The 72,089-nt window shown below is 35.1% G+C and overlaps 1 protein-coding gene and 1 pseudogene across 2 annotated transcripts in view; both read right to left on the bottom strand.

Annotated features, from left to right (window-relative positions):
* Positions 1 to 60,080: 60,080 nt before the first annotated feature.
* LOC115958456 lies at positions 60,081 to 64,467 on the bottom strand (annotated as a pseudogene). The gene is made up of 7 exons (XR_004084537.1): positions 64,261 to 64,467; positions 63,823 to 64,048; positions 63,284 to 63,532; positions 62,787 to 63,098; positions 61,888 to 62,055; positions 61,538 to 61,792; positions 60,081 to 60,973 (listed from the first exon to the last, which is right to left on the bottom strand). The product of XR_004084537.1 is annotated as a potassium transporter 5-like (transcript).
* A 7,149-nt stretch (positions 64,468 to 71,616) lies between these two features.
* Positions 71,617 to 72,089, bottom strand: part of LOC115958147 (putative nuclear RNA export factor SDE5) — a 14,651-nt gene continuing 14,178 nt past the window's right edge. Inside the window, exon 14 of the mRNA XM_031076512.1 lies at positions 71,617 to 72,035. The gene's annotated coding sequence lies outside the window, so the exon portion shown is untranslated. The remainder of the gene's footprint in view (positions 72,036 to 72,089) is intronic.

Raw genomic sequence — 72,089 nt, 5'->3', positions numbered from 1 at the left:
ATTCACAATAGGATGGCTATATAACGTAGAACAATAGAAGGAAAAGCTCTGCCTCTGCTGCTCCAGATGTCTCACTTTATTAGTACCCCACCTGTGAATTAGAAGCCATCCATCGGAACTATACTCTGGTTGCATTGGTAACCCATTTTACTAAACCCCACTACAACCATAGATATTGATATTGGTCGGATTAGATACTGCATCGAGACTCGATCAATGTCTATGTCAGAACTCAAAAAAGACACTGACAGGATAAGCAATCTACCGGACTATATTCTCTGCCACAATACATCCTTTCCTTCCTTCCAACCCAAGATGTCGTGGTCACGAGCAGGTGAAAGCATCGTCCCCAAGATCGACCTCCAACGTGGCAAGTGTTGGATATATTTCAACAATTTACTTTTGTGATTAACAAAAAAGAACAACATACACATCTAAATATAAGTAATAACACAAATAGATGTGATAGGCAACATGATGGCTATGTAACGTAGAACAGTAGAAGGATAAGCTCTGCCTCTGCTGCTTGAGATATCTCACTTTATTAGTACCCACCCGTGAATTAGAAGCCATCCATTGGAATTGTACTCTAATTACATTGGTAACCCATTTTATCAAGCCCCACTATAGCTATAGATATTGATATTGATTGGATCAGACACTGTATCGAGACTTAATCATGTCTATGTCAGAACTCGAAAAGGACATCGACAGGATCAGTAATTTGCCGGATTGTATTCTCTGCCACAATACATCCTTTCCTTCCTTCCAACCCAAGATGCCGTGGTCACGAGCAGGTGGAAGCACCTTTGGATTCTCGTTCCCAAAATCAACCTCCAAAGTAGCAAGTGTTGGATATATTTCAACAATTTACTTTTGTGATTAACTAAAAAGAACAATATACAAATCTAAATATAAGCAATAATATAAATAGATATGATAGGCAAAAGTAATAAATAAATACTGTATTATATATAAGAAGAAATCTGCAAATAATTAACAACTCATAGACCAAATACGTGAAGGATCTATGATTCAGATCAAGTCTTGTATTTGACACAATCTCCTTAAAGCAGATTTCGCTCTTTACACAATCTATAGTGTTTTGAGACTCACAGACGTCTGCCTCCCAGGATAAAATGATCTACAGCACGGAGAAGAAGCACACAAGGTCCGTGCTCTACAAACTACTCTATATCTCTTTCTCTCTCTTTGACTCAAAATAAATGCACAAAATATTTTCTTTCTAGGAGAGTTTTTTCAGAAGATTGTTTTCATGAATGAGAGACTATGAATTTATATACGTTAGTGAACAGATACATTGTTCAAATAAAAACTGCTGTGCACAGATTGACTGGCTCAAAAATAAAATAATGAAAAATTATTATTTGGACAAGAAGGCCTAGTCCACATATGCCAAAACCCAACCCAATGTCCAGCCTATGAGTATATAAACTCGTATGCTATCTCTTTCATTTCTTATGTAGGAGTCAAAATTTTCACCACTTATAATAACATCTTTTGGTGAACATTTAAACGTCAATTTCTTATTCACCACATATCATTTTTCCAACTGCAAGTTGAGACTCTTCTCTTCTTCATGTTGTTCAAGTGATAATGATGAGAACAACATATGCAACCAACTTCTCAGCTTTGCACACACTGTCCACAGTTTTGACCCAACACAAAGCACCATACCTCCGAGCTTTTTGCCTCATATATTGCTATAGTAGCGGCGGTTACAGTGAACAGTTCAACAAATCCATTGACGACCTCACTGTGCGCAAAGTCGAAGAACTCGACATCGAAGTTCTCCTTTCTTATTGGGACGAGCCTGAATCTTTCAAGTTGCCCAATAGCGTTTTCTAGATATTGTTGCAAGTCATTAGTGGTTCTGAATTTATGTGGGGACATTGTAATTGGTCCTCTTTATTCCTCCTTTCAATTCCCAAGCCTGAAGGTATTGTACCTGTTAGAAATTACTCTTTATTCATCCGACTCTTTTATGAGGCTTCTTTCTGGCTGCCCGATCCTGTCTAGACGAGTTATGCTGCTGTCTAGACAAGTTATGCTGGAAGGATTCACCGAGTGATCCTAATTATCTGTTATCACACCTTACGAGTTTTTATTATAGTGGATTTCTAGGATCAAAAGGTTTGGAACAAGAAGTAGAATTTGTAAAAGGGCATGCTAACGGGTGCTCTTAGGGAAATTGTTAACAATCCATTTTAGAAAAATTTTGACATCACTTTTATAGAAAATGGAAAAAGCTGTTAAAACATTAATTGTTTTTTTTTTTTTTCTCATAAAAACTTTCTTTAAATGGATTATAAACCATTACCCTAAGGGCATCAGTTAACATTTTCCTTTGTAAAATATATTCTAAAGGAGGTAAGAGTCTGAAAATAGCAACAATTAGTGTCAATGACAGAGAATTAAAGGGAAGTGTTCTCGAGAAAATATCTATGTTCCCAAGGTGCTCAATGACATGTCTTCTTATAGTTAAATGAGGTGATGAATCATAAAATTACCATAGTCCAAAGAGGCCGTTGGATGACTAAACCACCATAAAGGAACATTTAATGCGTGAATTGTTACACATAGATGGACATAAAGACACGACCGTTGGTAGGATCTTCGCCCAATTAAATGGTCCAAAGCGTTATGATAAGACATTAAAGCCACCATTGAAAGCCTCCAACGGCTAGAAAGGCTAAATCCTATATAAACTACATTAGACCTTAAGAAAAGGTACAGACACATCTTTCATAATCCCATTAGTTCATTGTCATTCTCTTCCCTAGTGCTTGACTTTATCATCGGAGGCTCATTGACTGGCATCACACTGGTGACCCTTTCAAGAGAAACACAACTCTTTGGTTTTGTGCAGGATTCTAGGTTCTTTTGGTCATATTCCATCTGGAAAAACCTATCAACTGATGAATTTAGCTTCATCATGAGGTATATTTGTTCAACTAGTACTTATATTTGAACACAGGTTACAAATATTTTCAGTTTGTAATAGGCACTCTTCTGATGGTAAGGTTACATTACTACTTTCTCAATATTAATAATTTTTTCATGATTTTCCCCTTTCTAAAATTATTTGAGAGAGAGAGAGAGAATCTATTATCCAAAGTACTCCAACCTTATCTTATATAAATTGTTTCTTAGCTTTGTGAAATCGATGAGTGAAACGTCCATTTGACCTTCATAAGATAAGTATAGTTGATTTTGAATCAAGCTAAAACTTTAATAAAGAAATGTTTATGAAAGAACTTTTGATACCTCTTGATATGCCTGAAATTTTAGAATTTGGTTCACTCAATTTGTTGTCAGACTAACAATTCAAATGGTAAAATCATTAAATGTTTCTGCCAAATGTGTGACCTCATAAATTATATGTTGGAAGAAAGGCGTTGAACCTTTGGACTTTTTTTTTCTTTTCTTTTTCTTTTTTTTAAGTTTATTTATTAGTCAATCTTCACAAATGTATGTTCTTTCATAAATAACTCTTTTAACTCTTTGGTGCAACAGGTGGGATCTTCCTTCTATCGACATGGCAGCTCCGTTACTTGACATGATAGTGCCAACCTCGGCCACTTCTCCCATTTTGCCTCCTTTTTTCCCCCTCCCTCTCTCTTTCTTGTAATGTATATAAGTTAGATATGCAAAGATAGGGGTTAGATGTAGTAAGATGCACTTCTTGATGTAGATGAAATGACAAAGTAAGATCTCCAAGGTAAATCTTCTTGGGAGGTTTTGCCTTACAACTGGTTGTATTTATTCAGGAATTGCCTATGTTTATTATTGAACTTCTAGAATCTTGGAGGAAAAAGCTCTTGGTAATACATTCTCAGTTCATAAATTCATGTTATTGATGGTTTATAGTAGTCATGAATCATGATGACCCATTTTAGGGCTATTTAAACAGCTGTATCTTAAATGATTTTGGATTTTGATAAGGAAGCTTCTAGACCCAAAAATTTGATGTGGTTCTAATGTGAAATGTGTCGTGATATGGTTACAAGGTTGATGCAGAACCTGTTAGGTCATCCACTGCAATTGAAACGGGAATTTCAAATCATTTCAACATGTTCCTACATGGAACCATAATGGACAGGTTTCCCATTCATCTAAGATTCTAACTGTTATACTTAACATATTTTTATAACTTTGATAAATGCTTTCGCTATTCTTCCCTTCATCTTTTGTCCTTTTGCACTGCAGACTCAGTTTTCAAAGTACTACTCACTTCCCTACGATTTTAAACTAAAGGGCAACTTATAAATTTTTTTAAAAAACTACAGGAGAAATAAAAATTAATGATTTCTTTAAATCATCAACCACCATGACCTTGGGTGTCATTTGATAGCCAATGGAAATCACATATATGCTCTACCAGGCATTAGCAATATTGCTAAGGTTTTATCAAGAGCATGTTTGATAGACTGTAATAAGTACTATAAGGTAATAATTATTTATATTGTTTAGTTATTCTTTAGTTTGGTTATGTTTTTATTATATGGAATATTCATTTCTTATGAATAGTTATTCTTTAAAATAATGAATAACTATTCATCTCTAAATGAGTTGTAATAATTATTCCTTAGTAAGTGTAATAAAGTAAACAAACTTTCCATATACATATAACAATTATAAAAATAAAAAATCATAAAAAATAACCCATCTCTCTCTCCAATTCAAAAATATATTATTTTTAAGGAAATATAATTGTATAAATAAGATATTTTCTAAAATAAATCTTAAATTTTATTCTAACTAGTTGCATACTCACGCGTTACGCATGATAATTTTTTTAGGATGATCTCATTAAATATTTTATTAATACTATTGTGGGGCCCGAAATCTGAGGCCCCAGCCCACTTTGTATTTAAAGTCCAAAGCCCAGGCCGAGGAGCCCTACTGCTAAGAACGCACAATGAAAGCTCCTTGAAGGTCCAAGGATGCGGCCGAGGACGACTTTACGCCCAACATCTCACAAAAAAGCCTGAAGAAAAGGACAAACTCAGTACAAGAGCAACACAAGGGAGAAGGTTGCCAACGCCTTAATGTGGAGCCCATCGCCTGACAAACCCATACTCATACCATGCTGTCCAGCTTTTCCCAACCACTCTGATGTGAGGATTGACAAGACGAGTAACCACCCCAAACAAGGAGAAACGGACACGTAGGTGGAGAATGGGAAGGAAATATTAGTATAAAAGGGAAGCTCATGGCATGAAAAAAGGGGGGTCTTCCCAGGAACCAAAGAAGAGGGGGAGGATGAACTCATAAAAAAGGAGGACGGCAAGGGCGAGACACTCCTCGGACTAATTCCGAGGAGATAGATCTTCACACCACATCCGTGTAAGACTTAAACATACGGGCCAAATCCACCTTCGAATGGGCTTCCATGTAAATCCTGACTAAACCGTTACCCAACGACCAAGGTCTAGCCTTTCCAAACCCACTCTCTACAAATCATATTGTTCGGGCCCTTTACACACGAGCCCAACGCCATCCTTGGGTCGTAAAAATCGTGTCCCTACAACTATAATTTTAGTTATTAACCATTGGTTTTTCATTAGTTTTTAAGCTAATAAAAACATTAAATATACCTTTTTTACCTTTATACACACACACACACACATGTATATATAGTGAATCTTTACACATACTTTTAAGAAAACTCTATATAATCCACTTTTTTGGATGCATAAAATTATAGACTACTACTCCATAATGATAGTGGCTAATTAATTAATTATATATATTTTAGTGATCTCATTTGTAATGCTTCTTACCATTATCATATATTTACTAACTAATAATTTGTATAACAAGGACGATAAATGAGAGGTAGCATTGTTCATTAGATTTTCGAAAGTAATAGTATATGAAAATTATATATATATATATATATATATATATATATTAATTATAAATAAGGTTAAATGAAATGTTAAAAAATAAATTTTTAAATTTTCAAACTTTATTTCTTATGTAATTTCTACTTCTATCAAAGAACATCTCTTTTTTAGTTATGATTAATATGGTTTCTATAGTTAGAGTTTGATTAGTTTTGAATTTAAATTTAGTACTATGATTGTATTTAATTGTTGATTGTTGATTTAATTTTTTAAGTGAATTTAACGGTTTATGTTACTGCACTGTAAAGTTTTTAATGTTCTCCACACGATAATCTCTATTTTATTTTTTACTTCTCTTTACAACCTCTTTGTTTTCTAATCAACGATTACTAATTGATGTTTGGTTTTTTTTTTTCCTTTATCTATTCTTTATTACTTTGTATTGGATTTTTTTAATACCATCTCTCTCTCTCTCTCTCTCTCTCCCCATTGGCAACCTATCGTTTTCCAAAATTTGATGATGATTCTATGACATTAAATATGCATTATTATTATTATTATCATTTAATTTAGTGTTTCTAACTTGATTTGTTTTGTATTTCATTCTTCCTTTGATGCATTGGGTGTGAGAATGAGTGTTTCCCTAGCATTACTCCACTTAATGTAGACAATTTTATTTATTTAATTTAAGCAAAATATTATATTTTAATTTTTTTTAAATAAAAAAGGAGTGGAAATATAAATAATTTAATGATATATATGGGGGATGTGGCTAAATTTAAATGTTAAATAAAATGATATGAGAAAAAAAATACATAATAATAAAAACTAACTTATCCAAATAATTCTATGTAATATAATAATAGTACATTCTTATATACCATTTTTAATTATTTATAATGCAATATGATAATATTTAACAATCAAAGTCATAATAATAATAAAAAATAAAAAATCTTAAAACATAAAACTAAATCCCATCAACCAAAATAAAGTTCTAAAGAATACAAAACTTTATGAAGCTAAAATAGAGATGCAAGGAAAAAAAAATCCACCAAAAACTTGAGGGAGAAAGAGTGGGAAATAATCATTTTTTTATGAGAGAAAATTATGTAAAGAATGGAAGAGTGAATGACAAATTTATACTAAGAGGATGATAATAAAGAGAAACAAAATAAAGGAAGATAAAAGGAAAGAGGAAGAGTGATATTAAGGTAGAATATTTGGATAAATGAAAAGGTAAAGAGAAGGAGAAAGGTTGCAGAAAGTGTAAATGTTAAAAAAAAAAATGAGTACAATTTGATAAGCACAATTTTCTTTTATTTGAATTTAAGTAAAATATTACATTTTTTATTTTTTAAAACAAAAAGAGAGAGAAAATATAAATAATTTAATGATAAGGAAGATGTGGTTGAATTTCAATATTAAGTAAAATAGAAGAGAAGAAAAAAAAAATAAGAAAAATTAAAAGATATAACAACAAACACTAAATTATCCAAATTATGCTATGTAATGGAATATTATTTTATTTTTATCTACTATCTTTAATTTTTTATAATGTATTCGGATAAAATTTAACAATCAAAGAGTAAAATAATAATAATAATAACTTAAAACATAAAACTAAATTGTATCAACCTAAATTAGAGTTCTTAAAAACACAAAAATTTATCAACCTAAAGTGGAGATGCAATAAAAAACAAAAATCTACCAAAACATTGAGAGAGAGAGACAGAGAGATAGAGAGAGAGAGTGAACCTTTTTGTGAGAGAAAACTATGCAAAGAATAGAAAAGAGTGACAAATTTATAGTAAGAAGGAAGAGATAAAAAGAGACAAATAAAGGAAGATGAAGGGAAAGATGAATAGCAATATTAAAGTAGAGAGTAGTGAGGAGATGAAAAGGTAAGGGAAAAAGAAAGGTTGAAGAAAGTGTAAACATTTAAAAAATAAGTGAATGTAAAAAATTATAAGAAAATTGAAAATAAAAAAGAAATATATATAGATGGTAAAACCGACAAATATGAATATGTAAAATCAACAATTTATTTATATATATATATATTTTTTTTTTGTAAAAAAAAAGAATAAATAATAAATAATAATTATGTGATGAATGACGTGGTGATGAGGTGGCACAACAGGAGCACAGTAGCAATAAATGTCAAGTTTCAGCTTTTAGTAATATACAGATAGATGTTACAACTTACAACCAAATTTATAAATAAGTTTAATTATTTTATTACAACACATTTTATCCCCAGTAATAAAAATTACAATTCCTATTATAATTCTCATTCAGTGTACCAAACGTATCCCAAATCACATTTGGCTATTTTATGTGTCTCCTCAACACTACGATCAGCGCTCAATAAATTTAAAATGGGAATGTGATACACATGGATTCAATCAGATTGGCATTAGAATTGAAACCAAATGTTCAGGGTTGAGAGTGAAAAAATGTGGTCTTCAATTGGTATGCAAGAAAGATATTGAAGATCTCCACTGAACTATAGGTTAAAGTAGTAACAACTCAAAAGGTACCAAGGTTAAAGTTCCGTTTGCTGCACATGATGGGGCTGGACAGGCAAAAATATTATTTAATTTCTACTAGCAAAGCTTAGAATTCTAAGTTAGAATAATCTAAGTGCATGTGTGTAAAACTCCATCTTGAAAACTTGAATTCCAACTCTTATCCCTTACAACCCACAAGCACTCATATTAGTAGAGTGACTATATACCAAGGGTGCGCAATGGTGACTCTTTTTAACACTTAAGGTAACGCTCTTGTATTTCTATCCAATAACATTGGGTGCAAACACTTCATTATTAGTTAGTTATAGATTTAGGTTCCGTTTGGATAAGCTGTTTGTAAAAGTGCATTTTTGAAAAAGTAACGGTTTTAAAATGTGCACTTTGAAAATGCAGGAGTGTTTGGCAAATTTGTAAATAGTGTGATTTTCAACCATTGTTTCAGCAGCAAATTACCAAAAAGACCTATATACACCTACATTTTTCAATTCAATCTTATATATAAAATTAAAGTATTCCATTTATTAAATATAAAAACAGATAAATAAATACACATGGAGGGTGAAGACACCGCTCCACGTGAACTACTTCACCTAACAAAGGACTTCCCTAGCTCCTGCACACCTTTCACTTTACCAATTTCATTTTACTCCTACTTCTGCACTTATCCTCCAGTAACAATTATCCTCACCGATCAAATACTCATCCTTTTGTTGTCCATGATACTTTCCATTTGAGGCTTGAAGAAAAGAAAGAAAATGAATATGAGTGCTCCAACTTATTGAGGATTTAGCAAGCTACGGTGGGAGTAAGAGAAGGGCGGAAACGGAATGGAAGGTGAAGCAAAGGTGAAGATACGATGGAGGAAAAAATGAGAAATATTTATCTGGGTTCTTTGTTCAAGTTCGATGGGGTGTCTGCGGTAAATCGTACTTTAAAAAATGCGTTTTGCAACACTTCAAAATGGTGTTTTCAAATTCACTGGAAATACTTTCTTTTTGAAATCGCATGTTTTTAAAACGTAAACGTTAGAACACGCATAGACAAACGGGCAAAAACTGGCATTTTGAGTTCAAAATGCGTGCTTTTATTCTAATTGGTCCTTCTAGTTTGAAGCAAGTACAATTGATTTAAAGTTTTAAAACTGAGTTGTATTAATCTTTTTACTAACTGCCGTTACTCCTTTCAACACACACTCAAGGTAACACTCTTGCATTGCTGTCACACTTAACATTGGGTGCAAACGCTTCATTATTAGCTAGTTAGAGATTATCTTCTCTCCGTATTGTATCTCAGAAGCTATCTAATTTACTTCCCTTACTTGTCTACCAAGCAAGCAGAGACAAATTAGCTTGAGATTTTTGAAGCCCTAATCAAAATACTGTACCGACTCACATAAAACCTAACCCTCTCGCTTAAAAATAAACCGAGACTCGTTTTATGGCCGAATCAGCCACTCATCAATCAATGTCAAAACTTGAAAAAGAAACTGATAGGATCAGTAGTTTGACGGGCTGTATTCTCTATCACATCCTTTGGTTCCTTCCAACCCAAGATGCCGTCGCCACAAGCACTTTGTCGAGCAGTTGGAAGCACCTTTGGACTCTCATCCTCAAAATTGAATTCCAGTCCAGAAGCGACCTCCCAGATTATGAAATCGGCCCACGTAACAACTTTGAACATGTTATGTCCAAAGTTTTGGCTCAACACAAAGTGCCATCCCTCCAAACTTTTCGCCTTGTGTATAACAGTTGTAGTAATTGTCAGCAGCGGCTTTAGGAGTTTTTTTTAGGGTGGTCACTAAGAAATTTAAATTACACAAATTTAATAAAGAGACAACTTAAATATATCAACATCACAAAAAAATCACACAAATACATGAAATGTTACAATTTTTTGTAGTAACAAAATGAAAGAAAAAAAAAAGATTAATAAGAAATAAAGTGGAAATTGAAAATGCTGAAATGAGAATAATAAAGTGACCATATTATTTTCATAACAAATCTTATGCAACAAATTGTTATTGGTAGGTAAAACCTGTTAATGTTGAGCCCAAATTAAAATTAGTAATAGCTTACCACATAATATTTATTGCGAAAATATTATGAACGTAGCATTACTCTTATTTTCGTTAAACTCAAATTCTTGTGATTCTCAGGTCAGAGTGTTTAACATTTTTATTAGGGTAGTCAAAATAGATTAATTTAATGTATAATATTTTTTTTTGTAAGTATACATATACATTTTTTTTTTCAAGTCAGGATAGTCACAAAATAGATTAATTTAAACTAATAATTTATATAATATTTTTTGCTAAGTATAAAAAAAAGAATTTGGTAAGTGACAACGTCATTCGTTGTAAAGTCGAGGAACTTGATATCCATGTTTTCTATAGTTGGGATTATCATCCCATAACTATTGCGTTGGTCAGTAGCATTTTCTATTGCAAGACATTAGTGGTTCTGAAGTTAGATGGCAGTATGCTAAGTGATCATCCTTCATCCTTTCAATTCCCAAGCCTAAAGCAACTGTATCTGTCAGATATCTATTACACATCCGACTCTTTTTTGAGGCTTCTCTCTGCCTGCCCGGTCCTTGAAGATTTGTCTTCGAAAGCAGATTATAAGCACAGTTGTACGGATACAAAAATGTGTATCTACGCTCAAACGCTTAACTATAGAGTTTACAGATGATGAGTTTGCTCAGTTTATAAATTACAAAATTGAGATAAACACCCCAGTTCTGGAGTACTTTAAGTTTAATGGTCACCCGCGCAGCGTTGTTTTTCTTCAAAAACTAGAGAACTTACTTCAGGCAGATGTTAGTATTTGTACACTTGAAAATTTGGAAGACCATGGATGTGATAGGGTATTCAAGCTTCTAGAAGCACTATAATGTCAAATTCTTGTGGTTCTCTTGTTACTCAAAGGTGAGTTCTTTCTTTTCATTTCTGTTTTGGATAAATTTACGTTTCATTCTTGTTCAAATTGCAATTCTTCCTCCAACAATAATGTGATGGAAAAAAATGAGGTCGTAAATTAAAGACCGAACAGCCACACTTGAAAACTGGAAAAAAAAATTTTGTTAGGAGTTGTAATTATAATCTTGTCATGCAGTGCCTCTGTAACGGTTCTACTTATCTTTCTCAGTTCCGAAATTTGGTACAACTGAACTACAAAGTTAATGCGGGGAATTGGCATGTGCTACAAGCCTTGCTCCTAAGTGCTCCGAAGCTTGAAGTTCTTTTTGTTTCTAATGAGGTTAGTTTAATTAATTTTATGTATATTTAGGTGATCTTCCCTAAACTTACACTAATGATTAGCTGTGTCTATTGTCATCAGAGTTCTGGTTCCCCTATAAACAAGACAAGCTGGAAGGAACCACCATCTGTCACTATCATCACACCTTACTACTAGGGGTGTCAATGTTCGATCCAACCTACAAACCCGACACGAACCCGATATGGGTTTTTGTGAGTTAGTGTTGGGCCTTAATGGGTTTGGGTCATAAACGGATCGACCTGAAAGCGACACGATAAGAAACGTGTCATAAGCGGGTCAACCCGCGTAACTCGCAATAGACACATTTGACACGCCAATTTATTTGTGTCAACTTGATTTGTCAAATACCTTTTATATCCAACATATATTTTTTAAAAAGAAAAGTAAGTAATTACAAAAACTTATAAGTGATATAATTGGAAATTGAAACTTTACAAATACTAGATCTCTAAACCCTAAATCTCTAAACCTTCTTATAAATATCTTTTTTATTTTATTTATTTTAGCTGTACTACTCACTCTACTATCTTATAAACTCACGCCTAATTCTCAAACTCAAAGTCTCAAACTAGTTATTGCTCTCTCTCTCTCTCTCTCTAAAGTGTTTAGTGAGTTTTAGAATTAAAGAAAATCGTTTTCTTGGTGTTTCAAAATTCTGTAGTAATTTTTTCTGCATAATGTTTTTGTTCTATAAACTTTGAACCCATGTGCAATTATTAATATATGAGATATATTAATTGTTGATTAAGGCCACGGTTGTAGCTTTTGTCTTGTGCCGCGTTTTGTGTGTGTGTGTGTGTGTGTTGGACACCGTCTGCATATCTTGCAAGTGGGTTTATTAAAATAGTTTATAAACTAAATCTGATGGGTATTGCTTTTAAAATTGTTGAGGCATGATCATATTTTGTAACTACTAATACTTTTATATATATATATATATATATATATATTTGGCATAGAACTTGCACAAATGAAATTGGATGAGCTTGTGGAAGATGTTATGAATTTGGACATCAACGAAGAATCTATGGATGATAATCATAGTCATAGTCAGGATTAGTCTATTGTTTACTCCAATTCTTTCAATATTAATGATACTTAGCATTTGGCGAGTTTCAAGGATATTATATTTATGTTGAACTATGTTATTTCATTTTTGTTAAATTATGTTATTTTGAATTTGAGTTGAAGTATATGCATTTCTTTTAGAGTGTAAAGAACTAATTTCTAGATGAGTGTTATATTTTTGTTGAACTATATTATTTTGAATGTGGGTTGAAGATTTGAAGTGTATGCAATGCTTTTGGGATGTAAATAAAATTATTTCTAGATGAATATTATATTTAATGTTATGTAGATTGAAATGAGTTGTTATATTCGTGTCAACCCAACACGACTCGTTTATTAAGTGTGTCAAATGGGTTGGGTCAGGTCAACCCGCCTTATTAACAGGTTAGGTTAGGGTTAAAGGATCATGACACGATTATTAAATGGATTAGGTTAGGGTTGAGCCATTTAGTCGAATACTCCTACCTTGACACAACACGAACCCGACATGCTAACCCGAATTGACACCCCTACTTACTACTTTCTATTTTAGAAAATTTCAAGGATTGGACCATGAAATGGAATTTGTAAAATATGTTCTAAGGGAGGCAAAAGTCTTGAAGACAGCAACAATTAGTGTTTATGATAGAAAGATAAAGCGAAGTGTTATCAAGAAACTATTAGTGTTCTCAATGTGCTCAATGACATGTTTTATTACAGTTGAATGAGGTATACTTCTTTTAATAGTACTTTGCAACTTTTGAACACTAGTTGCAAATATTTGCTATTTATAATAGACATTCTTCAGGTTGTAAAGTTACATTATTCTTTTCTGGTTACTGACGAGTTTTTTCATGCTTTGCCCCTTTGTAATTAGTTTGACAGAGAGAGAAACAATTAATCAAAGTACTCTAATCTTCTAGTGGGAAAATTTGTTTCTTGGCTTTTTGGTAATCAATTAGCGAAACATCCATTTGACCTTCAAGTGTATTTCATATTTTAATCAGAATAAAACTTTGTTAAAGAAATTTTCATGAATAAACTTTTGATACTAATTGATATATATGCGTGAAATTTTAGAGTTTGGTTCACTCAATTTGTTGTCTGTCTATGACAATTGAACTGGTAAAATAATTGAATGTTTCTACCAAATGTGTGACCTTAGAAATTATATGTTGGAAGAAAGGCGTAGAACGTTTGAAATACTTTTTTTTCTTTCTAATTTTTTTTTATTAGTCAATCTTCACAAATATGCGTTCTCTCACAAATAACTCTTTAGTTCAACTAGTGGGAACTTCATTACTTGACCTGACTATGTGCCCAACCTCGTCTCTCCTCCTATATGCTTTTCTTTTTCCTCTCTTTCTCATGATGAATTCAAGCTAGATATGCAGAGACAATAAGAAACCCTATGTACCCCAAAAGGGTAAGATATAGTAAGATGCACTTCTTGATTAGATGAAATGACAAAGTAAGATCTTCAAGGCAAAACCTCTTGGGAGGTTCTTCCTTATTTCTGGTTGTATTTTTTGAGGAGTTGCAAGTCCTTTGTTTATTATTGAACTTCTTGAATCTTGGATGAAATAGGTCTTGGTGATCCATGTTCAAGTTATGATTCATGTTATAGATGATTTATATAGTCTTGATGATTCAATTTTGGGCTATTTAAACAGCTGTATCTTAAGTGGTTCTTATGTCAGATGTGTCTGCTACTGTAATATGGTTAGATGTTTGATGCAAAACCTGTTAGGTTATCCATCACAATTGACACAGGGAATTCAAATCATGTCAACATGTATGTTTCTACATGGAAACATAATGGCCAGCTTTCCCATTCATCTATCTCTTGTACTTCTTCACATTTTTCATAACTACGATCAATGCTTTCACTACTGATCTTTTCATATTTTGTCCTCCTTTTGCACTGCAGACTCAGTTTTGAAAATGCTACTCACTTCCTATGACTTTAAACTAGGACAAATTAAAATTAGTTATTTATTTGGATCAGGATGTATGCATATTTAACTGAAAGCGCTCATGAGTTGTCACATTTAAAGATCTTGTTGTTTGATGAGTATTATATAGAGAAAAAAAAAAAATTATAAACAGTTTCTTGTTCTAACAGATTTGGGCAAAAGTAACAGATTGACTCATTTTGACAAAAAGACGGAGTAATTTTACGAAATTGACACCTTAAAGACTAGTTTGAAAAATAAGTAAAAGTCAATTAGAGGATTAAATTGAAATGTGGCCTATATATTAAGTGTAACAGGTGGCCACTTCTGTCAGCATGGTACCTCCATTACTTGTCTCTCCTATATATATGTTTTTTGTTCCTTTCTGTGATGTATTTAAGGTACACAAGCAATAATTATCCAAAAGACAAGAGATACATTTTCAGTGACTGAAGTATTTTATATGCTGCCGTAGGGCTTATATGGTTAGATGCGCTTCTTGGTTTAGATGAAATGATGAAAGAAGAATATCAAAGGTTTATGTTCTTCAGTGCTTCCGCCTTATTATTAATTGTACTAGTCGTGAACCCGCGTGTTGCGTGTGATAATTATTTTTATGGTGGTTTTATTAATTTTTTTTTTTTACAATTTAAACTAATCTAATAATGAGTAATGTATTTCGTAATTATATTTTTATTTATTATGGGAACAATCATTAGGATAAAACATAAACTAAAAAAAATTAATAAAACTTAACAATGATTAATTGAACCAATATTAGGATAAAATTTTGTTTTTGATAATCTATTAAGGTTATTTTCTTTGTAGAAATTATAATTTTGGCCACTCAAAACATATTATCAAATAAACAATTATTAGCAAAATCTAAGAATTAAATTTTTATACATGCATTGTTATAAAATAATAATAATTAAAATAAAATTGCAAAAGTTAAAATTTGTCACCTATCTGATTATTTTCGTTTGGCTAACCTTTGCTTTTCTTTAAATGAATGGCATTATAGAGTACTTCTAATACAACTATTAAGAGTACTTTGTCTGCCATAAAGGATTAAAAAATAAACAAAAATTAGTAAAGTCTCATAGTTTAACATCTAAATTGAGTACTATAAAAAATCATGCTATGTAACAGAATAAATACCAAATTATCCAAATCATGCTATGTAATAGAATAATATTATATTTTTATATGCTATATTTAATTCTTTAGAACGCAATAGGATAACATTTAACAATCAAAGAGAATAAAAAATAAATAAAAAACTATAACAACAATTTAAAAAAACAAAACTAAATTGCATTAACCCAAAATAGAGTTTCAAAGAATATAAAAAATTAACAACCTAAAGTAGAGATGCAAGAAAAAAAAAAATCCACCAAAAAATTTAAAGAGAGAGAGAGAGGGAGAGGGAGAGAGAACCATTTTTTTGTGAGGGAAAACTATGCATATAATAGAAGAGATAGTAACAAATTTATAGTAAGAGGGTGTGAATAGGAAGAGATAAAAATAAAGGAAGATGAAGGGAAAGAGGAAGAATGATATTAATGTAGAGGGTAGTGGGGAGATGAAAAGGTAAGGGAGGGAGAAAAATTGAAGAAGTAGTGGGGAGATGAAATGGTAAGGGAGAGAGAAAGGTTGGAGAAGTGTAAATATTAAAAAAATAAATGTTAAAAACAATTATAGGAAAATTGAAAAAAAAAAAAAAAAACTAAAGTTGAAAAGTTTCATTGTTTTTTTTTTTTTCCTCCTTTAAGATGAAAAGGCTCACATAAAACCCTAAATCTAAACTGAAAAGATTTTGGGTTGGACTTGATAGTAGAACTAAATAAATAAGAGGTGTGCTGGATTAATTATATAGATTTATTATAGGGTGATAGTGGAAGTAAATAAATAAATAGTGGGCTAGATTTATTATAGGGTGATAGTGGAAGTTAATAAATAAGTAGTGGGGTGCATTTATAGGGCTGAAAATTGTAAAAACCATTTTAAAATTGTAGGACAAATTATATTAAAAGAAAATGACATGACAGCTGATGTGGCGCAACGTGAAAGCAACAGCATTAAATACTACACTTCAGCTTTTTAAGGGGAGATGAAAAGGTAAGGGGGGGAGATGAAAAGGTAAGGGAGGGAGAAAAATTGAAGAAGTAGTGGGGAGATGAAATGGTAAGGGAGAGAGAAAGGTTAGAGAAGTGTAAATATTAAAAAAATAAATGTTAAAAAAAATTATAGGAAAATTGAAAAAAAAAAAAAAAAAAAACCTAAAACTTGAAAGGTTTCAACGATTTTGTTTTGTTTTGTTTTGTTTTGTTTTTTCCTCCTTTAAACTGAAAAGGCTCACACAAAACTTTAAAACTGAACTGAAAAGACTTTGAGTTGGACTTGATAATGGAACTAAATAAATAAGAGGTGGGCTGGATTAATTATATAGATTTATTATAGGGTGATCGTGAAAATAAATAAATAAGTAGTGGGTTAGATTTATTATAGGGTGATAGTGGAAGTAAATAAATAAGTAGTGGTGTGCATTTATAGGACTGAAAATTGTAAAAACCATTTTAAAATTATAGGACAAATTATATATATTTTTTAAAAATGACGTGGTAGCTGATGTGGCGTAACGTGAGAGCAGCAGCAACATTAAACGCTACGCTACAGCTTTTAGTAATATATAGATTTTTTAATATAGATTTTTTTAGTATCACAGCTCATGGCTATGATACTAAAAGGCATCCCTATTCATAGAGGAGTAGACCAGCCAATCCTTGTTATTAAGGATTTCTGAAAAGACTTTTTTCCAGAGGCTGAGCAGCTAATGCTGGGTACTCCTATCGATAGTTGGTTGTTTGACAAAGAGCTCTTCAAAATAGCCTCTTCCTTCTCAATCTGAACTTAATTTATGCTGAACATAATGTTCTCATAATTTCTTGCTATCTAATGTGTATCTACTGCCTTACCACTAAACACATGCTTTGTACATTGTAGAATTAAAAAAATATCAATTATATATATGTCTTTTTTGCAAAGATTCCTGGCTGCTATTGGAATGGCACGGCCAGTATTGATTGTTTGTGGAGGAATCTTGCCATTTTTCTTAGTGAGATAGCTGATGATGTTTCAGCATTTTGTTGCTGCATTGCCTTGGATAACACTCATAACAGTCGCACTCTTTAATGTTCTCACTGTTATGACTGTGGCTTGATTAGTCAAGCTTTTTGGCCAAGTCCCATTAATATGGACTCTAATTTGCTGACATGAACATATGTGCGGCAAATATATCCTAGCCCACTTAATATATCTCACATATGTACATGTTTTCACAATTTAATAGTGTGCTGCAACATTGTGAGAAATAGAGTTCAAGTCGTGGCATTGTTTTAGAGAAAGGGAGAATTCTCTTGTGGCGTACTTTTGGTAAGAGTGCTCTTTGGATGTAGTTGGGGTTTGGGTTTTGGGTTTTGTGAGAGTGCTTTGCTATCACCTTTATAATCTCCCTGTTTTTCTTAGTGAAACTTTCTCCTTTGTAATCTTCCTGTTTTTCTTAGTGAGACTTTCTCATCAACACTGCTTATAGGTGTATGCCTAAGGCCGAACCTAGTAATCCTTGTGTTACCTGGGTGATTGTCCTTTCAATTTTTCTATTTCTATTTTTCATACAACAAATAGTTATCAAAGTTTCTGCGATATCTCAACACGCAAAGTATCTGTGATAATGTTTTACAGCTTCAAAGGTAAAGAGATTGTCTTTTACCTTTCTTTCCTAGCCAGTTTGGGTGGAGGGGGAAAACTGTTTATGCTTCATTTGGAAGGAAGCATTGGCATTTGGACTTTGCTTTTAGTTCAAACAGCTTGAATGAAGTATGACATGTAGAAGTGTGTTCGTTGATGAAATTTCTTTGATGGATTTATGCCTTATAGCGTGTCAATTTAAAATTTCTAACTGTGAGATTTTATTTCAATTTCATAAGATAAGTGATGTGTTAAAGCAAACCCCTCTGTTTTTTCCTTTAAGAACTCAACTTTATCATGCCATTATTGAAATTTATATCAAGCAATTTAAACTATAAATTACTATGTAAATCCCTTGATTTAAATCCTCACAATAAAATAAGTGATTTGTTAAAGAAATGCATCTTTTTTCTTTAATAACTCAACACTGTCATGAATTGTTATAATTTATATCAACCAGTTTGTACTATAAATTACAATGTTTGATTTAAATCCTCACAACCAAATGCAAACTGGGGTGACTGTACCTCAATAACTTAAAAGTTGGAATATTCTTGAGACTTCTTTACTGCTAAAGATAAACTTCAGATCTTTGTTGCTTCTACAAAAAGACGTGTTATTATTATTCAAAAAAAAATGAAAAGAAAAAGCATGTCAGCTTTTCAGGAGCCTATATTTAGCAGATCGAGCAAGGCCATCTGCATCAGTGTATTGATGACTCCAGAAATTTTGTCCAGGGTGTTCCTATTTCACTTTGAAAAAATTTCAAGTCATTTCGGTCTATTTCGGGACGTTTCAGTAAATACTAGCTAAAATTCAAGATTTGACCAGCATGAAATTTGTGCTTAAAAAAAAAAAAATGTTCTTAAAACCAAAACAAATTTACATTCTGTACACCAAAAAAATCTCAAAAGGCAAAAAAAAAAGAAAAAAAGAAAAAAAAGAAATGAACAATGTGGTTTATATTCCATTAATTGGGTGTCTTTTTTAACAATGTGTTTTTTTTATTTTTTTTAAACAAGTGGTACTCCTATTTTTAACTAAGCTGATGTTAGATTTTTGCCTAAAGGATACTATTTGCCAGAAAAGAAAAAACGTGTCAATATTTGCTTGGATGCCCATTTAATATTTCACCTACCCCCACCTAATCCCACCATTTTTACCCAAATAGAGCTCCTAGTTTCCAAATTCTCTATCTCTGTGTTTTATACTTCTATCTTACAAGACACCACACTCTCTCTGCCACCCATTCTCTTTGTACTGCAAATATGTGAACATTGTGAAGGTCGAAGTTTCATAAGTAATCCACCTTAAGTTCAAAGAATTATCAAAGGTCACCTTCAGTTTTTTACACGTCTCACTCTTTCACTCTCTCTCTCTTACATTTTTTTTTTTTTTTTTTTAGATTTTAGTTGAAAATTTGTTTGGCATAAAAATTTTGAGGGTGTTCCTATTTTTTTTTAAAGGTAAACAAATAAAAAAATTTAAACTATTATATATAAATTTTTTTTTCTAGGGCAGGGTGTTCCTGGCCACTGCATCAGTGGTTTCCATAAATCATGCTTCCTCCACTGTCCACAGATGGAATGGATGCACTTCTACGCCACTGGTCAAATGTTGCTAAGGTATGGCACAAAAGTGTAGTGCATTCCTTTCTAATCTCTTCTAGATGACTAGCATGCAAGGAGGGATTGGTTCTCATAGTACCACTTGCAAGATATATTCCTAAAAATGATACGCTCTAAAAGAGAAAATAATGTTCGCCTACACCAAAAACGATTCGTGTTTTAGTCTGACGATAATGAATACAATTATCAAAAGTAAACATCATAAGTTGAAATTCTATATTAAAAAAATAGAGAAAATAATGCATATTTAAATTTATTCTCATTAATCACGATGTTATGATATATTGTTGAGCATGCAAGTGCTGGATGGTAAATGCAATATCGTTTCCTCTTTTTTGAAAGACTTCCACCATCTCATGTGGGCAATTGAATATGACACAATGGACCTACATTCCCTTTGCCAAGTGCTTTTAGCGAAAAGGCAGAAAATAGAAGTTAAATAATAAAAAGTAAAAATGGAATAGAAAAGGAAAAGCAAGAGCTAGTATTTCATAAAACTTTTTACATTTTACTTTTACTTTTGACACCTAATTCTGTAGACTTTTATTTTCTCTCCACTTGCGGATGTATCAGGAACACATTGCAAGTCTCTTTAGTTTAGAACATTTCACAGTTCCTATGTTGAAGCCATAAATTCATTTGGTTCTCTAATGATGCTACATGGATAAGTTTCCCACTCATCTAACTCTTCACAGTTCTTTACTCTTTTTTTTTCTCTTGTGTGTAATAACTTTGATTAACGCTTTCGCTATTGTGCTCGTCATCTTTTGTCGTCCTTTTCCATTGCCCAGTATTGAAAATATTACTCACTTTCCTACGACATTAAACTACAAGACAAATAAAAATATATGATTTCTTTGGATCTGGATGTACCCATATGCACCTGCACCAGTGCTTCTAATCTATTTCAATTTCTTCTTTCTTAGTTTCTTCTGGTAATTCTTTCCTGTTTACACATCGTGTACTTGACTTTCTTCTCATTTCAAAAGATTTTATTACTTAAAAAAAAAAAACTATTCCTGTTTTGTTCTGCCTCAAACTCATACCAATACCATATAGAAAACTGATTGCATATTGCGTTGATTGCTTTGACTTTTTGTTGTTGTGCAACTGATTGCTTTGGATCAAGATCTACTTCTGTTCATTAATTTTTCTTCTCTAGCACATTGTATGAATAAATGTTTCTTCTACAAAAATACTATTGAGTTTTTTTTCTCATCCACCAAGAGTGATTTGGGTCAAAATTTTTTATTTTAGTTTCAAATTTATAAAAACATAAATAAAAACAACAACAACGGCCTTTAAACATTTTGTAAAAACAACATATATAGAGCTTAAAATTGCATCTTCAGATAATGATTTTAGGTTGAAATCATGAGTTGAAGATGTAAATTTAATTGAAAACATTCATGAGTTGTACCACTTAATAGATCTTGTTCTTTGATGAGTATTATTTGCAAGGAAAAAAAAAAGTTAAAAAACTAAACACCTTCATTTACCTAATTTTTGCCTATATCTTAAATGTTACAGGTGGTAACTTTTGTCAAAATGGTACCTCCATTACTAGTCTTGAATATGTGCTTCGTTTTTTTGTTCATTTTGTAATGTATATAAGGCAGATATGCAACAATCATCAAAACAAAATGGTTACATATGCAACAATAGCGCTTACTGCTTAGATATAGTAAGATGCACTTCTTAGTGTAGATGAAATGATAAAAATAGAATCTCAAAGGTATATCCTCTCGAATGCTGCAGCATTATTATTACCTATATTTTTTAAGAAAGATCACATACACAAACGTGCACATTCATTGATGGTCACAGCTCATGGCTATGGTACTAAAAGGCGCCCTTATTCATATATAGAGGAGTAGACCAGCCAATCCTTGTCATTGAGGATTTCTAAAACAAATTCTTTTCCAGAGAGTCCTGAGCAGTGAATGTTGGGTAGTCCTATGGATTGGTTGATTATTTCTATTGTAGTTTAAACCTTTTTTCATCCATTTGATGAAGGTTAGTATAAATAGTTTATATTTTAGGGGAGGCGAATGTTTAATTCAAAGCAGAGAGAAAGTGGGTGTAATAATAGGAAACTTGGTCAATGCAATTTTTCCTTAAAACTGTATATTCTATTCAGTATTTAAATAGAACAAGAGAATGTTTTTATAAAGGCACATCATATGTGTACTATAAAGTAATATAAGTTTTAGGGCAAATACAATAGTATAATGGGCCAAACCTATGGGGTTAATATCCTAATATACTAACATCCCCTCAAACTCAATTTCTTAGTAATCATGCATTATTCACAAGGCTACTAGTCAGCACTCATGTGAAAACCAACTATTTAAATTATATCAAAGGCATTGTCAATATGTGCTTTGATCACATTATAATTTTAGAGATTACAAAATGGAAGGAAATGGGATAATTTCATGATGCTGGTAGAGTAGAAGCTCATTTTGATTAGAAGATAAAAACTAATTTGTAAGCCATTATGATTTGCCAGCCAAAAAAGTTACATCCTTAATCACCATGATAATTGTTTATAGACGTCTTTTCTTTTTTCTTTTTCTTTTTATTTTTTTCTTTAAATACATTTTTTATTTCTAAAGTTTAGCACATTAATCTTAAATTCTTGAAATTTAAAGTAATCATTTTTAGTTTTTGAAATTTAAAGTGATTTCATTTAGTCTTTTTGTAAAGTTATGATTTTTCATAAAATATTTATATTGGCTTTATTCCATGACAAAAAATACTGTAATTTCATTAATTTATTTTCTTGTATTTTGTGGAATTTATTTGTAATGAGTTTAGTATTAAGTTGGTAAAGATTGTTAAAGACAGTTGATCTCGCGAATTGGCTCGCGACTCAACACCCGCAAAAGGCCATGTGAGGAGCACATGTGGAAGTTGAAGAGTCAGTGTGTTTCGTGACTCATCTCGCGACTTGGCCAACTCACGAGATGACCCACAAAATGCACTGATAGTTGGGATTTTAAGTGTGACTCTTATACTTTTCACCCATACTATATATAGCCTCATTACCCACAAAAGTGTAAGGAGGCTAATCATATAGAAAACCCTAGAGAGGTTTTTACAACACCCACCTTGTTAGAGAAAGCTACACATCCTCAAGAGAGAAATCCTTGTAGTTTCTTCTCCTCCCCTTTCCCATTGTTATACTTTGAGAGAAAATTTGTACCCAAACACAACTCATATCTATTCAGAGTGTAGAAAGTGTTTTGGAACTCGGGAAGCATTGGGTATTTGCCAAATAAGCTGATGAGGCTTGGCGGTGCAATCACGTGGTATTGCAAGATACAGAAATTAAAGCTAGTGAAAACAAGACTTCGAGAAGTCTGTTGGTAGTTGAATCTTGGAGGGCTCAAGTACTTTGGGTAGATTAGGCTTAGAGGGTCTTTTTGGTATCCTTGTACTCCAACTTATTCACTAATGAATCATTTCAACTTGGAGGGTCGCGGAAAGGTTTTTCGCCGAATTCTTCAATTTCTTCTTTGATAACACATCATCTTGTTATCATGGGTTTGCTATTTTTTTACCCACTACCCTTTCCATTTTAGCATTGCATCCTTGTGCCCATCCATGCAATTGTTGAATGCTTTGATTAATTAATTTGCTAATCACATATATTCCGCACCAAGTATGTTAAGCTTAATATTAATCAAGTTGCAATTAAGAATTGGGGGTCTAAACAAGCAATAAAAGTTTTACTATTGAGCTTACACTTTTAGATAAAATAACCAAACTAAAAATTGACACATCATCATTTCAAAGGGACCAAAATCAATCACTATAAATTTGTTATGGACTAAAACTGATCACTTTAAATTTGTTAGTAACTAAAAATTGTTACTTTAAAATTTAAGGACTAAAATCGCTTATGAGCTAAAGTTTAAGAACCAATAGTGTATAAGACTAAAATCATAACCATTTAATAGTTGCATTGAATTTAATTGCCCTTAGAAAAGATTACATTATTATCTAAGTTCTATCTATTACCAAATAAGATATTTGGATTTGAATCTCACCTACACCAAATATGAATTAGTATCTTGATTTTAATCATTATGAAACAAACACTATTAAAAATAATTTATTTATAGAAGAACACGATAAGTATCTTGAATCCCATCATTTTTAAAATTAAGCACATAAATAAATTACACTTGTGACAAAAGGTTGTCACAAAAATAAAGTCTTTAAGTAAAAAATTTCCTCTCAATTTATAAAGGCGACAATTGCGTTTGAGGGGAGGAGGGAGCCCAATATATATACTTCTCAAAGTTGACTAGATTCCTTTGCTACAGTCCCATGGAGACCACCTAAACGGAACCAATAAGGAAACAAGAGCTAAGACAGAATATACAATGGCAAGCAACTAAGAAACAAAGAAAATAAAACAACATGACAAAATTTAGGTACAATATCTTAGGTTCTATATCTTAAGTTCTCCTCTTAAAATTCAGTCATGTGGTTACTCAACTAAAAAATATACTTCTATCTCATGAAAAAAAGTCACATAGCAGAATCTTAAAATGTGAACCTAAAAAATAGCACCTAAGTATTGCCCAAAAAATTATACACATGCGCGTGTGCCAACAAAGTGGACAAAGTTTAAGTCAGTCTTCCGTTTGTTTAGATGAAAAACATTAATTACATAAAAATAATTTTTTATATTTTCCTGTATTTGGTAATATAAAAAAAAAAATATATATATATATATATATATATATAAATCAAAGGAAAACTATCTTTTGACTTCTATTATGTAGCTTAGAATGAGATAAAGTTATTTTCAGAAAACAACTCTATCTCACGCCAAGAATAGAAAACAATTTTATGTAACACTAAGCTAAATTTAAAAATTAAAAAAAAAAAATGAATCAAAAGAAAACAATTTCTTGACCTTCCTTATTTAACTTGGCATGTATGAGATAAAATTGTTTTCTGTGAGATAGGCATGAGATAGAGTTGTTTTATAAGGAAAGTCAAAATATAGTTTTCCAACTCATTTTAAGGTTCCTACCAAATATTGAAAAATAAAATAGTTTTTCAAAAAAAAAAATTTTTTTTGGAAAATGATTCATTTTCTATAAAATGTTAATGTCCAAACAAAATGAGATTATCTATACTATAATGTGGGTGTGTGAAAGGCACTTTATGCACAGCCAATTAATTCAAGCCATATCACAACAACTTCGTCGTAAATATAGATACTGATAATATACCAAAGTTAAATCTTGTAGTATAAATATGTGCCAATTGTATATAAAACTTCATAACTTCAAGGAATTAGCTCTAGATAGACTTTTCAGATATTCATTCATGTTTTATAAATACTTGGCAACCATGAATACTCTTAGATCATTTCATCTGCTCATTCTAGTTTTCACATTTTCTGCTTCTGCTTTTGCTTTTAACATGCCAAGGCTTGGAACCCTACCGATAACAATGCAGCATGAACCCCAAACAATATCTTCAATATCCCACCCTGAAGATTTCAAAACATACTATTACAACCAAAAACTGGACCACTTCAACTATAGGCTTGATAGCTACACCACTTTCAAACAAAGATATGTGATCAACTATAGGTATTGGGGTGGAGCAAATGCGAGTGCACCAATATTTGCGTATCTTGGCGCAGAATTTCCCTTGGATGAGGAATTTCCAAATATTGGATTTCTCAGTGGTAATGCCCCCAGGTTTAAGGCTCTCCAAGTATACATAGAGGTAAAACCGTAAAAGTGATTACATATATAATTTATTTCACCATAACACATGAACTTATAATCAATTTTTTTTTTCATATTGATTTGGGATGTGTAATTAATATTTATTTCTTGAATCTAATCACATACAAAGTATTACGTCATTTAAAATTTGGAATAAAGTAGCACTAGATATCCCTTTAAATTTGTAGTATTTAAACCAAACCATGAATTGAATGTCTGTTAAATGGATAAAATCATTTTTTGTTTTGATACGTTACATATTGGAATATTACACTACTGAAAACAGTTGATTCATGAATGCATGTATTGTAAATAGCATCGGTACTATGGAGAATCAGTACGATTTGGATCAATGAAAGCGGCTTTGAAAAATGAAAGCATTCGGGGTTATTTCAACTCAGCTCAGGCTATAGCCGATTATGCTGCTGTGCTCTTACACATAAAGAAAAACTTATCTGCAGAAAATTCTCCGATAATTGTTATTGGAGGTTCCTATGGTGGAAGTAAGTCACTGTAAATCCATTTCTTAGACAATAGTCAATCAAAAACGTTTTCATGCTTTGTCGTTAATTTTTGTTCTTCTTCTTTCTTTTTCCTTTTTTAACGTAATTTTGCAGTGCTTGCTGCATGGTTTCGGCTAAAGTATCCTCACATTGCCCTTGGAGCTAGCTTCTTCAGCTCCAATCCTGTACTTTGACACCATTGCTCCACAAGCTGGATACTTCTCTTTAGTAACCAAGGATTTTGAAGTAACACCTTAACTTATTTTATATTTATGGATATATTCAATGTTAAATTAAATTTAAAACAATAAATTTAGAGAAAACATTAAATTTGTGCATAATAAAACTAGTGTTAGCGGTCGACCCACTTAAAAGTCATATTAGTTCAATCACAATAAGTCACATCAAGCAGATTTGAAAAATATTGTATAATTAGCCTTACTCAATTTAAAAACCTTCAGAAAAACTTATAACTGTGATGGTTGCCGCTGCAGGAAACTAGTGAAAGTTGCTACAAAACCATACAGAAATCATGGGCTGAAATTGACATAGTCGCTTCAGAGCCTCATGGTCTTTCAACCCTTAGCAAGCGATTTAATACTTGCAAGTAATTAACTAACACAGATTTTACTTATTTTAATACACAACTCTAGGAAAGGAATTCTCTCCATTCAAGATTGATAAATTTCATGGTTGTGATCCGTATAGAGTACCACATCATTAAAATTTTTAAATAACGTTGTGCACTGTTAAATTTAGAAAATAAAATCTTAACCAGGAAATTGAAAGGATTCTATTTCTAGACTTCAAATCTAATCAATCTAAAACTTCTGTCTTCACAGTGAATTAAATGCATCTTCTAATCTCGAGGAATATCTAGTTACAATATATTCTGATGCAGCTCAATACAATCACCCCCCAAGCTACCCGCTTAGCATTCTATGCAATGCCATTGATGGAGCTTCTGTAGGAACAGATACTGTTGGCCGGATCTATGCGGGTGTTGTTGCTTATATGGGAAACCATTCATGCTATGACGTGAATGTATTCAAACGTCCAACTGAAACCTCTGAGGGGTGGAATTGGCAGGTAGCTTTCAATATAATTCTACATTACATTTAATATCAAACATATCACTGTCATATTCTCATTGGTCTTACAAAAAGAGCATAATAATAAAATAAATTAATGATAATAACATCCTTATAAAATTTCTAGAAAATTAAAGATCGTCATTAATAAATTGTTTAAATTACAAATTTTTGTAATTTAAAATTATACATAAAATATAAACATATAGATCAAATAGTAAATAATATTCGATTGATACAAAATTTGACATGTGTATTAAGAGTGTAAAGAACATACAATTCAACGGTTAGATTTTCAAAATATGTAACAATGCTTATTTTATTTACTAAAGTTGTAGTTTTAGGTTACAACCAATTTTGTAGCTAAATTTTGTCTTAATAATATTAACTATTGTAAAATTTAGTTCTTCCAAAAAGTAAAAAACCATAGTGGTAACATGTTTTAAATGCTATATATTATAAGATTAAGCTAACTATTTAAAATTTATATAGAGGAATAGCAGAAAATATTAATCAAGAATTATGAGAAGATTACCTCTAGATGACCTTCAATATGGCTCTATTGGTGATTAGTTTTGGGATCTTTAAGCTGTTTACTAAGCAGATCCCACCTAAAAGTATCCGACTGTGCAAGAAAATGTTAAATATAATTTGTGCACAATATTATTTGCTGCCTAGATATCCCTTCTCTTTATTTATTTATTTGTTTTTCTTAAGGAATGAGAATTTTATCCAACTACAAAACATGAGTGGGTAGAATGTCTTTGAATTGTTATAATATATGTCTAGCCTATATGCTCAGACAATGTTCCCACCACAAACTTTCAATCTAAACGAATTCATCAATGAATGCAAGAGCTTCTACGGTGTCCTGCCTCAGCCTCACTGGGTGACAAGTTATTACGGTGGTCAAGTATGTTCTTAATTAACCTTATCAAACATTTCAAAATGATTTTTTTTTTTTTCCTGTATTTGGTGATATTACTTGATGATGCCGTAAATATCACCAGTGAGCTACACAATTCTCGCATACTCGTAACGATATCTGCACAGAAAAGAGAGAAGACCTAACAGAGAGCACCGATGTGGTGCCGGCCGAATACCCTCCGAAGGTTAAGTTAGAACTATTCTCACAACTCTAGAGTGCTAGAGAAGGGTAAATTATGCGCACCTTGGTTTATGAGAGTATTGGGGCTTTTATAGTAGTAGAATGTTGACCTCTCTTCCTTGGTGTAGAAGTCTTTTCCTTATAAGAATCCTCTTGAATAATCCCTAGTGTGATGGACAAGACTTCTTCTTTGTAGAGAAGATCTTTATGAATGTGCGTATCCTCTGGAATCCTCTTTGTGCTAGGATTCTATTTACCTTCGGATTCTAGGGTGCTTTAGCGTGTGTCGCAAGTATTTCCCATCTAGGGTTTCTGGTTGCCATGTAGGCGCATGGCCCATTCTTGTTGTATTTGTTTATGCGAGATCTATTCATAACGGACCTTTGCATAAGTTGGGCTTGCCCTCTACCAGCCCATGGACTTGGGTCCGTCAAGCCCTTTTCATGAAGATCCGTCATCTTAGATTTTTACCCTCTTCAATTGCCCCCTCACCCCATGGGCCCGTCATCTTTGAGTGGAAGGACCCGTGGGGTGACGGTTTCAAGGTTCCAAGGACGAGGGTTCAAAGGCTTATGGGTTGACGGTTTCAATATAGACGCCATGACCCGTGCACACCCTTGACAGGTTGTCCAGAAGCCATTTATGACGCATGACACGCGTCGCTCTTTCATTGGATTTTATCTTAGATCGAAGCGTCGCTTCGTCTTCCATGCACTTCCTCTATAAATATCACACCCTTCCTTTCTCACTTCTCCATTTTCTGTTGAAACACCTTGTCAGAGACCACTCCATTCAGTGGCTATATCTGTCATCAACACACTTCCTCCATTCACTTATTAAATTGGTAAGCACTCTCTCTTTTTTTTTTCTTTTTTTTTTTTTTTTACAATTCTCTTTATTTTCCTAGACTTTATACACCCGTCATCCCTTCTAGACCCGTCAGAGTCTTAGGTTTTGTCGTCACGTGTAGGTAATGTCTAGTGCATCAAGTAACCAGTCAATTGTCCATGATTGGGTGGATTACAAGGAAGTATTCCCGTCCAATCACAAAGAACAAGAGAGTCCAAGTGAAGAGAGGAGTCCGTCCGCCTCTTCCTCGTCCTCAACAAATAAGGATATGGAGATGGCCGTCCCAAAGGAAGTTTCTGATGACGGCGAGGAACAACCAGTAAAGTCCGTCATAGGTGCTGATGGACTTAGGGAGTTCATCATGCTGCCAGAGTGGACAATACATAATTTTAGGTCCATCATCAAGGAAAAACACTTCAAAACTCTTAAGGCCAATTTTCAAATTCCAAATAACATTCCCATCCGTCTACCCTATATGTCAGAGAAATGCTATTATGAAGGGATAGAAGGTGTCGGGGTGTATGAACAGATGCTGAAGGTAGGACTTAGGTTTCCACTAAGTTCCCTTCATCGTGAGCTTCTCAAGCATCTGGGTCTGTCCGTCAACCAAATATCCCTAAACGCCTAGAGGGTTTTCATTGCCATGGAGGTCCTGTATGGTGCTAGGACAGACGGTGCTAGGAGGCTGATGGTGTTGGAATTCCTCCACCTAGGAGTCCGTTGTTGAAGGTTATATTTGAAACACCTGACTCCAATAGGGACTGGAAGAGCCGTTATTTCTTCCTAGAGGGCAACGAGTGGATGTGTCGTCTAGGGGACATGGAATACATGCCTGTCGACACTACTTAGGGCATATTGAATCCGTCCAGTATGCACCCGTCCTAATTTGTGCTTTACATTTGTTCAGTTTATTATAGTTTCTTCAACACTTTTAATCTGTCCTCTTCTTTTGCAATTAGACGGCGTCCACAAATTAATTTTGAGGAGTTCAACTTTCTCGAGAGAATTTTTACCAAGACCAAGCCGGAGGAAAGGACTTGGGCAAAATTAGTGACACTTGATACCATCCATTGGTATTGTGACGGACCTGAGCCAACACTAGCAACCGTCAAATACAACGCCAAAATTCGCAAACGTAAGTTCGTTGTCCTTATTCTATTTAAACGGCCTTTATTTTTATTAGTAAATAACTTCATCGTCCATCTTTACAGAAATGGACGATGCTAAAAGGAAGGCATTGATTAAATCCCAGGCTACTAAGAAAAAGGAGACCAGCGATGTGGCTCCTAAGGGGACGGGCTCAAGCAACCCGTCCATAAAAAGGAAGCAGCCGTCCAAAGGGGATCGTCCACCTAAGAAACCTAAGGTCCCTTTGGAGCCCGTCGTAGGCTTAATGGCTGAGGGTGCAAAGACGGTCACCCTAGTAAAGCATGGGGCTGGTAAAGGCATGATGAAGGCCCCGTCCACTAGCCAGGAGAAACCTCCTGTTCTCCTCCGCGAAGACTCCAAATATGCCTTGGAGCAGCTTTCGTCCATCATAACGTCGGAGGACTGTAAGGACTTAGGCAATCACTCTACAGAGGTAATGGGGGAGAGGGGGCTCTTTGCAATTGCTCAGGTAATCCGGTCCATCGGCTTTCAGTCTGTCTTTTCTGCTTATCTTTGCATCTAACCCTCTCTTCTTTCTTTTTTGTTTCAATCCATGATCATGATGAAAGGGCTAATGGAACGGTGTCTTAACCGTGAGACGGCCCTGGAACGTGTGCGGGCAAAGGCAGAGTAAACGGAGGATGAATTAGATCAACTCAACAAATGGAAATCCACAATGGAGAAAAAGTTTGACCTTTCAGAGCAAGTGAGGAAAGAGCTTGAGCAAAGGACGAAGGAGGCGAGGAAGGCCATGGAGAAAAAAGACAAGGAGATTCAAGACCTGAAGGATAACCTCCATCAGGCTAAGGAGGCGGCGATACGTGAGTACTGTGACTCCGACGCCTTGCTGTCCGAGCTGGGAGATTCTTATCTGCAGGGTTTTAATGACGCTCTCCGTCAGGTTAAGAAGGCCTACCTAGACCTGGATGTGTCAAATATTAAAGTTGAGGACCAAGCTCAAACCTCCGTCATGCCCGTTGCCTCAGAGGACACTGAGGATCATTTTGTTGAGGATGGAACTCAAGGCGACAGAGAGTCAGCCCAGGCACAGAATGCTCAAGGCCAAGTCTAACTTGCAACTGATGACACCCATCAAGCGAAGGATGCCGACCCTTAGGAGTAGTGGTGTTGCATTTTTTTTTTTTTTTTTTGAGTTGGGAAAAAAATCCCACAATTTTATCCATCATTATTTTCATGTTAAACAATTTTCCCCTTCAAGGGTTTTATATTTCTATTTGCCCTTTTTGGTTTAATTGCTTGTTTCATGGTTGCTATGAATGTAGCGGTCCGTTTTTTATTTGATCCGTCCACTATGCGAGGCCTTTAATATTTCCATCTTCCTAACTGCGTCCGTCCACATTGTGTTATGGAATTTAAGTTGCATCCGTATTAATGTCTAGAGGAAACGTCCACGAAATGGACTACAGTTTTGATCTTTCTAGGCGGTCCGTCCACCTTATGAATTTGAATAAAATTTATATCCTTTATGCACCATCCTCTATATGGATTAGGTAGTATTTTCATCCTTCATGGATGAACCTTCCACTTTGTGGATTTTAGTGTATACCCGTCCACATTTTGGGACTTAGAATTTTCATCCATTTTGGGATGATCCATCCAGTTTGTGGACATTATATCCGTCCACTTTTTGGACTTTAGTTTATAACCGTCCACTTTTTGGATTTAGAATTTTCATCCTTCTTGGGAGGATCCGTCCAACTTGTGGACTTTGGTTTATATTCGTCCACTTTTTGCACTATAGAATTCTAATCCTTCTTGGGAAGATCCGTCCAGTTTGTGGACTTTAGTTTATATCCGTCCACTTTTTGGACTTCAGAATTCTCATCCTTCTTGGGATGATCCGTCCAGTTTGTGGACTTTAGTTTATACTCGTCCACTTTTTGGACTTCAGAATTTTCATCATTCTTGGGATAATCCGTCTAGTTTGTGGACTTTAGTTTATACCCGTCCACTTTTTGGACTTCAGAATTTTCATCCTTCTTTGGATGATCCGTTCATTTTGTAGACTTTAATTTATATCCGTCCACTTTTTGGACTTTAGAATTTTTATCCTTCTTGGGATGCTCCGTCCAGTTTGTGGACTTTAAGGTAGAAAAACATAGTTGTGTCTGAATATTCTTCTTAAAAAAAATGCGTTCGTAGAAAAAGTACCTGCCCCCTTGGGCTAAAAAAAGGTACATAAAGTATTGTAGCAAAAACTGTCTAAGTAAAACTAGTAATTGTAGTAAAACTAAATAAACTGGGAAATTAGAAAAATTGTTTAAGCAAAACTAGTATGAAGACTAAATGAATTGTGAAGTTGGGGAGCGTTGTTGCTCTTCAAATCATCTCTACTGGTAGTATTTCCATAGGTGCTCCGTGTTCCATGGATGCTGTAGCTTCTGCCCGTCTAGCGTCTCGAGGTGGTAGGTGCCCTTCCTTTGCCATGATGCTATCATGTAGGGTCCTTCCCATTTGGGGCCGAGCTTTCCTTGCGAAAGATTTCTAGTAGCACCCATCAACTTGCATAGTACAAGATCTCCCACCTGAAAATCTCTATGCCTGACATTGGAATTGTAGTGTTTTGCCATGAGATTCTGATACCGCGCCAACCTTTGTTCTGCTGTTGCCTGGATTTCGTCCACCAAGTCGAGCTAAAGACGCATGGCCTCTTCGTTCTGACCCTCATCGTAGTTCTCCACTCGATAGCTTGTAAGCCCTACTTCTGCTGGGATGACAGCTTCACTATCGTATGCTAGTCTAAACAGCATTTCTCCAGTGGGTGTTCTTGCTGTAGTTCGATATGCCCACAGAACGCTAGGTAGCTCATCCGGCCAAATATCCTTCGCCCCCTCAAGTCGAGTCTTGATGATCTTAAGCGAGGATCGGTTCGTGACTTCAACTTGCCCATTCGCCTGTGGATGTGCGGGTGATGAGTAGTGATTCTTGATGCCTAACTCCGAACAGAAGTCCCTAAATGCGCTATTGTCGAATTGCTTTCCATTGTCGGAGACAAGAACTCAGGGTATCCCGTACCTGTAGATGATATTCCTTCAAACAAAACTTCAAATGTTTTTCTCCGTAATAGTGGCCAGGGCTTCTGCTTCCCTCCACTTTGTGAAGTAGTCAATACCAACTATTAGAAACTTTAGTTGCCTAACTGCTGTTGGGAAGGGTCCCATGATATCTAGTCCCCATTGAGCGAAGGGCCAAGCGACCGTCATGGGGGTCAGTTCTTCAGATAGTTGCCTGATGAGATTACTGAACCTTTGACACTTGTCGCAAGCCTTGACATAAGCCTGTGCGTCCTTCAACATTGTAGGCCAATAGTATCCTGCTCGGATCAACTTGTGCACTAATGATCATACCCCCAAGTGGTTTCTGTAGATACCCTCGTGGACTTCTCTCAGTACATAATTTGCTTCCTCGTAGCATGGACACCTCAGGTACGGTCGGGAGAACCCTCTTTTATATAAAACATCTTTTATCAGCACAAATCGTGATGCTTGGACCTTTAACTTTCTAGCGGCGTCATTCCCATCTGGTAAAACGCCAGTCTTCAGGCATTATATCAATGGCGTAGTCCAATTGCTTTCAGAATTTACTTCCTGCACATTTGTTCCGTCATCAATAAGCGAGGAGACTTGGACAAATGACAATACCTATTCGGGGACAAGCATAAATTATGCCGAGGCTGCTTTTGCTAGTCGGTCGGCGCATTCATTTTCCCCCCTCGGGATTTGAATGAATCTGACTTTGAGGCGGCCAATTCGATTCTTCACTTCTTCTAGATACCTCTTCATCCTTTCATTTTTACATTCGTAGCCGCCATTAATCTGACTTGTTACTACTTGTGAGTCGCAATGCACAACCACGTTTTCCATAACTACAGCCTTTACAAGGTCTAGTCATGCCACCAAGGCTTCATATTCTGCCTCGTTGTTGGTTGTGAGGAAATCCAGTCGAATCATGCACTCGATCTTATCCCCCTCCGGGGTTTGGATCACCACACCGACCCCTCCTGCTCGTCTATTTAAAGATACATCCGTATAAATATTCCACTTTCGTGTCTCCTCTACCCCCTGGCCGTCTCCGAGGGTGAATTTGGTGATGAAGTCAGCCACTACTTGCCCTTTTACAGCCGTTTGCAGATGGTACTATATGTCAAACTCGCTAAGCTCCACTACCCACAAAGCCATTCTTCCTGCAGCCTCGAGGCTACTCATAGCTCTCTTCAAGGGCTTGTCTGTCAAGACAACGATGGTATGTGCTTGGAAGTACGGTTTGAGTTTTCGTACTTCCTCAAGCAACTTTCGTACTTCCTCAACAATGGCTTTGTCCCGCTCTTGAGCAAATACTCATTTCTTCTGCCGAATTGGGGAAAATGAGGGTGATACATTCAGCTTGTGAACCATGATCCAGGGTCGATTCTTGGCATGTCCTCGTGACTCCAGGCGAACACGTCTTGATTGTCTCTTAGGAATGCCGTGAGCTCTTGGCGTACCGGCCAGCTTGCCAGCGTACCCACTCTAGTCGTCCGTTCTGACCTTGAGACATCAAGGATCACTTTTTCTAATTCTTCAACTGGCTCCGCTACTGTCCGTTGTTCTCCTATGCACATTGTTTGCTGATGATCATCCATCTCTAGCATAGTAATATAGCATTCTTGCGCTGCCACCTGATTTCCGCACAGTTCTCCTATTCCATAATCCGTTGGGAACTTGATCATTAAATGGTAGGTTGAAGTTACAACCTTTCATGAGTTGAGGGTGGGTCATTCAAGAATGGCATTGTAAGCGGATGAGCAGTCGACCACCAGGAATGTTACTTCCTTAGTGATCTGCTGGGGGTAATCACCCACCGTTACTGACAACGTGACGGCATCGATGGGGAACACTCTCATCCCTCTGAAACCAACTAGAGGGGCATTAACTGGGATCAACTGTTCTCTATCAATCATCATCTGCTGAAAAGCCGGGTAATACAAAATGTCTGCCGAACTGCCGTTGTCGACCAGAACCCAGTGCATGTTGTAGTCTTCTACCCTTAGGTTGACAACAAGCGCATCGTCATGCGGGTGGTACAGCCTTCGAGCATCTTCTTCTAAAAATCCGATGACGAGGTTGTCAATCTGTGCCATCTTTAGTACAGTGCCCATAAGCTGGACGTTCTGGACCGTTCTCAGGTGGTCTTCCGGGCTTTTTTGGATGACCCAGAAGTTGCCGTGCCCCCTACGATCATCCTTATGTCTCCAATGGGCGGCCTTAGGCACTCGTTCTCCCGTTGCAAGGCTTGCTCTTGTGGTGGATGTGTTCTTTCCTTACTAACGAACATCTGTAGCTTCCCTTGTCTTATAAGGGCCTCTATCTACTATTTTAGATCGTAGTAGTCAGCTATGTCATGCCCGTGATCTCGATGGAAGCAGCAGTACTTGTCCCTTGGCCTCTTGCTGAGATCTCCCTTCAACTTGCTGGGGAACGTCAAGGCTCCTTCGTCTTTGATCTGCATTAAGACCTGATCTATTGGGGCAGTTAATAGGGTGAAGCTTGTGAACCTCCCAGTGGGGGGTTAAAAGTCTTCTTTTTTACCACTATTGTGTTGGCTAACCATTGGGGATAAAAAACTTCCTTCATAGCCCCTGCCTGCTTGAGCTTGGTCACTTCATTTCTGACAGCCTCGGCGTGCTCTTTTGACGGACGTCGAGATGGCTGTCTCTTCGAGATGACGGAAGGATTAACATTTAGATGATGACAGATGAAACTTGGGTCTATACCTGGAGCTTCATACGCGCTCCACGCGAACACATCAACATTTTCTCTGAGGAATTCAACCAGTTGCTCTCTCTTCTACTGAGGCAGTTTAGCTCCAATCTGAAAGAACTTTTCTGGATCATCCCCAACGGTTACCCTTTCCAAATCTTCACATCTCGCCTCGTCGGCCGGTTCGCTGAAGGGTAACGCCGGGGTTTCTGACTGCTATAAACCATTGTCAACGGTGGCCGAGGTCTCCGCCTCAGGCCGATGTTGGATAGCCACTATTAGACATTGTCGGGCTGCAGCTTGACTTCCTACTATCTCCAGAACCGGGTCTCCGGATGGATACTTCATCTTCTGGTGTAGAGTAGAGGAGACAGCCCCCAGGATATGAAGCCAAGGTTTGCCCATAATGGCCGTGTATGGAGAGAAAACGTCTACGACGATGAAGTCCACCTCTACCACATCCGTACTGGTCTGCACAGGTAATTTGATCTGACCCTTTAGGACGACCATTCTATCCTCAAAACTCACCAAAGGAGAACTGTAGGCCACCAAGTTCTCAGGTTTCAAATTTAAACCCTTATACAAGTCAGGGTACATTATATCAGCAGCACTGCCTTGGTCAATCATCACCCTTCTCACATCGTACCCGCCAATTCTCAGCGTGACCACAAGAGCATCATCATGGGGCTGTATGGTTCCAACTTTGTCCTCATCTGAAAAACCCAAAACTAACGAGATGCCCATCTTGGCTCTCTTAGGCATTGAGCTATACTCCTCGGCTGTAGATCAGGATACCGATATTACCCTGGAAGGATAAGATCTAGTCCTCCCGGGGGCAATAAAAATAACTTTTATTGTGCCAAGGGGGAGTCTCAAAGAAGCATCTTCCCGTATCTCCGAGCCTGCTTGGCTTACTTGACCACTGGAATGATGCAAGAGTTGGTTCAACTTCCCTTCTCAGACTAGCTGGTCCAAATGGTCCCCTAAATTTCTGCAATTCTCAGTTGTGTGTCCATGGTCCTGATGATAGTGGCAATAAAGATTCTGGTTGCGTCTCATAGGCTCTCCTGCCATCTTGTTTGGCCATTTGAAAAACGGCTCATTCTTAATCTTCTCCAGTACTTGTTGCACTGGTTCTCGAAACATAGCGTTAACCGCCTGGGTGTTGGCAGAACCTGATTGCCCAAAAAAGTCTTTCCGAGGTCGGTTATTGTTGTACCGGTCCGACCTAAAATCCCTCCTCTCCTAAGGGATCACCTTAGCCTTTCCTTTCCCATGCAGTTAGTCTTCTTCTACTCTTCTGTACTTGTCGATCCGATCTATCAATTGGCGTACACTAGTAACGGGTTTACCAGTTAGAGATTTCCTCAAATCATGTTCGGTTGGAAGACCAGCCTTGAAAGTGCTTATGGCCACATCATCGTACTCTCCCTCTATCTTATTAAACATCTCCCAGTATCTATCCGAATAAGCCTTCAGAGTCTCACCCTCCCATATGGACATAGACAATAAGGATCCCAAAGGTCGAGGAACCCTACTGTAGGTAATAAAGCAAGCACCAAAAGCCCAGGTGAGTTTTTTGAAGGAGTCGATAGAGTTAGCCCTCAAACCATTGAACCACCTCATCGCCATCGGGCCCAAGCTAGATGGAAAGACCTTACACCTCAAGGCCTCATCTTTGGAGTGAATAGCCATCCTTTGACTGAAATGGCTAACGTGTTCTATCGGGTCTGTCTGACCATTATAAATGGTGAATGTGGGTTGATGAAATCGCCGAGGAAAGCTCGCATCCTCTATGTTCCATGTGAAGGGTGATTTAGAAACTTGACTCAGCGCCTTGTTCATGGCATCGTCCCCCAAGCCTTTGCAAGGCAGGCTTTTGTACCTACGTCTATGGTAGTGCTCCTCTTCATAGGAAAAGGTCTCGTTAGGCGGAGTTCTGGATCTCCGTTTATAACTAGCACCATCTGTCTCTTCAAAGGACGATTCAGAGCTAGGCGGGGAACATCTTCGCCGAGCGTGACGCAACTCTCTTTTCAACTTGTCGATTTCACGTTGCATGTCTCTGTCATTCTTTGCATGGGAAACATGACTCTTCCCTCGAGACTGACTTTTACTGGTATGAGTTGTGCGCACACTTCCCTCATGGCCCCCTCTCCGTTCGAGGCTCCTGCGCGGATTACCATGCTGGGAACCCCTTGACTCTGCTTGATGTAGATCAGCATCTATTTGGTGCGGTCATGCTGCTGCCTGGTGTGGACCTGCCTCCTCCATCGTGAACGTTGTAACCGAATTTCCTTTAGACTAGATCAAGCTCTTCCCACAGACGACGCCAATTGTAAGGACTGAAATTGGATTGGACCCAAAATAGGATTGGATACCAGCCCAAGCGACCTAAACAATAAATTTGTAGAGCGTGGACGAAAGAACTAGATCTATTCCATTAGAAAAACGATTAAATTTGGCAATCTAAGACTGTTATACATAAGTAGGATAAGAAAATCTATCCTTGGAGTAACTCGAAGAGTTTATATTATAGTCCTCTCGAACCAATAAAATTGTACAAGAGCTTACGGTTTTGTTCTCAAAAATCTCTTCTTTTTTCTAGTACATCTTTCCATGTTATATATTCCAGTCTTGGTGTCGCCCCTATCACACACATGTAGGTTAGATTCGGAGAACTCCTTCCTGTCCCAGCCAACACTTCCTAGAACCATCTACTAGTAGCTGTAAGGTTGCTTGATCACTGTTCAGGCGTCACTTCTACATTAATGCGGCCAGAGAGTTGGTTGGGAGTTATTTAATGCGGAGGTAGCAGCTTTTTGAAGATATTTGTTGCCCTTCTCCTTTTTTATCCCTTATCCGACGTCTAACTCTTAGTGATGATGTAACTCCGAAGTAAGTCCATGCCAATATGGCACTCGAACTGACCTCAGACACATGTTGCCGAGATGGCTTTTATCCTCGGACACTTGTTAGACTTATCTCATATTGTCTCTACTCCTCTCTTCACTCCATTCCCCTTATAATCTTATTTGGACCTCCTCGGATGGTCTAACGTTTTCGGATTGGGCCATAGGCCCAGTTAATACTGCCTTAACAGTACTTCCTAATTAATTGCCCCCCACAACAGTAAAACATATTAATAAAATGTTGAACATTTGAAAAAAAAAAGTATTATATTTTAAATTGGCCAATAGAAGATGTCTTTTTTTTTTTTTTTTGTGAGACCTTACTTTTATTATTATTATTATTTTTGTGTAATACTATAAGACAAACAGATAAAATATATTCTATTTTAGGGAGTCTTCTTCAATTTGGGGGCCTTAAGCCATTACCTAAATCACCTAATGGTTGAGTCGCGCCTGATCTAGTCAATAGTGAAGCACTTCTTTATCTTCAGTCTACTAGTTGTGCGTCAAGCTAACCTGTGCAGAGCAGCATATAAGGGAATATAAAGCAAAAGTTACTCTTACAACAAAACAATTATTCCTTTATTATATAACAAATATTTTGAACTAAAATTTGTAATGACTGTATAATATTTTCCTTAATTTAAAAATAACATGAAGATAAACATCCAGTAATTAGGGTGAGGCCACTTGCCTCCCATGCATGGTTAAAAACATAAGACTAAAACTTATTACACACTTGTGTGGATGCTCACACAAATGTAAATAACACTGTAAACGTGATAAGTTAAACTCACAATTTCAGTTTTATGGGTTTGACTTACTTCCATTACTTTTTTAACTGAAGGTCTTTTTTTGTTTTAAATATACAGTTTTATGGGTTTGACTTACCTCCCTTACTTTTTTTACTGAAAGTTTTCTTTTGTTTTAAATATACAATAGCAAGTGGTAGTAAGTTTTAATCTCTACCTCCTATTTAGTTAGTGGGTGACGTGACAGTTTTTCATTAAAACAAAAGGAGATTCTAGTTAAAAAAGTATTGGAGGTAAGCCAAACCCCAGTTTTATTAACTACATTAAAAGCCTCATGTATGCCACTATATATAGTCAATAGAAGATGGAAGTTGACAGAGATTTCCAAAACTATTAATAGCATGAGAGAAAATTAATTAACTAATTACCACCACTCCGATCATTGGCAGGCAGCACAATGAAAACATACTTTATCAAAGTAATTGACATAAATGAGTAAAAGATTAGAGACAGAAGGCCAAGAATGTCGTCTTTGTGCTTAACTCCAGTAGGAAAAATGCCCAAATCACCATACACAACCCCATTGCTTTGAATAATTGCCTGCTTCATGATGCTTCCCCAATCCAAGGTCTGCACTAAAACACTTCAAAATATCATATCGGAAACTAAATAATAATAATAATAATTGATTTTTTTTTCGTCAACTTGTTTGCTAATTGAATTACTATTTGTTTATAATACCTTTCAGTTAACTTTTGTCGATTTTGAACAAATAGTGATTCTTATTCCTCTCTGCCCAAAATGACAACACTTTTATCCTTGGCCTACTGCTTGTACATTTCTTTGGGTTTAAGAATTATCTTTCTTAGAATTTGCAGCATATTATTGAGCATTTGCACAATCAATTTCACATGGTAAGCCTCAAATATAATGGGATGCTCAGGACAGGGAAAAAAAAAAAAAATTAGTTATCAATCCAAACGAATTTTCTGTATTTCGTTTTAGATTTTTTTTTTTTTTTTTTTTTTGTGTGTTTTCAACTAATCAAACATGTTTTTGATTTTGAAAATACAAGACAATTTTTTTTAATTCTAATAAACAAGTTTTTTGAAGAAGAAAAAAGAAAAAAGTACAACAACAACAACAACAATTAAACATACGTTTACATGCCCAAGAAAAATTAATCCAAACACACTCTAATTAGTCATCAAATTTTAGAGTCACTTATATAATATTAATTAACAATAACAACAACAATAAAAGAAATGAAGAAAAGAAAAAACAAAATAAAGTACTTGAGGAGATCCAGTGCCTTGATTCGAGGTGAATCTATCGGCCTTCAAATCGAAAGAATCTACTCTAACAAGGTTATGTCCAAGAAAGTTTTTTATGTTTGAGACCATTGAAAATCTCATGTGGATCAACTTCCTCTTCTTGTTCTTTTTCTTCTACATTATTTTCTTCTTCTGGCCTTTTTACTTCTATAACATCACTACTCAAATGCACAGTATTATGGCCTATCTAAAGCCTCAGGACTCGGGAGTTTTGATGGAAATGAGAAAGCTCTCAAAGTTAGTTTATAGGCTCTAAAACCCTTAACCTCCAAATATAACAACCTATTAATGGCTAAGAGTATTGCAGTGACACTGTCTACTTTTCCTTAATGGTTGAAATTGAATTCCGTATCTAGTCCTAAAAATTTTACAGACTTACAGTACATAAAACAATATTACTACTACGAGTTTCAAAGAGTCCCTTTCTTGTATGGATTTTACTAATGTGTGCCCTTAGGGCACACATTAATTCCTATTTTTTGAAAATTTTTATTGAGAATTGAAAAAGTAATGACAACTTTTTCAATTCCCGAAAAAATATTTTTAAAAATAGAAAGCTTAACCGGACCCTTCTTTATGGCCGGCAGGATTTCAAGTTGTACTCCACCAGCGTAGTTATAGTTACAAGTTTATTTATGGCTTGCATGATATCAAGTTGTACACTTGTACTCCACCATACCTACCTGTTGGATGCTAACTCGATTTATTGCACTAGTAGGACACTTGATTTCTGGGTTAAATTTTGTAACAGTACTTGCCAATTTGTAGCTTAAGTGAAGTATCTGAAAATGTTGCTTTTTTTTTTTTTTTTTGTTGAATTATACAAAATTTATTAAGAAAAAGATTGGGGCCACAACCATCTGTCTTCTCAACTTGTAAAACAAATTGAGGGGAGATCTTCTCAGGTATTTTATTTCTCTCTCTCAAATTTTATTATTCTTACAATACACTACAAGAAAAAAGACTTAATACAACGAAAAAAGTCGTTGCAATAACAACTAATGTCATTGTAATAGGTGTTATTGCAACGACAAAAAAGTCAATGCAAACTGTTGTAATAAACTCCGAGGTAATATATTTATCCAACACTAGATTTTCGTTGCAATAAATTCCATATATTGCAACTATTTATATATTGCAATGTTTTACTTTGAAAATCTTGTTGCAATAGGTTTTTTTTTTTTTTTTTTAAGCAATAAGTTTATGCAACACTAGATTTTCGTTGCAAAATTCCATATATTGCAATGATTTACTTTAAAAATTTCGTTGCAATAGGTTATTTTTTTATTAAAAAATTTTTTTTTTAATTTAAAAATAAATAAATCATTTATTTATTTGAAGTATTTGAGCGTAGGCCTTGGATTGGGGAAGCATAATGAAGCTAGCATTTTAGAGCATTGGGGTTGTGTATGGTGATTTGGGCATGTCGCCTTTGTATGTATTACCGGGCATTTTTCCTACTGGGGTTAAGCACAATGACGATATACTTGGTGTGTTGTTTCTAATCTTTTACTCACTCATGTTAATTACTTTGATCAAGTATGTTTTCATTGTGCTGACAGCCAACGATAACGGCAATGGTAATTGATAATCTTCTCTCATGCTTAGCAATTTGTTTTAATAGATTAGTTATTGTAGTTCTTGGATTTTCATTTTTATTGCTAGATGATAATTAGAAAGAAATTAATATTTCTTGATGATAAGACTTGCACACAAAATAAAAATGACATTGGGTGATGCTATATTAGTGTGTCAATAATAATGCTTTGAACATTGAATGGTGTTGATATGTTACATATTGAATTGCTAGCAAGGAATACATTGTCATCAAACTATTCATTATTTTATAATGTAAATTGTATTGTTGCAAGAGGAACTTTCGCTCTATATTCTCTCATATGCCGCTATGCCAAGGTCAGCTTGACGCCCAACTAGCAGGCTGAAGACAAAGACGTGTCTAACTACCGACTAGATGTGCCAAACCGACGGCTCAAGAGAGCATCCTTTATCAAATCTATGCTTGAGAGTAACCAAATACTAAAGTATTTCATCTTGTTCATGACCACGCTTGGCACCTTCATGGTGATTGGAGAGATGGCATCCTCACACCATGCATATCAGGTACAATAGAGTGATATTCCTAAGTCCTACTTATCTCTTTACTGTTGGTTAAGATGGTGTAAAAATTAAGTTGTTTATTCAATTCATTTAGCTTAGTTACAATTATTTATAACTTCACATTTCATGAACTCTTTGTATCTAATATTCTGAATAATAATTTACATTATGATTTCCTCCTTGGTGTAGTATTGTCAGCAATGGGGGGGGGGGGGGGGGGGAGGGAGTTAAGGAAGCTACTAGTGCGCTTACTGATAATACGATCATGTGGATTTCAGTAGGAATCTTGATTATTTTGTTCCAAGTTCAGAGATTTGGGATAGATAAAATTGGCTAAAGTTTTGCTCCAGTACTAACAATTTGGTTTTTTTTTTTTTTCATCTGAACTATTGGCATGTACAACTTTGTGAAGCATGATCCAGGGGTTATCAAGGCAATCAATCCAATGTATATTGTTGACTATTTCATTAGGAATTAGAAGAATGCATGGATTTCTATTGGAGGCGTCATCCTATGCCTAACAGGTGTGTATCATAATCTCATCTCATTGTTTAAACACTTTGAATGTACAGAAATGAGATGTAGTGACAGACTTAGGCTATTGCATAGCTACTGTCTTAGGTTTTAGCTTTAGAAACCTTGTTAGACTTGACTCTTTCGATTTGGAGGCTGATAGATTCACCTCCAATCAAGTCCCTAGATCTTCTCAGGTATTTTATTTCTCTCTCTCAGATTTTATTATTCTTACAATACACTACAAGAAAAAAGACTCAATACAACGAAAAAATTCGTTGCAATAACAATTAATATCGTTGTAATAGGTGTTATTGCAACGAAAAAAAAGTCAATGCAAGTTGTTGTAATAAACTCCGAGGTAATATATTTATGCAACACTAGATTTTCGTTGCAATAAATTCCATATATTGCAACGATTTACTTTGAAAATCTCGTTCCAATAGGTTATTATTATTTTTTTTTTAAAAGTAATAAGTTTATGCAACACTAGATTTTCGTTGCAAAATTCCATATATTGCAATGATTTACTTTAAAAATTTTGTTGCAATAGGTTATTTTTTTATTAAAAATGTTTTTTTTTAATTTAAAAATAAATAAATCATTTATTTATTTGAAGTGTTTGAGCGCAGGCCTTGGAATGGGGAAGCATAATGAAGCTAGCATTTCAGAGCATTGGGGTTGTGTATGGTGATTTGGGCATGTCGCCTTTGTATGTATTACAGGACATTTTTCCTACTAGGGTTAAGCACAATGACGATATACTTGGTGTGTTGTCTCTAATCTTTTACTCACTCATGTTAATTACTTTGATCAAGTATGTTTTCATTGTGCTGATAGCCAACGATAACGGCGATGGTAATTGATAATCTTCTCTCATGCTTAGCAATTTGTTTTAATAGATTAGTTATTATAGTTCTTGGATTTTCATTTTTATTGCTAGATGATAATTAGAAAGAAATTAATATTTCTTGGTGATAACACATGCACACAAAATGAAAATGACATTGGGTGATGCTATATTAGTGTATCGATAATAATGCTTTGAACTTTGAATGGTGTTGATATGTTACATATTGAATTGCTAGCAAGGAATACATTGTCATCAAACTATTCATTATTTTATAATATAAATTGTATTGTTGCAGGAGGAACTTTCGCTCTATATTCTCTCATATGCCGCTATGCCAAGGTCAGCTTGACGCCCAACTAGCAGGCTGAAGACAAAGAAGTGTCTAACTACTGACTAGATGTGCCAAACCGTCAACTCAAGAGAGCATCCTTTATCAAATCTATGCTTGAGAATAACCAAATACTAAAGTATTTTGTCTTGTTCATGACCATGCTAGGCACCTCCATGGTGATTGGAGAGATGGCATCCTCACACCATGCATATCAGGTACAATAGAGTGATATTCCCAAGTCCTACTTATCTCTTTACTGTTGGTTAAGATGGTGTAAAAATTAAGATGTTTATTCAATTCATTTAGCTTAGTTACAATTATTTATAGCTTCACATTTCATGAACTCTTTGTATCTAATATTCTGAATAATAATTTACATTATGATTTCCTCCTTGATGTAGTATTGTCAGCAATGGGGGGGAGTTAAGGAAGCTACTAGTGCGCTTACTGATAATACGATCATGTGGATTTTAGTATGAATCTTGATTATTTTGTTCCAAGTTCAGAGATTTGGGATAGATAAAATTGGCTAAAGTTTTGCTCCAGTACTAACAACTTGGTTTTTTTTTTTTTTCATCTGAACTATTGGCATGTACAACTTTGTGAAGCGTGATCCAGGGGTTATCAAGGCAATCAATCCAATGTATATTGTTGACTATTTCATTAGGAATAAGAAGAATGCATGGATTTCTGTTGGAGGCGTCATCCTATGCCTAACAGGTGTGTATCATAATCTCATCTCATTGTTTAAGCACTTTGAATGTACAGAAATGAGATGTAGTGACAGACTTAGGCTGTTGCATAGCTACTGTCTCTGGTTTTAGCTTTAGAAACCTTGTTAGACTTGACTCTTTCGATTTGGAGGCTAATAGATTCACCTCCAATCAAGTCCCTAGATCTTCTCAGGTATTTTATTTCTCTCTCTCAAATTTTATTATTCTTACAATACACTACAAGAAAAAAGACTTAATACAACAAAAAAATTCGTTGCAATAACAATTAATGTCGTTGTAATAGGTGTTATTGCAACGACAAAAAAGTCGATGCAAGCTGTTGTAATAAACTCCGAGGTAATAGATTTATGCCACACTAAATTTTCGTTGCAATAAATTCCATATATTGCTGCAATTTATATATTGCAACGATTTACTTTGAAAATCTCGTTGCGATAGGTTATTTTTTTATTAAAAAAAGCAATAAGTTTATGCAACACTAGATTTTCGTTTCAAAATTCCATATATTGCAACGATTTACTTTGAAAATCTCGTTTCAGTAGGTTATTTTTTTATTAAAAATGTTTTTTTAATTTAAAAATAAATAAATCATTTTTTAAATAATAATTTTTTATTAACCTGTTTTGCAATTCAAACACCATATTTAGGTACTATACTAACAAATTAAAGATATGCATAAAAGATGAAAAATTTGAAATACTTCATTTCAATACATATGTCAAAAAACACAAATATATACACAACTTGTTGAATTTATATTCAAACACATAGTTTAGTGGCATTGTGTTGTGTGGATTAAGAAACCAAGAACCAATTAAAATTATGTGTGGAAACTGTGTGTGTGACCCTGGTAATTCAATGTGGCTTATCACAAATGTACTACTTGATATCATCATGCAAGCCATAAATAAAAACTTCTATCTATAACCAGGCCTTTCTTATCAGTCCCTTCCACGAAGTAAAGCAAATACAACTAAAAGAAATTGGATTAGCCTTAAACTTAAATAAAAAAATACGAAATTCAATCCTCTACATTAGAGAGAAAAAAAAAAAACTTTTAATTATTCTTTTGTAATTTTCGAAATTATTTGATTGTAATATTTATCCTTCTATTTAGATAGTTGATGCATGTTCAAGAGTAGATTTTTTAGGCAAGGATTTTTAGGCAAAGATTACTAGTAGTAGTAGGACTAGAAGTCTAGGACTTACCAGTTACTTGTAGGACATATATTTAAGCTTTCAACGGTATAGAGATTTTAATTTTAATTTTTTTTTTTTTTTTGGTGGAAACTAATCAGCAATTAGAGCCTATAAATTACCTTGCTTAATTAAGGGCTTTCTCATTTCTATTTTAACTCCTGAGTTTAGATAGGTCATAAGATTGTAAGTTTGAGTGAGATGGAGGGTGTTGATGCTAAAGAAGAAGAAAGCTCACAAGAAAAAAATAATGTAGAAGAAAAAGAACAAGAACATGAAGTTGATCAACTAGGGATTTACAATGGTCTCAAATGTAAAAAACTCTCTTGGAAAAATATTGTTAGATTTGATTCTTTTGATTTGGAGGCTGGCAGATTCACCACAAATCAAGCCCCTGGATCTTCTCAGGTATTATTTTTTGTTCTCTTTTTAACTTTTTGTTTATCTTGTTATTCTTATGATATATATAGCCTTTTCTAAAAATTATAGGAATAATATAATTTTAGATATGCAATAAACTAATAAGTTAGTCTAGAAAAAAAAAAAAAAAAAAAAAAAAACACTAATCCAATTATTATTTTTGTTATTATTTCGTTTCAAATATGATATTTGAAGTGTTTGAGTGCAGGCCTTGGATTGGGGAAGCATAATGAAGCTAGCATTTCAGATCATTGGGGTTGTGTATGGTGATTTGGGCACGTCACCTTTGTGAAAGTTTTACGGAAGCAATATAAAACAAAAATTTATAGCTTCATTTAAAGATCGTTGTAACACACAACCATGGATTCTAAATATAACAAAATTGCGTACCTCTCTTAGCAACCCAAGCATGCTGCCTCCCAAGGTATTCATGTCTCTCCCTCTGTTTGTTTTTGAGTTTTCAGAAGACTGTAGTATCACTCAGTAGTTAGAGATATTATCTTTCTCACTAGTGATTTTCAAAGTTGTAATTTCTCCCATGTTAAACGTATAGGCAATTCAGTTGCCCATTTTCTAACTAGGAAGGCTAATTCTAGCAATGAGCTACAAGTTTGGATTGATTCCTGTCCTGATGACATTCATGATGCTTTGTAATTTTCTTTCTTGAAATAAACTTGACCTACTGGGTCTGGATTCTAAAATAAGAAGATATTAATACTTTAAATGAGTATTAGTACAATTTAATTAATTTTAAATGAGTATTAATACATTTTCAATATATATATATATATATATATATTTATAAAGAGGCCCATTAATACTTATATATTTTCATGAACATATGCTTTCAAAACTCATGAAATTAATGAGTTAGATTTTTTTTTTTTTTTTTGGAGAAACTAGACCAAAAGGCCTTGTATTATTGAATATAAAACAAAAAACAAAAAAAACAAAAAAAAAAAAAAAAAAAAACAAACAAACAAACAAACTACAATGAGTCACGAGTGACTAGGGGAGCTATATCCTTAGGAATGGAGTTAAGCCAAACCTGTAGCTCGTTACCAGACTTTGAACCTCTGGCTAAAAAGTGGGCAACTGAATAGGGATGGCAACGGGTCGGGTTTTTTGAAACCCAGACCCGACCCGTGGGTCTTCCCCTGTTACCTGAACCCGGCCCGTTTAATTAACGGGTCTTTTTTTTAGCCCCAAACCTGGCCCGTCGGGTCTCCACGGCCTCGTAGGCCCCGTCCAGCCAGCCACTTCCGGGCCTAATCTGTGGCCCAATCTTTTATATATATATATAAACCTAAACACAAACAGCAACACAAATCAATCAACATTCTTATCAGTCTTGCTGAAATGAGATTCTTAGACAGAAAATAAATAATAAATAAACACAAAAAATAGAAGAACTAAAACTCCATTTATCACATCAAAAAAAAAAAACTCCATTCATGGACCGATTATTACATTAACACAAACATCAACTCCGATTCACATTTAAACCAACGCAAAATATAAGCATGCATTACATTCTATACAGATTGAATCCTCAAACAAATACCCAAAAACAAAAACTACTGAGAGAGGAAATGAACCCAAAACAAAAATGAACTAAAAAAAAATGAACCAAAAAAAAATGAAGAACTCAGACTACTAAACTGACTAAAGCTCCATCGGCGGTGCTCCGATCTAACAACACGACCCCATCTCTCACCGATCTATGGATTTCGTGCTCCTCCGTGACAAACGGCAACCACCATGAGATCTGTGCTTCTCCACGAGGGTGAGGGTGGGTCGGTGAGTGAATGAGAGTGACGGTGAGGATGAGATGTGAGTGAGAGTCAGTGAGGGGAGGATGAGATGTGAGTGAGTGTGAGCGTGAGAGGGAGAGTCTGAGTCAGTGAGGGTGTGGTGAGAGAGGCGGCTGAGTTGAGAGTGAAATGAGGGAAATGAGTTTTAGGGTTAGAGTTGATATATATATATATATATATATATATATATAGGTAGGTTTTTTTGTAATTTTTAATTTATCTAACCGGGTCGGGTCGGGTACAAGTTCGGGCCGGATTTTTACCAAAACCCGGACCCGTTTCGGGTTTTTTTTTAAAAAACCCAAACCCGACCCTATTCTTTATCGGGCCGGGTAAAATCCGACCCATTAGGGTCGGGCTGGGCCGGGTACCCGTGGGTCGGGTACAAATTGCCATCCCTACAACTGAATTGCCTATACATTTTACATGGGAAAAACTACAAAACTGGAAATCTCTAGCAAGTGATAAAACATCACTAACCACATGCCCATACTTTGGGTGTGTTGAATCCTTGAGCCAGATTACTTGAATAATAACCTTAGCATCGCCCTAAAAAATGTAGTCCATGGCCTATAGTTTTTTGCAAACAGCATTGCCTTACGATAGGCCAGAAGTTCAACAATTGCAGTGGAGGTGAGAATCTAGATTCTTTGGGATAAGGCTCCAAGTACCTCCCTGAGCAATTATGAACTACAACACCTATATATCCCTGCAATACCTATCTCATTGAAAGTAGCACCATCAAAATTAATTTTTAGAGAAGGAGAGATGGGAGGAATCCACCTAACAACTTGAGGCACTAGTGCTTGAACCCAATTCTGAGGAGGTAGGGTTGTTTGAAACTCATGGAAGAGAGTCATCACTTTGGTTCGAATTCTGCAAAGATCAACAAAGGCTTCCCCAAGTTTGTCCAAATTTCTTTTAGTCCATATCAACCAGAAACAGATTACTAACAGGTTCAAATAAATGCAATCACGCATAGAGAAAGCCATCCCCAGCAAATCTGAGAATTGCAGAAACTTGTACCTGAGTAACTTAATCAACTCATCATCCTTAGACCAAACTGCAAAGAGACAGGGGCAACTCCAAAGGGCATGTATTATGTCTTCATTGCCTAATTTGCACCTCGAGTAGAAAGTCACTTGCACCACATTCCGTCGCTATAAATTACACAGAGTTGGGATTGCATTATGAGGAGCTCTCCACAGCATATGTCTCACTTTATGGGGTACTTGCAAATCCCAAATGCAATTCCACTATCTGTGAATTTTCTCAGGACTTGAACAATTTGGTTTTTGACTTCTATCCACACCAGCTAGCAACATATAGGCACTCCGAGTTGAATAGGAGCCATTGGGAGTTGGAAACCAAACCTGCTTATCCTCTACTACCTAGCAACTTAGGGGGATGCCAAGAATCATGTTAGCCTCATGTGGCAGAAACTCATGCCTAACTAAATCACATCTCTAGGTATGAGTACCCTCATCAATGAGTTCACTAACTTTGCATTCTTGTGGGAGAACACCAATAGGTGATACAATCCTAGCAGTTGGGGTTTTGGGCAACCACCTGTCTTTCGGAATATGGACTGATTTCCCATCACGGATTCTCCAACCTAACCCTAATTCTATCACATGCCGAGCTTGAATAATACTTCTCTAGGCATAAGATCCTTTGTTGGAGCCATCACATTCCATAATAGAACAGTTAAGGAAAAATTTCGCTTTAAATACCTTATGTAGCAAGGTGTTCTCACATGTATTGATTCTCTAAATTTGTTTTTCCAATAAATTATCATTAAACTTACTCAAATCTCGAAACCCCATACCTCCTTCTCACTTTGGAAGACATAGCTTCTCCCAACTCACCCAATAGATTTTTCTCTGCTCACCTCTATACCCCCACCAAAAATTCCTAATCAGAGATTCAATTTCATTTATAAGCCCTTTTGGGAGCTTGAAGCATGACATAGTGAATGTGGGGATTGCCTGAATTACTGCCTTAATGAGAATTTCCCCCCTTGCTTGTGATAGCAATTTTTCCTTCCACCCTTTTAGTTTCTTCCAAATTCTCTCTTTAATCAAACTGAAAGACTTCTTTTTTGCCCGACCAACTAAAGAAGGTAAACGCAAGTATTGCTCGTATCTCTGAATTACTAGGACCCCTAAGAAGTTTGAGATGCCTTCACGAGTCTTGTGAGAAGTGTTAGTGCTGAAAAAAATGTTTGTTTTCCCCCTATTAATGTTTTGACTAGAAGCCTGCTTGTATAGGTTGAGAAGAGCTTGGATTTGTACGCATTTAGGAATAGAAGCCCTACAAAAGACCAGGCTATCATTTGTAAACAAAAGGTGAGAAATCTTAGGTCCAGCAGCATAGATGGACACACCCCGTAATGCCCCTTCCATTTCAACCTTAGCAAACAAAGCATGCAATCCTTCAGTAACCAATAAGAAGAGGTAAGGGGATAACGAATTACCTTGGCGAAGCTGACAAGACTCTCTTGGAATTAGGATTTATGGTATGTTTGTTGACACCCCATTTTGCAATTCGTATTTAACCTCACATGGAGGGTAAAAGGGTAATTTCACATTAGAAATATGCATCTTGATTCTGGTCATTAGATCCTTAATCTATTTCACCAAAATGATCTTGATGTTGTAATGATCAAATCGACTGGTCATGAGCCCTAATCGGACCATCAGATTGAAAGTTATCATCAAATCAAGTTTTAATGGCTGAAATGCACTATCACAAATTGAGTCTGACTATATGTGATTATGAACAATTGATTTCAATTGGTTATAAGGATAATCAATTTGAGATCGATGATGTGTCATAATTTGATTGGTTAGGACTACATTTTATGGTAGGGTTGCACACACCTAATTAACAGATAGTTAAACATTAATTATTCAATGAGTAATTTATGCAATTATCTTTTAATTAGAGTAAATTTGGAACCAATTAAGTCTGAAATGGGAGTGATTGGAGCCATTTAATGTTAATTGGGGGCTAATTTGGGACCTATTAATGTTAATTGTGCTGAAACCATTTTCTAACAAATGACCTCTGCTCACCATTTCATCGATATCTCTCAAAATATTTTGAATCTGTGAATGAGGTTAATTTTCCCAGAAACTAGACATCCTTGGCTTCAATTTGAGCACAAGAATGAGATAATTCCGATCAGAATTGAGGCAGATATAATTTTTCAAAGTTGGCTCTACAAGCTGTTACAGCAGCTACGGGAAAACCGAACTTTGCTTGCTCTTCACTCTCATCAATCTCCACATTTAATACACCAGATTTCCCCAAAGGTTAAAATGAGGTCTAGGTTCATGATTCCTTATCAACCCTCATTAAATGGTCTTCCATTCATATTTCTTCCACCACTACTATATAAACCCCTCTCTCCTTCATTCCAAAGCACACAAAAAACCCCCATCTCTTCTCTTCTCTTGAGTTCTAGTGAAGTTGAGTAGCCTTGTCATATCTTGGTCTTCTTGAGACTTAAGGTATTGAGTGAGACTCACTCTCCCTTTCCTAGCTCTTCTTTTTCTCCACCCTTAGAACCTCTATCAAGAGTCCCCTCCTCCACCATATGGATCTTGCATGAAGGTATAATCATTTTCCCTAACTGTTTGTTTAAGTTGCCATGATGAGAATTGAAGATTAAAGCATGATAATTCCCTTGAATATGTTTGAATGTTCTTAATTGTTCTTATGTGTTCTTCACATGTTCTTGGTTGTTCATGCATATTACTAGATTTAATCTTAAATCCACATCAAAAATATGAAAAACATGTTTGTTTAATAATTCTTTCAAATCCTTGAATCTAGGTTATCACCATCCACACACATCCATTAGAATTTATTTTTTCAATCCAAATGCACTGCTTAATGAATTGAATTAGGGTTTATCACATGCACACACATTAAATTCAACATGTAAATTGATTGACATATTTGATGATATGATATGAATGTTGACCACCATAGTCTAGAAGACCGGTTTCACCGGGTAAGGTGGGTGCCTAACACCTTTCCACCTTATAACATAGCCTCCGAGCTTAGATTAAGGATTAGTAGATCAAATACTTATCCATGTAATTTTCGATTTTTAAATTGTAACTAGGAAACAAAGTCATGTACTTTATCTTAGATTGTATCTAGGACCAAAGCCATGTAATTTCCTATGATTAATGTAAATTCAATTTCAAATAAATAAAATAAGGAATTTTTCAATTATGGTTTTCTTATTTTTCCAATAATTAAATAAGTGGCGACTCCATTGTAAAACCCTTAATCTAAAAGGAAAAATATAATCAGTCGAACCTCCATTTTGAGATGCAATAACACGACTTCACCCATTCATGTGGGTTTGGCCCAACATCTCATAAAAACGGGCTGGAGGCGCGGTCTCTCACAATGTCACTTCAAGGGGACCTAGGCCTCCATAGCTAAGAAGGTGATGAGGAAGGTAAAAGAAACAAAGAGAGATATGTAAAGGAAGTATACAATTAGAATCTTCTTATTATTCAACAGATACAATCAGTGCCTCTTATATACACCTTACACACCCTAACTAACTACCCAGATTATTAGCTGGACTACTACCACTAACTGCCAACAATACTACCCTACAATACACCCCATAGTACAATAGTACACCTTCAACTCATGCTACAATACAAGTCTAATGCAATAGCACAGATACAATACAAAATTGGATGCCTAACATACCCTTCCCCATTTAAAACATCTTGCTCACACGGTGGGGAAACCTGGAATGCAAACAGTGCAAAGACTCCCAAGTGGCCTCTTCAGGAGGATATCCTAGCCACTGCACCAAAACTTCAGTGATAACCCGGGTCCTCAAAGTCTTAGTTCTAGTCTTCAGCACATCAATGGGCTTAGTGGTAACCTGCCCTTCATCATCAACAAGTGGCAGAGTTGGCAAGGGTGTGACATGTTGGCCTAGCTTCAACTTCAAGCAAGAAACATGGAAAACATGATGGATTTTGGACTCAGGAGGTAAATCCAGCTAATAAGACACCGATCCCACCTTCTGCAACACCTTAAAAGGCCCAAAATACCTTGGAGACAACTTCCACTTCCCTTTGTAAGCCAAAGTTTTCTGTCTATAGGGCTGCAGTCTCAAGTAAACCCAATCCCCCACCACAAATGATCTATCTTGCCTATGTTTATTAGCTTGAGACCTCATCCTTTCTTGTGCAACATGGAGATGACTCGTGAGAATAGACAGAACTTCCTCCCTTTGGCTCAAATTGAATCCAAGGCATCTACCCTGGTTATGCCAGGAATATAACTCTGCAACTTTGGAGGAGGAAAACCATACAAAGCTTCAAATGGTGAAAACTTGAGGCTAGTATTGGTAGTTGGAATTGAACCAAAACTCTACAAATGGCAACCATTCAGCCCATTTAGTTGGTCTGTCATTAGTAAAGGCTCCATTTACAACTTTATCATATTCTTTTTACTTCCCTTATAAAATAACTGAATTTTAAAATTAAAAAAAATAAACACATAACATACCACAATTGATACAGTATAAAATAAAACATAAAAAATGGCAAGGTAAATTTGTATTCAGTCCCACACACACGGTTTCACTCAAAATTTTTAATTACACCTTGGCACTTTGTCTCCTAATTTTCTCCATGCTATTCTTTTTTTCTTGTGCATTTAGATACATTTATCTTTTTATTAAAACTCTCTCAAAAAAAATAAATAAAAATAAATAAATAAAAAAAATAAAAAAATAAAAAAACGTTTACTTTCGTATATAAAATTGCAGAGAAAAAGGACCCTTTGGTCTTTTAAAAAAATCCCCCCTCCTCCTATATTTGTTAATAAAAAATTTAAAATTTTGTTTAAATTTTACTCAATTAACACCCACATATTTTATATAAAAAGATATTAATTTTTTGTTTTTTCATATTTACCTCATATATGAATGGAATTTTCATCCTTTTTCTCAAAATAATAATAATAATAATAATAATAATAATAATAATAATAATAATAATAATCGACTACCTCATTTTTTTTATATAAAAAAAAAAAGTTTAAAAGCCCAAGAGCATTAATGTCTAATCTTTTTCCTGATAATATTCACTTTTATTCTACCATATATAACTCATTAATTTCATGAGTTTTTAAAGCATATGTTCATGAAAATATATGAGTAATGCTACAGACACAAACTATTTTACAACATTATTACAAACTACTGATATGGCTTTAGAATTTTCCAAATAGTTATTATAAGTAAAAATGTGATGTTAGTGATGGATCGATCCATGTTAGAACGAGTAAGAATTTGCCGAAACTTTGGCAGGCGTTAATTTTCCCAAAAGAAAAATGTCGTGGCTTAATCTCAGCCCATTTGTTAAAAAGTAAAGGAGATGTGCCATTAAAAATTAACTAGATGTAAGCCAAAATCTTAATAAATATCTTCTTTTTTAGAAGGTATAATAAATGCCTATTAATTGTTAATATAATTATCATATTTCATATTTTAACAAATAGCAAAAGATTAAAAAAAAAAAATCATATTTTGTTGTGCATTGCATGGGTTACTAAGGGCTCGTTTGGATTAGCCTGTTTTCATCACTGAAACTGAGTTCTCATCACTCAAACTGAGAATTGTGTGGGACCCACTGAATACTGGAGTGTTTGGGTTGAGTGAAAAACATGAAAACCAAAAACAGCAAAATGTCGTTTTCTATTTTCACCCCTCAAACTGAGTTTGAGTTCAGTGGCATTTCCGTAAATCTTTTGACCTCGTGGAGCCCACCCGTATGACTTGTACCATCAAGTAAAGTCTCTCTCTCTAACCCGTTCTCTGTCACTTCTCCTTCTTCATTTTTTTTTTCTTTTACCTAGAGCTCTCTCTTCTCATTGACCCAAAGAGAGAGCAAGACCAGAAAAGAAAAAGGACGCTGGCGAATCGGACTGAGCCAAGACTAGAGACTAGAGATCGGTTCAACCCAGTTCTGCCACCATCAGCCAATGACCCAAAAAAGGAAAACCACGAGACTATGATCGTCGGTGCTGGTTTAGCCCAATTCCGCCGCCACCATCAAAGCGAGAGCCTCAAAACACCAAGACCATGATCGCCGGAGATGGGTTTTGATTTTTTCGTCGTGATTTTGTCGCCACTGCTGGTTTTATTTTTATTTTGATGAATGAGTTTTGATTTTGTTGATGGTTGATGAATGGGTTTTGTTGATGGTTGATGGGTTCTGTTGATGGGTTTTATTATGATTTTGATGAATGGGTTTTGATTTTGTCAATGGTTGATAAATGGGTTTTGTTGATGGTTGGTGGGTTTTGTTGATGGTTGGTGGGTTTTACTGATGGTTGCTAGGTTTGTGGTGGTGGATCGGTTTGTAGTGGTTGATGGTGGCTAGTGGCTGGGTTAGTGGTGGTGGACTGGTAGTGGTTGATGGCGCCGGTGAGTGGTTGTGGGTTGAAGGGAGGGAGAAGATAGAGAGATAGAGACCGAGAGACGCTGGTAGTAACAGACGCAACAGTGGGTAGTGTCAGTGGTAGGGTCCACGGGTTTGGGGAAAAGTGGTAGAGATATGTAACTAAGAACTCAACCCAAACATGTGATTTGCATTTTTTGAGTGAAACTGAGTTTGAGAATTGAGTTATGAGTTTTGAGTTTGAGTTATGAGAACTGAAAACTGAGTTTGAGTTAGCTCTAAACCAAACAGGGCCTAAGTTACTAACTAGTTTTTCTTAAAAAACAAGTTGGTCAAGAGTCTTGTACCTCAACTAATTGGCATATTCTAGTGTTTCTATGACATCTCTGGTTCAAATCTCTCTTTTACCGTTGTAATTATCAAATTATTTGAAAAGATAAAAAGTTGGGCGTAGTATAATAGCAATGTAGGTTTTAAAAACTATAGACAAACAAAAAACTAAATAAGTAACCAAATTTAAAATATAAAAAAAAAATTTCAAATAAATGTCCAAAGTATTTACATTGCCCTACAAAATTCACATTAAGAATATATATATATATATATATATATATATCTCAAATGTCACCTAGTCTAGGGCTACTTTTGGGTAAAGCTGTACATGATTCATTGTGGTTGGTAAAATTAACCCTTTTTTAAATCACTCCACATATTGGTTTGGTCAATTCCAAGAGCAAATTTTAGGGTAGTTTGGAGAAAAACCCTTTAAATGTCTCTTATAATTTTTTTTTTTTTTGGTATGAATTTTGAAAATCTAACTGTTGACTTGCATTTTCTTATTATATCCTCCATTCTTGAAAATTTTATAAAGATCAATAGCTATATTATCAATCTAATTTAAATTTCAAGTTTTTGTGATCTAAAATTATAGATAAAAAATAAATTTCTTGATCAAATAGTAAATAAAATCTGTAAGGTTGAATTTATTCAACCATCTAATTGGCTTTATTCCGTGCCAAATTTGCTTGTAATTCAGCATTTAGTAACCCTGTATTTAGGTGGGTTTGATGTAAGGGTAGTGAGTGAGATAGAGTGAAGATTGCTCAAGAGTGTGCAAGAAAACAGAGACTCGCGGCTGGGCCTCGCGGGTGACTCGCGGCTGCAAGCCGCCAGACGCAGGACACGTGCCAAGCATGCTGGAAGGTGAACAGTCATGCAAGCTGGAGCACTACAGGACAAAACAGGACAACTGGCCATACGGTTAACTCGCGACTGGATCTCGCGACTTAGTCAAGCCGCGAGGTCAAGCCGCGAGCCACCCCTGTTTTGTAAAACCTGACGTTTCACATTCCTCTCCCACTCCAGTATAAATACCCCTTTTACCCACGATTGAAAGAGAGCTTCCAGAGAGAATTTTGAAAGAGAAACCCTAAAGAAAAACCAGATTGTTTCACCCACAATCTATACCTTAGAGTCTCTTCAAATTCCTCAACTCTCTTCCTCTCCATTGTCAAATCCTTGAGAGGCATTATACCAAACCTGGTTCTCACCATCATCATTACTGTGAGACAGTTGTTTGGATTTCTGGGAAGCAGTTAGGAAGGAACCAATCTTCATTGGTTGATGCTACGGTCTAGTAGCGGAATCCGGGAAGCTAGAAAAGAAAAAGGTTCGGCGCAACCTCGTTGGAGCAAGAAGCTTGGAGGGCTTAGGTGCACTGGGTAGATTAGGCTTGGAGGGTCTATTGCTGTCCTTGTATCCCAACTGTATTTTCTAGTGGATTGTTTACCGCTTGGAGGGCGGCGGAGAGGTTTTACGCCGAGGGCTTCGGTTTCCTCTTCGATAACATATCGCGTGTTGTCTTTGTGTTTGCATCTTCCTTCCTCTCTATCTTTGCCTTTTTATTATCTGCTGTGGATTTTATTCTGTTATGGCTTAGATAGTTTTTAACCAATTTCATATTATAGCATATGTTAAGTTTCCGCACGCTAGTTGTTTGACATATTGCTTGAATTGGTTAAGTTGTAATTTGGGGGTCTAAACGTTCAAAGGTGTTTTTACACGTTTTTGAACTTTCAAAATCTGATTTAAACAAAATTTGACATGCATGCTAAGAACATAAAAAAACATGCAATCCAACAGTTAAATTTTCAAAATTCACATCCAATAAAAAAATATAAGAGAAGTTTGAAGGATTTCTCTCCATACTAGTTTAAAGAGAAACCTTGTCCTATGGTTGGCTTGTTGACTCAAGCAGTTTGAGTCACTCAATTTTATTGGGCCAAAATCCCTTTATATGATTTTGTTTTACGCATGATTGAGCCTTTTCTGAGATTTGATTGGGTACAATTGAGGGGTTTTTTTTTTTCCTTAAACCTTACCCTTGTTAATTTATTTTTGAAATTAAAAGACTTTAATTAATACCTATAATTTTTATGTTTTCAGAAATTTTAATTTTTAGGGGTAAAAAAAACAAAGTAGTGTTAAAGAGTTTATAATAATTTTAGTGTTTTGAATAAAATAAATTTAGAATTTTAAGTTTTATAATTAAGAAATATATTGGTTTTAATATTGTTTATTTAATTTATTTTTTGAATTTCTCAACGTCGCAAATAAATATAATATGTTAATTAGATTTGGAAAAAGAAATGTTTATTTTATGTTGGTCTAGTAACAGCTAGGTAATTAAGCTAGTCCTAATCCTTGTAAGTTGTAACACACACAATCCTTAAAAACATATTGGTTTTTTAAGATTGTAAGCCTATAACCGGTGGTTACGTATGGAAACATTCAATAATAATGATGATAAGGTGATTTTACTTAGGTGAGTAAGGAGACTGTCTCAACATTCACATTAAGTATTATGAATGTGTCACTCGGCACAAAAATTAAAATGAACATGACAAAAACTCAAGCTACAATTAGAAATGATTTGGATTCGATTTAGATTTTAGATTGTAAGCAAGGGTAACAACCTAGTTTATTACTTATCTAGGAATCAGTGTCTCAACAACTAGTTATGATCTTTTATAATTTATTGCTTATCATGGTATAACTTATTTGTACTCCGAACTAATAATTAAGCAGTCAAGCACATGCATTTAAAATGTCAAACGCAAAAACTTTTATCCATCCTTGCAAAAGTACATTTAAAATATTAATTCCCATTTCATGCCTTGAATTAGCACAATATAGCTAGATCCAGATTTTATTGTTATATGAAAGAAAAAAGAAAATACTGCATGATATTTAAAAACTACAGTGGCTGCAGTGGCATCAAACACTACATGGTATTTGAAATGGTTTTTCATGCCATTAACAAACCAAGTTGAAAGAAAATCACAACAAACTGATCAAAAAGTCTAGACCTCATAAGTCATCCCCACCTTGAGAAGACGATTGCGAGGAATCATGAAAACTTCATCTGCTTGTCTCACACATCTTTTCAACCAATTATAGGCATAGTTTATAGCTAACTTCTTCAAAAGGCTAGACCCCTTTGAAGCCATCACTTCATTTTCACCCATTAGATAAACAACATCCCCAAATTTTAGTGCATCATCCACAATTCCCATCTCTCTTTGCACCGTTTCTTCATCAACCTTTTCTACTTCTTTGTTATCAGCTAATTCATTAGGCTTGAGCAGATCATTTCGTATGAACTCCTTCAATTGATCACCAACATCTCTTTAAAAAAACTCACACTCAGATCTTGAATCCTTATATCCATACCTCACAACACATCGGAAAATGCCTAGCTCATGATGCTCTATTCGTCCAAACAAAAAGCGTTCCTCTGGAGGGACTGTGCTAATGGTTAGATACTTGATTGAAACAAAGACAAGAACTGAGTGTAAAGCTGGTACATTTGCAACATAGTGGGTGAATATAGGGGAAATTCCATGGACAAGCTCAGTGTAAAATAGGGCAACACCCGGAACTCGATGGATGCTAGGATTAGAGGCTACCTCCACCAATTTACGAGTAGAAACTTTGTTTTCTAGTTCATACTTGTACTTCTTCCAATAGCCATAGTTCCATAAATACATAATGATCACAAGAGTCAAGGCAAACAATAGAGGAAGGTACCCTCCATCAACAAACTTGTAGAGTACTGAGCTCAAGAATAGGAATTCCAAGAGCCCTATAGTTAGAGCATACATGATGATCAAGTAGATGTTTGTCTTCCATATCATGACCATCACAAGGAGAAGAAACGAAGATGTGATTGTAAATACAAATGCCACTGCAATTCCTGTTGAAAGAATATCAAGAAAAAAAGTTGGAAAGACTTGCACATGTAGAATTCAAAAGGAAGCTAACAGAAAATGTTTTCATTCTTCACGACACAACATAGTAAAATAACATATTGATACAAAGACTACAACTTTAAGTGTTCGTTTGAATGAATTGTATGATGGAATTTAGTTGTTTATTATGTTTATTTAGCTTATGTACAACGTTTTGAAGCAACTTTTTCCTAACTTAATTTCAGAACCTAAAAAGTCAATGAAAATAAACTCTCATAAACAAGCACAAAAGACATTTTTTGACTACTTTAACTTCATTTTAGGACACTTCATTGCTTTGAAACATCATCATCATCATCATGGAAAGAGGATTTTGAATAAGGTTCTCTCCAGGTAATGCATGACGCTAAGCCACAAGGCTCTCAATATTTTTATAGCTTTTGAGTTTCGACAAGTCTTAATTCATATCAACATCCAAATAAATCCAAAAAATTGTACAATTGTTTTTTACTACCTCTCAGAATTCTAAAATTATATTAAAAAATAAAGAAAAGTTTGAGGTGATTTACCGTAAGCGTTCCCTATCTTCAATGTATTTTTGAAACCAAGAGTGACACCCACACAAGCCAGCATGAGAAGGGTGTTGATCTCTGGTACATAAACTTGCCCTTTGTATTTAGCAGATGTGTGCACTACCTTAACCCGTGGGAAACACCTAAGGGCCAAAGATTGTTGGACGATGGAGAAAGAAGCGGAGATTAACGACTGACTAGCAATGATGGCTGCCATTACAACCACAATAAACATTGGCCAGTACAGTGGTTCTGCATAAGAGAGAGTCATATGAAAATAAAGATACCACCTCAATATGATAGCAAGAGGAAAAAAAAAACCATATTATAAGGAACAGTAAACGTACTTGGAACAGAACTATAAAAGGCATTGCTAGCATCCTGATTGTGTTTCCGGAGATATGAAGCTTGACCAAAGTAGGCAAGAACAATCGAGGGAAAAACTATAGTGCATGAGCTTATTTGAATTGAACAAACATTGAAGTGACCAAGATCTGCAAACAATGCTTCAGAACCTGACATTGTTTGATCAAGTTCACCACATGAGTAGCAACTATAGGATTAGTCCTAAACAAATAAGCAAAACTAATATTTTTTAGTTTACAATAGTAAAAAAGAGCATGAGGTTTAGGCAAATTTCAAACATATCCATTGTACTCTTGGTTTAGTGCTGTTATCAAGAATGACAAAATTGATCCCTTCATCACTTCTGTCAATTGTGACAATGAGACTAATGTTCCTCAGTAGTCAATAACATTAATTTAAAAGTGCAAAGAGACCGGTTTGAACTTAACTTAAACCTCCAATGAGTCTGTTTTGCATATTTCCATAAATTTAATGGTTTATGAAACTTCAAACAATACCTAAGACAACAGTCATTTGTTAGGACTATTCAAAGTAAGTTCATAGTCTTGGACAAGACATTTGTAGAAAATTTAAAGCATGTTCTTAATAAAGGAAACCATAAATTTGCAGTGAAAGCACAATCAGGGATAATTTGGTATTTGAGATGGACTGATAATGAAGATGGACTTAACCATTTTTCTACGAGCATTGTGCTTAAATCATCAAGGATTTTTTCTTATCAAAATTTACTATGATTTTAGAAATAATTCCAATCACTACCATAAATCGTATGTTTCTAAAGCTGAAACCTAAGACAGTAGCTATGCAACAAGTCCATCACTACATCTTATTTCTGTACATTCAAAGTTCTTAAACAATGAGATGAGATTATGATACACACCTATTAGGCATAGGATGACGCCTCCAAGAGAGATCCATGCATTCTTCTTATTCCTAATGAAACAGTCAACAATATACATTGGATTGATTGCCTTGATAACCCCTGGATCATGCTTCACAAAGTTGTACAGGCCGTTAGTTCCAATGAAAAGAAACCAAATTTTTAGTACTGGAGCAAAACTATAGCCAATTTTATCTGTCCCAAATCTCTGAACTTGGAACAAAATAATCAAGATTCCTATTGAAATCCACATGATCGTATTATCAGTAAGCGCACTAGTAGCTTCCTTAACTCCCCCCACTGCTAACAATACTACACAAGGAGGAAATCATAAAGTAAATTATTATTCAGAATATTAGATACAAAGAGTTCATGAAATGTGAAGTTATAAATAATTGAAACTAAGCTAAATGAATTGAATAAACAGCTTAATTTTTACACCATCTCAACCAACAGTAAAGAGATAAGTAGGACTTAGGAATATCACTCTATTGTACCTGATATGCATGGTGTGAGGATGCCATCTCCAATCACCATGGAGGTGCCAAGCATGGTCATGAACAAGATGAAATACTTTAGTATTTGGTTACTCTCAAGCATAGATTTAATAAAGGATGCTCTCTTCAGCCATCGGTTTGGCACATCTAGTCAGTAGTTAGACACTTCTTTGTCTTCAGTCTGCTGGTTAGGCATCAAGCTGACCTTGGCATAGCGGCATATGAGAGAATATAGAGCGAAAGTTCCTCCTGCAACAATACAATTTCCATTATAAAATAATGAATAGTTTGATGACAATGTATTCCTTGCTAGCAATTCAATATATAACATATCAACACCATTCAAAGTTCAAAGCATTATTATTGACACACTAATATAGCATCACCCAATGTCATTTTTATTTTGTGTGCAAGTCTTATCATCAAGAAATATTAATTTCTTTCTAATTATCATCTAGCAATAAAAATGAGAATCCAAGAACTACAATAACTAATCTATTAAAACAAATTGCTAAGCATGAGAGAAGATTATCAATTACCATCGCCGTTATCATTGGCCGTCAGCACAATGAAAACGTACTTGATCAAAGTAATTAACATGAGCGAGTAAAAGATTAGAGACAGCACACCAAGTATATCATCATTGTGCTTAACCCCAGTAGGAAAAATGCCTGGTAACACATACAAAGGCGACGTGCCCAAATCACCATACACAACCCCAATGCTCTGAAATGCTAGCTTCATTATGCTTCCCCAATCCAAGGCCTGCACTCCAACACTTCAAATATCATATTGGAAACGAAATAATAACAACAATAATAATTGGATTAGTTTTTTTTTTTTTTTTTCTAGACTAACTTATTAGTTTATTGCTTATCTAAAATTACATTAGTCCTATAATTTTTAGAATAGGCTATAGATATCATAAGAATAACAAGATAAACGAAAAGTAAAAAAGAGAAAACAAAAAATAATACTTGAGAAGATCCAGGGCCTTGATTGGAGGTGAATCTATCAGCCTCCAAATCAAAAGAATCAAGTCTAATAAGATTTTTCCAAGAGAGTTTTTTACATTTGAGACCATTGTGAATCCCAGGTTGATCAACTTCATGTTCTTGTTCTTTTTCTTCTACATGAATTTTTTCTTGTGAGCTTTCTTCTTCTATAGCATCAACACCCTCCATCTCACTCAAACTTACAATCTTATGACCTATCTAAACTCAGGAGTTAAAACTGAAATGAGAAAGCCCTTAATTAAGCAAGGTAATTTATGGGCTCTAATTGCCGATTAGTTTCCACCCAAAAAAAAAATTAAAAATAAAATCTTTATATCGATGAAAGCTTAAATTATATCCTACTAATAACTGGTAAGTCCTAGACTTCTAGTCCTACTACTACTAGTAATCTTTAACTAAAAAATCTACTCTTGAACACGCATCAACTATCTAAACGAAAGGATAAATATTACACTCAAATAATTTCGAAAATTACAAAAGAATAATTAAAAGTTTTTTTTTTCTCTCTCTCTCTCTCTCTAATGTAGAGGATTGAATTTTGTATTTTTTATTTTTTATTTAAGTCTAAGGCTAATCCTGTTTCTTTTAGTTGTATTTGTTTTACTTCGTGGAAGGGACTGACAAGAAAGGCCTGGTTATAGATAGAAGTTAATATTTATGGCTTGCTTGATGATATCAAGTTGTACTCGTACATTTGTGATTAGCCACACTGAATTACCAGGGTCACACACACGGTTTCCACACAGAATTTTTTAATTGGTTCTTTGTTTCTTAATCCACGCACCATAATCAAGTTGTACTTGTACATTTGTGATAAGCCACACTGAATTACCAAGGTCACACACACGGTTTCCACACATAATTTTTTAATTGGTTCTTTGTTTCTTAATCCACGCAACACAATGCCACTCATATTTACTATTCTGGAAAGGCGTTCTTCCCATTTAATTCTCCCAATTCCTCTTTTTCTTTTTTCTTTTTTCTTATATTTTATTAGTTAATACAATCATGTGTTTGAATTTAATTAAGGAACCTAATCTACAAAATTAAATTTAAGTTTTGCCTAATTGTTAATATTCAATTATGTGCTACTATAGTAATAAACAATTTTCTAATATAAAAATATACTTTTACTTTATAATAATTCATTGATGATTTATAGGTACGTACAAAATAATTGTGATTATATGTGTTTTTCTTTATATTTGGCAATAATTTAACTTTACTTTTTTTTTTTTTTTGGGCTAAATACTTTATTTTTGAAGATACATCTTCTATACTCTATGCTATTAATAATAAGATGATGATGATGATTCCTGGTTTGGGGATTGACCTTTTTCCTGTCCCAAAATACCCTCTCACACACCTTATTAAGTCTTGAAAATGTTTAAAGAATAGAGTCAACTAAGTAAAATCATTCAATTTTGAATTACTATATTTTTAAAGATTTTTTGGAAATAAAAAAACACCTAAATTTTATGTTTTTATTTTGATCTTTTAATATTCAGGTAACTGCAAAAATCGACTCCCACTCAAGTCACCGCTGTTTTTTTTTTTTTTTTTTTTTTTAACCCAAAAAAAAAAAAAAAGTCCTGCACTCTTTCTTTTTTTGAAAATGAATTCAAAAGTTAATTTCATTGTGTCAGTTTTCAAGGATAAATACAATGACTAGGTCAAAAGGGCATCAGGAATCAAGGGTTTCTCATGGTAAAGCCCTTGGTTGAAGGCAGCACGAGAAATTACACATTTCTGGGCTCATTTACATAGCTCATGGACCAGAAATTTTAGCTTCTATATTAACCCAGGTGGCCAGGCCTTAAAAACAAAGAAGATAAATTACTAGATGCACATTGGGCTTAAGAAAAAGCAATGCCATACAATTATGTAGGATATTTTTACTAGCCCTGAAGTTAAATTACTAGATTTCTTGGGCAATTTGAGGCATTTTTCACCATTATATTGAATTCAACCTTTAAATTTGTTTAAATTGATCGCTACCAACCAGGAGCAATACCATACAATGTTAGGACAGTAACTAGAGCTTGCAACCATATGATACAGTGAGATGTCTGAATACAAATAGAGGCGAGCAATGCTACATACACAAATAATTTTACAATAATTTAGTTGGCAAATTTTTACTAATTTTTATTTGGACCCACTATTAATATTTTCTTTCTACTTATCACTAACAATCTGTCATATGACTCATATCAACTGTTGTAAAAAAAATTTTCAATTATTTTATAGACTTTCTCGGACAAATAACATATACTACGATTATATATCTATCATCCCGTCGCTCTCCGGTCCTAGCTGCCTTGCACCCCCTATCCTGCCGTGTGTCCTCCTGTCTTTCCCTTTTTCTGGGCTTATCCTCGCAGGCCAGCAGTGCGTCTTCCGCGTTCATATACTTGGTGGCCTTGTAAAGCACATCTGACATGGTCTTCAGATCGTTCTTGTACAAAGAAAACAGGAACTTACCCTTTCGTAACCTATTAGTGAATGCTGCCACGAGTATCTTGTCATCCGCCTTATCAATTGAGAGGACCTCCTTGTTGAAACGGGTTATGTAGGACCTCAGCGTCTCGTCCTCCCGCTACTTAATGTTCATCAGACATGTAGTAGACTTCTTGTATCTGTGCCTTCCAATGAAGTGCGAAGTGAACTGGGCACTCAGCTCCTTGAAAGTACTGATAGAGCTAGGCGTTAACCGACTGAACCAAATTCTTGCAGCACCCTTCAGCGTTGTAAGAGAGGCCCTACACATAATTTCGTTTGCAACTTCTTAAAGATGCATCAAGGTCTTGAAGGTCTTCAAGTGATCTAGAGGGTCCTTGACTCCGTCGTAACTGTCTATATGTGGCATGCGGAATTTATTCGGCAGAGGGAAGCAATTGATGGAGGCAGTGAACGGTGAGTCGGTTCGGTTGAATAGGTTGTCAAGATCGCTGGATACTCGTCTCTTAAGGGCATTCATCATAACTTCCATCTACTCCTTCATTGCCTGTATCTTCGCGACAATAGGTGGAGCTGTATCCATGAGGGTTGGGAGACTTATGTTTTGTCGCTCCGGTCTGCTTGGGGCGTTACTACCCTCCGGTCTCTCCTGGTTCCTGCGATCAACACTGGAACCTTCTTGATCTTCTTCTTGGTTTCCCATCGCCGCGTTCTTTTGTCGCAGTTGTTCCTCTAAGGTCTGGTTTTGTCTGGTGAGGCGCTCCACTACCGCTGTAAGGGTCAAGACCTGTCTCTCTAGGGCAGTAGGTTGTGGCTCGTCTTCCTGAACGTTGTTGGTGGTCGCCATTAAGCATGTAAGTACCATGCAGCCCTTTGTCCCAGTAGAGTTTGTATGGCCTACAAGCTGCAGTTACGATGATTCCCACAGACGATGCCAACTGATGAAGCCATAAGTATCACCAGTGAGCTACACGATTCTCGCACGCTCGTAACGATATCTGCACAGAAAAGAAAGAAGTCCTAACAAAGAGCACCGGTGTGGTGCCGGCCGAATACCCTCCAAAGGTCAAGTTAGAACTATTCTCACAACTCTAGAGTGCTAAAGAATGGTAAATTATGCGTACCTTGGTTTGTGAGGGTATTGGGGCTTTTATAGTAGTAGAAGGTTGACCTCTCTTTCTTGGTGTAGAAGTCCTTTCCTTATAGGAATCCTCTTGAATAATCCCTAGCGTGATAAACAAGACTTCTTCTTTGTAGAGAAGATCTTTATGAATGCATGTAACCTCCGGAATCCTCTTTGTGCTAGGATTCTATTTACCTTTGGATTCTAGGGTGATTTAGCGTGTGTCGCAAGTATTTCCCATCTAGGGTTTCTAGCTGCCATGTGGGCACATGGCTCATTCCTGTTGTATTTGTTTATGCGGGATCTATTCATAATGGACCTTTGCATAAGTTGGGCTTGCCCTCTACCGGCCCATGGACATGGGTCCGTCAGGCCCTTTTCATGAAGATCCGTCATCCTAGATTTTTACCCTCTTTACTCTTTGTGCTTCTGATACCTGTCAAATTGCAAGATTTGAAACTGACACTCCATAGGTTTGGTAGTAACATTATATTCTCCAATGGACTAAGAGATCCTTATAGTAGTGGCGGGTAAACAAAAAAAAAAAAATCAGCTTTTCATTTTAGTCATTTTCTTTGGAAGTTTGTATTGTACCTACTTATTTGTTTGTCCATTTCATATCATAGGGTTTTGGAGAACATATCAGAAAACATCCTTGCTGTCACTACAATTAATGGTACTGATCATTTCCCTAAAAGGATTGTTACTAGTAACAAAAAAAATATGTATATATAAAATAAAACAAAATTAAGCAAGCAAAACAACGGTCAAATAAACTATTTTTAATGAAGAAAAATTATGCCTATTACCTATGGTGGCTCTTGTTAATTGTTAAAACGATGATTAAATGACTAACCACTTAAACTTTTAGAACTAGTGGTAGTTTATTAGCTAGTGTGCTAAATGTTCACTTTCTGCAGGTTCTCATTGCTTGGACATACTTTTGGCAAGGCCAAGTGATCCGCAATGGTTGGTTATGCAAAGAAAGACGGAGGTCAAGATAATTGAACAATGGATTGCCAAGTACCGCGAAGATCTTCTAGCATTCAAATTGCACGTTCGTGCATAATATATATACGAGGGGAACTCCACAGATAGTTATCAGAAATAATTATGGAACCAAAAAATGTAGCTAATGCTCAATCTGAAATCATTGAAAAATATAATGTATTCTAGATTCATGCACTCATGATGGTAATGGTTGATCGATTATTGCATGGTAATATGATATCATTGAAGAATTAATTATATATAATGATCTAGACTTCGTGGAATCCACCAATTCTTAATGGATTTAAAGTGCATGACTGCATGTATCTCTGAACGCATTTTATTCTATGCAATTGTGGAAGAAACGAGGTAAAAGAATTTTATTGCCACACCCTCAAAATAGTCCCTAAAATTTAGTGCATCTCCGACGTTTGTCAATTACTTTGAGGGTCTAGGAACTACGAAGTTCTTTTTGTGGGACTTTTAAAATTTTGGGGTGATTCCTGAAATTTTGAGACATATCATGGTCATTTTGGAGATTTAGAATTTTTGTTAAATTTAATAGTTTTGGAGTTCTTTTGGTAAATTGTAGAGGCTTTGGTGCTATTTTGAAACATATCATGGTCATTCCTGAAGTCTCTAGGATGTTTTGGTCATTTAAGTGGTTTTTCATGCGCAGTTTAGTTATCTTGGACATTTTGGGGGTATTTGGGATTTTTAATGAATATTTTCTCAATTTTGATCATTTTGGGGGTCTTTTAGTCATTCTAAATGGCTCAAGGGTTTTTTTTTTTTTTTTTTTTTTAATCATTTTGAACGTTTTGGGGTTATTTGGGTCATTTTGGAGGTTTTCACAGCATTTTGGTCATTTTAGGATGTGTTTTATGGCTTTTTTTTTTAATCTAAGAAATTAGGAAATAAACTATGAATTAATTGATGTGTTCAATTTAACCCCCCCCACCCCCCCCCCCCCTCCCTCCCCCGGCGGGGATTAAGCAAGATATTTGGCTCATAGTGTTCAAAGAATGACTTAGGCCGAACTGTCAAAGGCCTAGTTTTATTTATTCAGTTCTTTTTAGATTTCAAAAAATTTGTGTACAAATAACTTTATGCACAGTACACTATTGATTTCTAGACAGTAGAAGATGGAGCTTTGTTTTTTATGATCTGCAACTTGAGTTACTTGACATTTCAAATGGTACGTTTAGATAACAGGAATTAGATATTTGGATTGGGGTAATTAAAATCCAAATATATTATTTGGACAATTTGAAAAAGCAGAGGTTTTTTTTTTTTTTTTGAGTCAAAAAGCAGAGGTTTTGGATTTGACAAATCCACCAAGGATTTTAAACCTTTAAAATGCTTAGATTTGAAATAGGAGTGGCAATTTGTGTTCGTGAGTCGAGTTTAAGCCGTGTCGAGTCATGAGTATTCAGCTATATGGGTTGACCTAAAGCTGACCTATTTAGTAAACGTGTCAAGAATCTTCAACTCTAACATTACTTGTATATGTGCAAGTTAGGTTATCAAAACTATGAAAGAAGATGATTGATACGCCAAACAATACATTTTAGTGAAAAAGCTTAAGAACAATGAATATAAAACTTTAACACTTTAACGTCAAGAGAAATGAAGTGTAACATGGAAATTAAAGAAGGCATGGGAAGATATGTGGAAAACCCTTTGGAATGGATGAAAAACCACTCGTGAATAAGGGGAAGAATGTCCCTCACTCTTTAGAGCTCTCTATTATGTGAAAATCAAGGTCTCGTACAATGGTAATGTTCTTCCCAAAGAAAACCTTTTTCTCTATCTCACTTTCCTACCTAAACTTTTTTTCTCTTTCTCTTCGTTTCTCTAGGTTCTTGCTCTAATTGCTTAGCAACATGTCCCTCTTATAGTACAAGGAATGTTGTGAGGTACATTAAGACAAGTGTCAAACCTTTATTCGCCCATTTCAAACCCTAATATAGCTATTGTACTATACTATGATTGGAGGAGAGAGAAAACACGCCAATGTCAAGGTAGTAGAATGAAGGGTGGCTCTACTACTACGTAGGGAGCACACTGTAGACAATGAAAAGGACATTAGGGAAGCTAAGAGTGATGCATGTGTTCACAATAGTGGTCTAGCACAAAATCAGCCAATAAGGAGTGTTCTATAGCATCTGACCATAGGGGGTGCTATCTCCCTTTTGTGCAAGTGCTGGGTGTCCATGTTAAGTACAAATCTCACTCTTCCCCAAGGTGGTCACGTCATTGGCATGAGCTGAAGATCCTCTTCTTCAGCCAACACGTCCCTTCCTTTCCTCACAGCTAGCCCACGTGTAGGGTCTGGATCCAGCCACGTTAGCACTCTCACATGCCTTGGCTAGTGTAATATACTACTTGTTTATTAAATAGATCAACTCGACACAACACATTTAACCCGTTTAATTAACAAGTCATGTAAAGATCAATACAAATGACCTATTTAATAACTTGTTTGATTATAATAGGTACCTGAATAACCTGTTATCAATTCTCATATATTTAACATTAAAATACATTTACAACCATAAATATAGTAATAAACATATAATTTAAAAAATTAAGCAATAATAACAAAATATTAATAATAAAAGCTAATTAATTTCTAAGCTAAACGTGTCAAACAAGTCATAATGTTGAACACAAACACAACCCGTTTATTAAACGGGTCAACTGTGTCGACCTAAATATGATTTGAACCTATTTAGCCACAACCTATGATCTGTTTATAAACGGGTTAACTATGTTGAGTTCGCAATTCATGTCAGATTTTGTCATCCCTAATTTGAAATACCTCCTAAAATCACTAGATTTGAAATCAAAGCATTTCAAATCTATTAATTTAAAATCCAAATCTGAATCCAAGTTTCCAAATGCAACCTTTGATTATTTCCCCACATCGTCCCCAGAAAAAACCCCTTGCATTTTAATTGCTTATTACAATTGCCAACGCAACCAAAAATTCCATTATGCCTTCGCTCTGTTGCTCGACTCCCTGATTGTGTCATTTATGGAATACAATCCGCCTTATGATTGAGTCTATTCGTCGCAAACTGAAATTTGCTAGTGGTGCACCTGATTCCACATAGGCAAAGCGGCATTCCATTCGTCTCGGTGTTGCCTCAGGAGTAGACTATCAAATTAGTAAACCAAGGCATAAATTGTGGTAATTAAATTATAACATAAA

The sequence above is a fragment of the Quercus lobata genome, chromosome 8 (genome assembly GCF_001633185.2).
Source record: "Quercus lobata isolate SW786 chromosome 8, ValleyOak3.0 Primary Assembly, whole genome shotgun sequence".
Classification (NCBI taxonomy): Eukaryota; Viridiplantae; Streptophyta; class Magnoliopsida; order Fagales; family Fagaceae; genus Quercus; species Quercus lobata.
The sequence above is the reverse complement of the archived record's forward strand: the minus strand, read 5'-3'. Positions and strand labels throughout refer to the sequence as shown.